At 34.8% G+C, this 72,089-nt stretch overlaps 1 protein-coding gene across 1 annotated transcript; it reads right to left on the bottom strand.

Annotated features, from left to right (window-relative positions):
- Positions 1 to 32,124: 32,124 nt before the first annotated feature.
- LOC124363356 lies at positions 32,125 to 45,944 on the bottom strand. The gene is made up of 3 exons (XM_046818604.1): positions 45,901 to 45,944; positions 35,194 to 35,362; positions 32,125 to 32,634 (listed from the first exon to the last, which is right to left on the bottom strand). The coding sequence occupies exons 1-3, from the start codon at positions 45,942 to 45,944 to the stop codon at positions 32,182 to 32,184; spliced, it is 666 nt and encodes a 221-aa protein (XP_046674560.1). The 3' UTR covers positions 32,125 to 32,181.
- Positions 45,945 to 72,089: the final 26,145 nt, after the last annotated feature.

Here is a 72,089-nt window from a genome sequence, read left to right on the forward strand (position 1 = left end):
AATAATTGTGTAAACTACACGAATGTTATTGACGCAAGGGGTAAACTGGATAAACTTGTCGGGACATGTTCTGAGCCTGTAAGCTTATTGTCTCTGATCCTGACACCTGCCGGGTATATCCTGTTACTCAGTGTCAGCTCACCTCAACAATAATTGTGTAAAACTACAGGAATGTTTATTGGCGCAAGGGGTAAACTGGATAAACTTGTCGGGACATGTTCTGAGCCTGTAAGCTTATTGTCTCTGATCCTGACACCTGCCGGGTATATCTTGTTACTCAGTGTCAGCTCACCTCAACAATAATTGTGTAAACTACAGGAGTGTTATTGACGCAAGGGGTAAACTGGATAAACTTGTCGGGACATGTTCTGAGCCTGTGAGCTTATTGTCTCTGATCCTGACACCTGCCGGGTATATCCCGTTACTCAGTGTCAGCTCACCTCAACAATAATTGTGTAAACTACAGGAGTGTTATTGACGCAAGGGGTAAACTGGATAAACTTGTCGGGACATGTTCTGAGCCTGTAAGCTTATTGTCTCTGATCCTGACACCTGCCGGGTATATCTTGTTACTCAGTGTCAGCTCACCTCAACAATAATTGTGTAAACTACAAGAATGTTATTGACGCAAGGGGCAAACTGGATAAACTTGTTAGGACATGTTCTGAGTCTGTGAGCTTATTGTCTCTGATCCTGACACCTGCCGGGTATATCCTATTACTCAGTGTCAGCTCACCTCAACAATAATTGTGTAAACTACAGGAATGTTATTGACGCAAGGAGTAAACTGGATAAACCTTTTAGGACATGTTCTGAGTCTGTAAGCTTATTGTCTCTGATCCTGACACCTGCCGGGTATATCCCGTTACTCAGTGTCAGCTCACCTCAACAATAATTGTGTAAACTACAAGAATGTTATTGACGCAAGGGGTAAACTGGATAAACTTGTTGGGACATGTTCTGAGCCTGTGAGCTTATTGTCTCTGATCCTGACACCTGCCGGGTATATCCCGTTACTCAGTGTCAGCTCACCTCAACAATAATTGTGTAAACTACAGGAATGTTATTGACGCAAGGGGTAAACTGGATAAACTTGTCGGGACATGTGCTGAGCCTGTAAGCTTATTGTCTCTGATCCTGACACCTGCCGGGTATATCCCGTTACTCAGTGTCAGCTCACCTCAACAATAATTGTGTAAACTACAGGAATGTTATTGACGCAAGGGGTAAACTGGATAAACTTGTTAGGACATGTTCTGAGTCTGTGAGCTTATTGTCTCTGATCCTGACACCTGCCGGGTATATCCTGTTACTCAGTGTCAGCTCACCTCAACAATAATTGTGTAAACTACAGGAATGTTATTGACGCAAGGGGTAAACTGGATAAACTTGTCGGGACATGTGCTGAGCCTGTAAGCTTATTGTCTCTGATCCTGACACCTGCCGGGTATATCCTGTTACTCAGTGTCAGCTCACCTCAACAATAATTGTGTAAACTACAGGAATGTTATTGACGCAAGGGGTAAACTGGATAAACTTGTTAGGACATGTTCTGAGTCTGTGAGCTTATTGTCTCTGATCCTGACACCTGCCGGGTATATCCTGTTACTCAGTGTCAGCTCACCTCAACAATAACTACAGGAATGTTATTGACGTAGTTGGTAAATTGTATAAATACGATTGACTTATTGTGGAATAAGTTATATATTTCCCAGATATATTGAATAGTCACCATTGTTAGGGTATGTAAATGTAGACTCACAGTCACTAACTGTATCGATAATTATTATGTAACTGATTCTTGCTATATAAATATACTCCATGTGTCATTTCCCTCAAACAACAATTTTGTGAACAACGCAGTAGAGTAAAACTATTAATGGAGAGTACACATTGTTAAGATGTATAACTTTATTGTCAGTAACACTTAAAACAGTTGCGTAAATCGAAATCAACTGTATAACTAATTAAATGTAGGCATGTCGCAAACTAATTACTTTAAATCGAGTTTTTTATCCAATAATTTAAACAGCGGTGATAAGCACTAAACTGTCCTAAAATGGTATTACAATGACTATAAAGGTCACTAGTCAAGTAAGGAAGACTACCAATCACTGATTTACTTGTAAAACTAGTAAGAAAAACATTAAAAGAATAATTATTCAAGGAATTAATATAGATTATATTATAAATACTCTTTTTAGTTTTAAAAAGAGGAAAATATAAAAAAAAACTCTCAACGGAAAAGTTTTATTGAGTTACCTACTATATAATTTTAAATAATTTCCAATGCACAGTTTGACGGTTAATTAGTTTGAAATATTAAAAACAGTTTTACGAAGTTTAAACAGAGTAACTTTTTCCAGTGTTATGTTGATTCAGGGAGAAAGAATGATCCTCAACAAATATGCCTTATTTGCCATTAAGTTGCTTATTGTGCCCATGCTTTCAATAGTATTACATAAATTAAATTGAAAGAACAAAAGTATTAAATAACAAAAAAACTCAACTATAAATTTACTTCATTTTATATATTTAATTTTCAGAGATAAAATACTAGGGTTGTTATTCTGCCTACATATTTAAATACTCCCACCGTGTAAGCACTTTTATTAATTGATTGTGTTAATACCCACTTATTATTACGTTGGTAGAACTGACAGAACAAACACTAATAAGCTACGACTTAATACCTTAAAGACGTTAAATTCAGCTTACAATTTGAGCAGTGAAGGAAATTACAGCAAAGGAAATTGCATGTTGACGGAGGGAGATAGAGACAAGAGGGTTTAGAAAGGGACAGAGTGAATGAGATGGTGGACTAATGGCTGCGAGAGTAGATCGTTCTAGTTGATCATGTTTGATCTGCTAAGTGGTGAGATTTGGCTAGTCCAAGAGTATTGACCTCAATTGCTTCTACATGGATCTATAATGTAAAACATGATACACAGTGCGCTGCACTAATAACCACGAGAGTAGATAGTTCTAGTTGATCATGTTTGATCTGCTAAGTGGTGATATTTGGCAAATGCAAGAGTATTGATTTAATTGCCTCTACATGGATTTATAATGTAAACATGACTGGACTAATAGCCGTGAGAGTAGATCGTTCTAGTTGATCATGTTTGATCTGCTAAGTGGTGAGATTTGGCCAATGCAAGAGTATTGATTCAATTGCCTCTACATGGACTTATAATGTAAACATGATACACTGTTGCACTGCAGTAATAGCTGTGAGAGTAGATCATTCTAGTTGATCATGTTTTGATCTGCTAAGTAGTGAGATTTGGCCACTGCAAGAGTATTGACTAAACTGCTTCTACATTGTACTTATAATGTAAACTAGATACACTGTGCACTGCAGTAATAGCTACGAGAGTAGATCATTCTAGTTGATCATGTTTGATCTGCTAAGTGGTGAGATTTGGCCACTGCAAGAGTATTGACTAAACTGCTTCTACATGTATTTATAAAGTAAACAAGATACACTGTGCGCTGGAGTAAGAGATGTGAGAGCACATCGTTCTAGTTGATCATGTTTGACCTGCTAAGTGGTGAGATATGGCCAATGCAAGAGTATTTATTCAATTGCCTGTATATGGATTTATAATTTAAACATGTTACAATGTGCGCTGGAGTAAGAGATGTGAGAGCACATCGTTCTAGTTGATCATGTTTGACCTGCTAAGTGGTGAGATATGGCCAATGCAAGAGTATTTATTCAATTGCCTGTATATGGATTTATAATTTAAACATGTTACAATGTGCGCTGGAGTAAGAGCTGTGAGAGTACATCGTTCTAGTTGATCATGTTTGACCTGCTAAGTGGTGAGATATGGCCAATGCAAGAGTATTGATTCAATTGCCTGTATATGGATTTATAATTTAAACATGTTACAATGTGCGCTGGAGTAAGAGATGTGAGAGCACATCGTTCTAGTTGATCATATTTGACCTGCTAAGTGGTGAGATTTGGCCAATGCAAGAGTATTGATTCAATTGCCTGTATATGGATTTATAATTTAAACATGTTACAATGTGCGCTGGAGTAAGAGATGTGAGAGCACACATCGTTCTAGTTGGATCATGTTTGACCTGCTAAGTGGTGAGATATGGCCAATGCAAGAGTATTGATTTCAATTGCCTTTACATGGATTTATAATTTTAAAACATGTTGCAATGTGCGCTGGAGTAAATAGCTGTGAGAGTACGTCGTTCTAGTTGAATCATGTATGATCTGCTAAGTAGTGATATTTAGCTATTGTAAGAGTATTTATTCAATTGCCTCTACATGGATTTATAATTTTAAAACATGTTGCAATGTGCGCTGGATGTAGTAGCTGTGAGAGTACATCGTTCTAGTTGATCATGTATGATCTGGCTAAGTAGTGATATTTAGCCTATTGTAAGAGTATTGATTCAATTGCCTCTACATGGATTTATAATTTAAACATGTTACAATGTGCGCTGGAGTAATGGCCGCGAGAGTAGATCGTCCCCCACCCCCCCCCCCCCCCACCCCCCCCCCCCCCCACCCCCCCCCCCCCCCACCCCCCCCCCCCCCCACCCCCCCCCCCCCCCACCCCCCCCCCCCCAGGTCTTTGCATCCAAGAGGAGAACTTAGCTTTAACTAAGACCTCAATTGTAAATAAGTCATTTTTAATTGATGACTGGTGTAATGTAAATAAGCTCAAACTTAACTCTGACAAAACACAAGACCTATCTATTGATGTTAGTCATTCTCATGTAAATACCTTAAAGTTTTTAGGCATTATTGTACAAAGTAATCTTAAGTGGCAGTGCCACATAGACAAAATTGCTTCTAGTATGGCTAAAGACTTGTTTCTGCTCAGATCCCTTAGTGGTAATGTGAGCCGTAATGTCCTTTTAATATATCATGCTCATATACAGTCACATAGCCTATGATGCAGTTCTTTGGGCAAACTGTGGTTATGCTAAGAAAATTTTTATTATGCAAAAGAAGGCAGTTAGAATTATCTTTGGTGTCCCCAGCAGAACTCCATTGTAAAAATCTTTTCATTGAGCTGGGAGTTCTCACCTTACCTTCTTTGTACATATATCAAGTTTTGTCTTACATTAAGGAAATTGTACCTAGTTTAAGTGTAAATAGTGATGTACATAGCCATTTCACCAGGCATAATAGAGACTTAACTTGGACTTAACACGATGTAAATATAAGCTAACTAAGTCAGCCTTTGTACAGCAAGGAATAAAGTTCTATAATTGCTCTACCGTTAACTATGAGGGAGGAGCCACTAAAAAACTTTAAGAAAAAACTCAAGGACATGCTTATAAGAGAATGTTTATATAATGTTGATAAGTTTTTTAATTGTGACCTAGTCTTAGCTTAGTTCATAGTCTTACAGCCTGTGATAATAATGTATTGTTGACGTTGCTATGCACCCCCATGTCTTGGCAATAAAGTTTCTTGATTCTTGAATCAATAGCTTTTTTACACTTTTCTTGAAACGGTTTTATTTCAAGAGATTTAAGATGATAAGGAAAAGAGTTGTAGAGTTTAATGCCTGTTTAAACAAAACAATTCATTGATATATTCTATAAGAATTTGAGTTACTAGTCATATGGTTATGTACAGATCTATTGTAGGTATGGTATGTAAATTTCTTTTTGTATACAATAGACAATCTAAAATATATAGTGCAGGTACTGTATAATTCCATACTTTTTAAATAAAGGTTTACAGTGAGTCCTTATGTTTACATTAGCTTTGCACTTTTTGTTAAATTAACAGTGTTTTTTGTGTTACAATCATTTCCCCATACAATAATTCCATAATATAAGAAACTATATAATAGTAGACAGTAATGAGGATGTCTGTAGTTACAATATATCTTAGCCTAATTAATAAAAAATACCCCAAGACACTTTATTGCATAACATTTCAATGTGCCTATCCCATTTGATGTTATGTTCTCTTAAAAAAAGAGAGAAATAAACACTAACTTGCCTCAAAGATACATTCTTCCTAGACTGTCCAAAAAAATAACAAGACTTCTATATTCTAAAAACTTTTATAAACAATATTTTGAAAGTGTTGCATGAACTTAGAAAGAATTTCCCCCTAATAACGAAAGTATAAGCGCTTTTTAACAGTAATAGGCTTCTCAGCCCTATGTAGATAACATTTATTTTCTTTATCGGAAATATAAGACAAAACTTGAAATATGTTTATGAGAAGTAAATGACAAGGACTGGAATTAAATGTTTTATGGTTGAAATAGAAAGTTTCTGAGACATATGTATTAGTATTTTCTTGATCACGGCAATAAAGTAAACTCAAACTGGGGCGTCGGAAACAATTAATTCGAACCAGAAATGCTCATGCAAGTTCAAAACCTGAAAAAATAGTCAGTCGCTTTAATTTTGATCCTCTTAACCATGAGCACTGAAATACTAGCTGATGTACGCTTACTTGCATTTGAAAAATTTCAAAGGTCTCCATCATATTTTACCATTAGTGCTTTTATTAAGTAGGCTAAGGACTTCGATTTTTCAATTTTCATGCGAAGCCGCAGGTAACAGCAAGTTTGTTATAAAAGTGCTTAGAGTCTATAATTGTTTTTCAACTTATAGCCAAAAAGGACCAGCCTACATGACATTGACATTGATTTTTGACAAAATCAATGAGATTTATGAGCTCTATATTATGAACCTGCATATTAATGGATATACGTATTAGAATCAAAGAAGTTCTTATTCCTTAGCTCCTGTTCTTGAAGACATACGTTATATATTCGTTAACCTGTTTAATTCTTGAGTTTGAATTGTTGGAAAATTTAAACCATTTAATACAGATTCTGCTGGCCTTAGACATTATCTGTGTTACCATCTCTTTGTTTCTCTCGTTTCTTTTATAAACCAAATAAATCTAGCTTTATAAAACAGAAAATACAAACATACTAATACAAAATCTGTTTTCTTATTTAGTTGGTGTTAATGTAGGCAAACGAGCAACAGAACTTTCTTAGAATATAAGCAGTCTTGTCCAGTTTTGCTTTTGTATGATAATTGAAATTGTGGTTATATTTTTCATTAACAGTTTTATCAAACTTTTCAATGGAAAAAATGATTATACACAAGTAGTCGCCTTCCTCCAATGGCATTTGACCTTCTCTTACAAAGTAGATTGATGTTTTCTCGGGTTATACGAGTAGGTCTAATCACGGGACATGGTCACCTGAGGAAGCATCTTCACAGAGTCGGCATCCTTCGGGAGGATCCGCTCTGTAGAATGTGTGATGAGCAGGATGAAACTACTGAAACACTTGCTCTTTGATTGTCCTACAATAGCAAGGGAGCGGTATGCCATCTTTGGCAGTTTGGACAAGGGTGGTGAATTTTCCCAGGAGGACCTGATAGGTTGTTTTTGGCGGTTTGTGGAACTGCTGAAATCATAGACTGGTAGGCCTCATGGTGTGCTTCCGGGGTGTGCAAAAGGCCCTTGAGGCTTAAGTGTATGGCAGTAGGCCGCCCCATAGAAGAAGAAGAAGGATGAACACAGTTCATCAATGGGTTTGCATGTGGTTTGCGTCACTATCTTTCCTACATTTCCCTGCACTCAGAGTATTGAGAAAATGTTCTCAACCTAGTTTCTTATCACCCATTATCCAACAGATCATAGCTCCATCTCTACAATTTGATAGCTGGCTTCTATGTTTAAGAAATAATGATTTACCTACCAATAAAGGTTCAAAATCAAATTGATCACTAACCAGTAGTATCCCTCAATATAATACAAGGATCTGGTGAGGACACGTCGAGGTGGTGCAGGACGGCTGCAAGGAATGGTACTTTCTTTCCAACAAAACATCTGGCAGCAGCTTTCTTCTTGATACTAGCCACATTCACAACTTCTAGGATACTTCTGTCAGGACCCAAGTCTGTTAGAAGGTTCTGCCACGGTTCTTCTTCCAGTACGCTTCCAGAACAACGGCCTTGGGAACACAGCTCATCCTGAAATTATGCATGAGAAAGAAATTAATTACATAAAAATATAAAATATGGTACTATATCTTGTCAAAAACAGTTCCAAATGTATTAGAGTTTCCACTACATGTTTTGGAACGAAAGTTCCATCAAAAGGTGGTTAAAAATAGGTAAAAGGGCACCACATGGGCTGTCTAAGTTTAAAAAAATGTAAAAAATAACATACATAAACAATAACAACAACAAAATAAATAGGAACAAATCACAAACAAACTATACGAATGTAGGGATATCATGCATACATGACCACAACTGGGTGGACAGTACACAGGTTAAACCGTGCAGCTACTATGTCACTCCTCTTCCTAGTGCTTCTTGTTGGTTGGTTTATCAGCTGATATATTACAATATATTTGTAATAAAACTTATTATACTAAACATTCATTTTGCTTCTTTTAACTTTCCATATAGCGAAGGTGTAGAAAACAAATATATAAAAAAAGAAAGTTTTCTTTTCATAGCTTTGCCAATACAACAAAAAACATGCATTATCTAACCCAGAAATCATACATAAAAATATTTTATCTGCTTTATCTAACTTTTAATAAAGGTTACAAATATAAAAAATAAAGCGTTAGCAAACATTAACTTTGTCTTTTTTTCAATAAATGAGCATTAAAGGGAAATTAGCCAATTTTAGAGTTAAAGAAGTTATATGTCTAAAAAGTCCAGGTATCACTGCACCAGCTTATAAAAAACAAAATAAAGCGTGTCTACTAGCTGAAAATCGGATACTATGAGGAAGACACTACACTGTTGTGACAATATTCATTGTAAACATAACCTGCCACATCTGCCAACATAATATACGGTTAAATAAGTATTTAAATGTATTATATAATACATGATTGTTGATAATGCTTGAAATAAACTAAAGTATCCATAGAAACAATACATGGAACTGCCTCAAGGGAACAAAATTTAACCATGAAATATACAAGTTTTACTAGTACTATAAGCAACCAGTTCAGCAACCATGACCCAAAATTTAATTAAAAATCAGAAAAGAAAGAAAAGTAATACAGTAAAAGAATATTTTTTCTTTGCAAATCACCATGACGATGCCAACAATTGTCAGCAAGGGAGTGCTCCACACAGGTGCCAACATACTGTGGCATGCCACCACCAGCCTGGTGCTCGTGTCGGGGCAAGTACTACTGGCGGGCTGCTGTCTGCTCGGGATGGTCTACTGGTCTCGCTACAACTTCATCCTCCATCCCTTGCCTGCTCGCAGCTCCCTGGTTGTAATCTATTGGAAGTACACTCGACCCACACTCATGCGTTCACTCATACTTGACTACAACTCATTCCGGTGGACTCCTTTGGACGTGTAGCTCTTAAGTTGGAATTCAATTGTTAATAAAGAAGAACATTGACATTTGAAAGACTGCAGAAACAACCAAATTTAGTAATTGAACTCTCTTGCACACATTTCTATACTGATCACCACATAATATATAATTGTTTGGAGACTATAAATTGACACACATTTTTAAAATTGGAATTAAGTTAATTAAACGTATGACAGGCTTTTATAATACAATGTTGACATAGAATACTTTATTACATTTAACAGGCTCTTTAAATTAATATTTCACAACTTTAGAGACCAAGATGGGATTTTTCAAACACACTCCTTAAAGGGTTCAACTTCAATGGGAAAGATTACAATTTAAAGTTCTTATATTTTACTCAATTGACTTTACTGAAATGTATATTATCTGATATTTGAAAGCAAACTTACCGCTGTTGTACTCTGTGGTGACTTTTCAGTCTCCAGTAATGAATCCAATTTAACTGGAGTTACTCTTGATGATTTCTAAAAAACAAATTTAAATTAAATTAGTTCAAATTCAAATTCAAAATTTCTTTATTCAGACATGTAAACAGATTATAAGAATAGCGTCACAATAAAATCTCAATATAAATTTATCATTTATATATATTAAAACATAAAAATCAGTTTGGCACTCACTGAAAAAGTAAGATTTGGCTATGTAGCCTTCTACAGAGTAAGTTAAAGCATTTTTACATCGAGGCAGTTATTAGTTAAGGTAATTTAAGGGGATTTTATACATTTCTAAACATACCCAACAATACTTAAAAGTTATTTACATATTGAAACAAAAAAGTCTTCAAAAGAATACAAGGATAACTTAATAAATAATCTTTAAGTAGTTTTTTTAATTTTTCATAATTTTGCTCATTTTTGAATATTAAGAGGAAGGTTAAACAAAAATTTTTCACTTTAATTTTTTTACCTATATCTCAGTAGGGTTGGTGCTACAGACAATTTATTTTTTAGATAGAAGAAAAGCTAATAAGATTTTCTATATATTTATTCCTTTTGCATTTTTGGTAGGTGTTATTGTCAATGAGATATGAGTACTCGTAAATTAGTAATTTACGGAAAAAACCTTTTTGAAATACATCTTTCAGCACATTTGTGTTTTCAGCAACTCATATTAAACTATTTGTTAAAGAGAAAGTTGTAAAGAATAAAACTTATTTCAGCTTGGGATTTGTATTTATTATTTTGTATGCACTTAATGGAAAATAAGAGTTTTAAAGGAATGAACGATTTTTGCAGGAAAGCAGGACTTGTTTTGTAAACCTTCAACTCATTATACAAAATAGTACTAACTCTTTATTCATGACCAGGAAGGATAGGGAATGAGATAGAGGGTTCATTGGAGTTGGCTAGGAAGAAATAAGAAAACTATAAATGAAGGTTAATAACAATTATTTCCTAATACAAACTTTTTTAGTCACAAAATTGTGTGGTGGTAAAATCGAAGGAGGAGTTCGTATTAACGTTACTTGGAGTTACTCACATTCGGGGTCATAAATCAAAGGAGAAATTCATAGTAACGTCATTTGGAGTTACTCACATTGGGAGTCATAAATCAAAGGAGAAATTCGTAGTAACATCACTTGGAGTTACTCACATTCGGGGTCATAAATCAAAGGAGAAATTCGTAGTAACATTACTTGGAGTTACTCCCATTCCGTGTCATCTCTTGATTGTTTTTCTTCACCTGGTTCTGAATCTTCTAGGGATTCCATCTAGCTGATGCAGTCTCTTCATCTTCTTCAGTGTTGACTACAGTAGATGGTAGTAGAGAGTTTCTTCCTCATCTGTGTCATCCTCTTCTTCTACAAAAGATTTGTTGTTTGTACCGGTACCACTGAAGTTGCTCCAGATAATAGACCAAACCATTGAAGCCTTCTGGATAAAAGCCTTGTAAAATGCTACGGTCACCACTGCAATTACAGAACATCTCACCTGGGGCTACTGGGTCCTCTGTTGTAATAGGGATGAGGCAGCCCAATGCTTTCTGTTGCCACAGCATTCGTCTGTATACAGGCCTTTGTTAGCCAGTCACTGTTCCATATGATGGTAGCATCGTGTTTGGCTAATCCCTCAGATTGTACTTCACATTAACACCTTAGCTGCCATGTTAGGCGAACCCACATGACACCCGTGGTTGTTTAGACATAGCTCCATCAGGTGGTGTTACCCGACAACACCACTATGCCATTCTCCTTAACTTCCCACTTGAACTAGAAAGAGTAGAACATCTCACAGAACGTTGTTTTTTGTGGTAAAGTGTTTTTCCAGCTGAGTAATTGAGATTGAAAAACATGGACACAATTTGTTGGGCCACTTTAGCCAACACGTCATTGTATATTAACATATAAACTGGGTTATGTTATTTAGTAACACAATAAGTAACACTGTATTGTTTTTTTTACTCAATTTATTATACTTTTTATTTTACTTAATTTATAAAATTACCAAATATTACTTGTGAATATCACTAAAAAACTTCTGACACAAAAATGGTTTTTCGGGACAGTCACTCCAAAATGTGGTTACCTGTGTCATATTCCTGCCACACTAGGTCCTTTTTCTTCAAACACTCTTTTGTAGGACATTTTGCACACTTTCCTTGCTCTGTAATTTATAGCTCTTTCTCCAACAAAAGGAGATATGTCAGATAGTGATGACCAGTTGCTGTTAATCTCGGAATAATTGGTTCTTTTTGCACGCCCATCAATGAACAGGCCAATTCCTCTTTGAACTGAGTAATTGAGAACACGTGTTTCTTTTTCTGAACATTAGGATTTGTATTAAGAGTTCAGGAAACAATTCTAGGCCAATCAACTATTAATTACTGAAGTCCTAATCAGAAGTTCCAATTCTACACTGTGGAAACATTGCATTGTCTTTTGCACTGCAGTGCTGTAAGATGACATTTAATATGAAAGATCAATCCTAACTTTTGCCTTATTGTAGTCAATGACAAACCAAGGGTTTCAAGATTTGTGGCAACATCAGATTGGCAAGTTCGACAGAGGTGTAATACTGTAGTTGACAACATATAGGTTATATGACCTGTTTGTCATAAGCTTGTTTACCACTTGGTAGCTTGTTAGCATCAGAGCTGTCTTTGATATTTTTTACATTACTTTTCCCCATATATATTTGTACTGAATATGTGTACCTAAATTTATCACAGCTTGAATATTATGATGCCGTACTTGTGAGCATTTCCAGGAATGTATTGCTGGAAACCTAGCTTACCACGAAATAGTTATCATTGTTTCGTCTATTACTAAATATTTCTCTTCTTTTCAAGTTGCGAAATAAATCATTCAGTGTAACCAGAACGGGTTTAACCCTCAAAGTGCTGCTATCGCACTGTGCGATATGTTCGTATCACTTCAAAGTGCTACTATCGCACTGTGCGATATGTTCGTATCACTTCAAAGTGCTACTATCGCACTGTGCGATATGTTCGTATCACTTCAAAGTGCTACTATCGCACTGTGCGATATGTTCGTATCACTTCAAAGTGCTACTATCGCACTGTGCGATATGTTCGTATCACTTCAAAGTGCTACTATCGCACTGTGCGGTATGTTTGTTTTTTCATATCACAGAAGAACGGTGTTCGCTCAATAACGACGTGGTTTATAAGGCTACATGTAGGAATAAAATTCCCTATCTAGTAACATAATTAGAACTATGTATAATTTAGAAGTTTACGAGGAAGAGTAAGAAGAATAGTCAGCTGATTTCGATGCGTGTTTTGTCTGTTACGGTCGTCTCACAGCCGACGCTCTGTGACGTTTTGCTTCGTTCTTTTGATTTGTAAGTGACTTATATTATTGGTTATTGAGTAATTATTTGTGCTATGAGTGAACTTAGTAATTCAAGTGTCATTAGGCGCTGTTTTTGATGACGATTTGAGTGGAAATGATAGCGATGCAAGCAGCACCCCCACCAGAGAGTGACTCAGACTAATTTTGTTTAGTCTAATGTAAATATGTATATAAGCCATTTTTTTGTATTTTTAATACTTTATCTGTCATTTTTCTTACTTTTACTCATATCAGTAACTAAATATGTGTTTATTTTGAGGCAATAATCACTATTCAAATACTTACTGCCACTTGTTGATGTGGTAAACATTTTAGTAAAATTTTTGCAAAAAATATTTTTTTGTTTTTTATCAATTAGTAGGCTATTGTGATATGTTGTGCAAAAGGTTAAGAAGTGATATTTTTCTTATTCAGCATTACATTTGGAACATTTTGCATATTTTTAGAATTAAGACTACTACATTTTGTAAAAAACTATATGTCAAGGATTTTGAAAAATAAAAATATAAAAAACTACACAACCGGTTAGCAGTACCAGATTTTTTTTATGATAAAAGATAAGCATATTTATTTTTACTTGATCTTATAGAACATATGTTTGTGGAAAAAAACCATATGTAATACATGCAATTTGAACATATATTTGTATATAAAAAGTTGTTTAAAAAAAGAAATGACATATACTCGAAAATGGCCTAGCACTTTGAAGTGGTTTAGTCATCACTTGGAGGGTTAATTTACAATCTTTTTCTATGTTTTTGTCGTCATTAAAATGCCAGGAATGTAAAATTAACTGGAATCTGTTTTTGCTCATTACTTTTCGGGCAACAGAGGAGTTATACAAAGAGTTTTTCGTCCAGTAATCACTTATACGTGGAATGCAATCTGCTCGTGAATGTCCGTAGAACCCTTGATGAGTTCAGTAGCATGGACTACATCAGTATTGTTCTTCATCAGTTTGATATTATGTAAAGTTCACTGGCTCTTTCAATATTTAGTGGCAATAAGTCATATTTTTAACGAGTGTTACTCATTTTCATTGTCAATAGCCACTCAAAGAGACGCAATGAGTTCAGGTTGGTGGGACGTTAACGGCCAACCAATGAAATCAACATCATGATTTTCTCTTCCTTCTGACAAACCTTGGAGGGGATTTTAAACTTTCATTTTATAATTGAAATAGTTTCAATCGCATATTTATTCTTTGCTACAAAACATTAAATAACTCTACGTTCTTCATAATGACAACTGAAGACAGTGGAATCTCCATAAAAAATTAATGGGGACAGAATATTGAGTGTTTTGAGGTTTAATGGCCAACCAAGCTTGTTGCAATTACACACCAACTAAAAACCTTTTTAGCTCAGCTAGAACATACTTACTCGATCTGGCAGTAAACCGGCAGGGCCAGGGAACTTCCTCTCTCTTTTAGACTTCAATGGTACTGGTGGTGACAGATTTTTCCGCTTGTGATCTTTTAGGTGATTAGAGGCTACTCCAATACTATTTTCTGTAACACACAATAAAACATTGCATATAATATGCTTGTTCCATTCAGTTGGACCAAAAGATATAATTTAGAAATTGACAGCAGTATTTTAAAGTTTGAGATTGCTGATTAGAAGAACGAGCGGAAGGTGTCAGAAGATCATTTTGCAGCATAGAACTGCTGGTCTTCACTGCTGGAAATAATGACTACATTAACTGTAAAATGCTAGTTAAAAGATGTTGGAGAAGAGGAAACACTGACATTTACGACAAAAGAATCATTCTATGACAAATGATGGGCATTAAACCACAATGATATAAGATTATCCTTAGTAAAATCTGTGATATATAATTACAATATAAGACAACCTACGAGATCAAGAAGTGTTATTACAGTATCAGGTTCAAGGATAAAGAGCATTTTAAATTGGTGAGAGAATGAACGAACAAGAACAATTTACAAGAGTATTCATTGGGCATCTAGACATTTTCTTTTCTATTATGAGAAAAAAATATAAATCTGAGTTGGAGACAGTTTTCATGAGCTCCACTCCAGACTCTTATAGCTTAATCACTTAAGTAAGAGATGCCTTACAAAAATATTTGACAATGTAGGTTCTCTTTATAAAAATTTTCCTTAATAAAATCCAATGAAGATCCATGTGTGGAAATATTATAATAGCTCCATAGAATAAAATCTACAATTCATTAAAGTTTTAAGAAAGTAAAATATAACTCAGCAAAAGATAGTGCCCTTGAAAAAAGGCTTAATATATTTTAAAAGAATCATAACTAGCTTATCCAACAATGCCCACTTTGATAACACTGTAAAATTTTTTTCAAACGTGAGTGACCCTAAGATAACGTGAATAATCAAGCAGCACCTACTCTTGAATTCCTTTTCATGGACAGTCAGTACAATGAGAACTACTTCTAAAGATGGGATAGTTTTTTTTTTTTTTTTATATATAGAGGTTTGAAAAAAGATTTTCCAAAGACACCACCATCGCTAAACTCCACCGTCCATCTTATGGCAGATATACGTGGCGGTAGTGTGGGATTCCTACCCACTAAAAAAAAACATTCCTCTCCCCTCCCCCCGTAGATGGTAAAGATGGGATAGTGCCTGTTCTGGTTAACAGACCACAGATCAACTAGAGATCAATAGAGATTAATGGCAGTTCTGGCGTATTTATGATGAGATCAAAATTTACCTGATCAGCTGGAAACAAGACGTGAAATCCCAAATGTATATGGCAAAGTTTTTATGCAGTCTAACAATATGTATCTTTCTACAGCAATGAAATATATATATATATATATATATATATATATATAATATATATATATATAGCTAGGCTTACTTCCATATTGTATAATGAATTTTAATAAAATATATTTACAAGTTAAATTCTCTGAAATGTTCTTTGCAGTTTTTTGCTAGGTCAAAAATGCATGTTTTAATTATATAAAGTTAGTTTTACTACGTTACAATTTGAATTTTATTCAGTTGGAAACAATGCTGAAGAAAAAAAACAGATCACCATATAGAAGAATATAAAGACCACAATAACACATCAAAATCGCATTAAAGTTTTAAAAAGTTATGAATAAATTTCAAGACTCCAAGTTTTAAACTCAAATATATAATATAACAGAAGATGTCAAAATGCACGGAGCAACTTTTTCTCTTTTCAGTTGGATGTAAAGGTTTGAAGCTTGTAATTTAACATTACAATTACAAACAGGTATATACAAACTAATATTCATAAAATGACAGCACTTAGTTTTTATGCAAACAATGAATTAGTATTTGCTAATCGACTGAAATGCATTTGCTATTAAATTTAAGCAAGAAGAAGAACTAGGTAAACTGTAGCCTATATACAAGAGCTGAGATATTAGGTCAGTATTTGTTATTATGGACTGTGGTAATCTTGAACACAAATGACATTCTAATACACTATACATATATTCCTGAAGCAATTAGATGTAGTGTAAATGAAAAACACTATTAAATTTACAACACATAAACCTAATAATTTGTTCAGAATAAACATACAGTATCACAAAACAGTGACAAAGAAATAAATTACACTATGACAGCCTAGGCAATGGGCAGCCATCAGGGTTGCCATAAGTCCTAACTGAAGAAACAAAAAGGTAATGTACTTAATCTAAAACACATCTGGAAAGCTTCAAGAAATGTCTGCTACTAGATCCTTTAGTGTACTATAGTGAACAAAGCTCTAAATTTTGATATGATACCTTTGACTGCTGGGGCCGCTGAGCCGAAGTTTTTACGAATGGCACCTAACTACCTGAGCAATTAGATACGCAGTGAACATGTTGATCATGCATTTTATGTTTACGAAAGTCTCAAAAAGTCTGAAAGACTGATAATCCTTTCATAGCCTCAATTTCACAACCAGTAGGCCTAATTCCCAGTTATTAATGGCTGGTCGGATTTCAAGAAAAGATTGCAGAGGTATAAATTAATTTATATAACTTACAATTTTATAGTCTAATATAAACAATAAGGTGAGGTTTTACTACCATGAAAACTAATGATATCATTAATTATGATTTCATTTAGCCTATAAAATTAAAATCTATTGATTGTTGTAACTGATAGAAATTTAAAAGTTAAATGTACCATTTACAAAGATATTTTCTTGAAATCGGTTGTTGGAATGGTTAGTGGTTACAGGAAAATTTAGTTTTCCTGCAGGAGCCAGTTCATTTTCTCGATTAGTGATTGCATTTGGTAAAACTTCTCGTGTCTCTGATGCCAAAGTTCTGTTGAGATTCGATTACATTAAAATTATGTTTTCTTGTACTTGTATTGTCACAAAACTCCTGTGGCTCATCCTCAAATACACCATTGAGAAATTCCTGTAATCAGAACAGACAATTACACATTTAATACTTACTAATTTAAAAAAAAAAATAGAAAAATGTTGAAATGATGATTAAAAATATATATGCTAGACTACAGTAAACATAAAGAAAATATCCCTCAAGGTAGTTCCTAGATTCAAACTCAGGCCATATTAGCATTCCAATCTGGAAAGTTATTGCATCAATTATTTGGGTAACGATAAATTTATAGTATATTTTTTGTATTATACTGACCACATCCCCTATTTAGCAAAATGAAAAGTGTTCTATATAATATATGAACCAACAGTAATCCTTTACAACTATAGTTATCAATTAATTTCTGAGATTGCATTACATCTGAGCTTGAATTAAGGTAATTTGAAGGACATTTTTCTTGTTCCTCTCAGCAGTGCGGTGAGGCACCTGGCACCACTGATGCGACACAAATGATCAGAGGCATTTCTGATCGGCACTTACCCGAGCTCTGATCACTCATTATTAACAAACACTTCTACAGCACAAAAGCAGCGACACCAGAAATACACTGTTATAACAGCAATACAACATCTAGGAAGTAAACTGTTATAACAGTGACTCACCATCAAGACACTGTTGCAGCACTGCACAGTAACTGACCGTTTGACCTTGACCCAGCATTGGAGGGGGAGGGGAGTTTTGCAATAAGACAATTTTTGATATTGGTTGGTAGGCTACTTATGGTTGGAAAAAAATTAGTGGTAAATTACGACTTTGCCAGTTCTAGGTTTAACATCTGTGACGCAAAATCCAAAGCACAAAACAAATTATGATTTTTAAACATTCATGCCACCAGATAAGAGGCCAAAACTGTGCTCATTGACATATGTTCGTATACGCTCACTCACATGTGTGCACAGGAGTACAAGTATATACATATGTGCAATACCAAACTGGGCTGCAGTATAATATGCGGCCACCAACACAATTAGATGATGATTATCGAATGATATGGAATCATCGATATTCATGATCATCCAAAGGACTGAAAGCAAAAACTGTGACCAAAATCATGAAAATCATTAAAACGTACTGAAAAATTCTTAGATTACTTTTTTAGTTGTTACACAAATCCTCCAGCTTAAATCCTCAAATGAGGGTTAAAAAACCCCACCTGTTTGTAATCCTCCCCCACCCGAAGACCTCCATTACTTTTGGTCTCCTAGATCAATGGACTAATATAAGAAATAAAGTAAATAAATAAAAATAAACACTTTAATCATTTTTCAGTAATATAGGCTATAATTTGCGACTGTCTAACATTTTTTCTGGAAATGAGAGTATACTACTATAAGTAACTGTTAAAAAGTGATTTTTTAAAATTTTATGTATGTTACCGTGGCTAATGTAAATATTATCATGCAAAATTATGCAAATGCTTACATGACAGTATAATGAGCTTAGTGCCACTTAGGGTTAGCCTAATAGATAGGGCACAGATTTAAAATAGAAACCTTAAAACAGAAATGACAAAAATATTGTTACAACTATATCACAGATCGGCCTATATCATTTTCCTATATCGTATCTAAAAAATTGACAGGACAAAACTGTTCCAGAACCTAATTTTCTCGATTTAGGGTACAAATATATGCTAATTAGTTTAGCCTACATGAGGACTACTTTATACAACTTACGTCATCAACATCTACATCATCGTTTGATTCAAACATTTCAGTAGGTTTGAAATTAGCCTATTATTCGTTAATCACATCGGTTATGTCTTCAACGGCCTACAATAAACCATAATGTTGTCCAACTGAGACTTTGCAACACGTTACAAGACACATAAATAAGCAAATGAACTGAAACTTATTAAATAATGGGAGTGAACAACTTCGAATTATAATTTATATTTTCGTAATGTTTTTATTTCATTATAATGTAAAAACAAACACCTTACTACACATAACCCATCACAACTCACAACTAACCGCATTGTTCTCTGTCAAACATAACGTAAACAATAACAAACAAGAAAAGAAACAAATATTTTACATCAGCTGTGTATTTACAAATTCCCGCTCCAAATAGGTTGAGAATCAGCTGTTCCTATAATAACAAATAGTTAAATACAGGAAAAGAGGACACATTGGGTACTCATGTAGCAGAATATTTTCGGATGATAAACTAACGTGTTATCCTAAGTTTTGGCTGGTAATTTTCATGTAGTTGCTTGTATTTGACACAGTGATATCCTGATTTTAACAAAATAATTAAAATTAAAATTTTGCAAACTTGTGCGTATTACACATGTTATTTTGCATAGTTTTACAATTTTATTAGTCTATCTTTGCAAGACACATACCATTAAAATTGAAGCCTTAAAATATTGGTTTAAGATTTCTGAAAATATATTAAGGCATGAAAATTATATCAGTTTGAGTACTTTTTTATTAGATTATCTATAATAATTCCTACAAAAACATTCTTAACACAGCCGTAGATAATTCTTATCTTCTTAAAAAATATAATTCATGTGTCTATGTTTAATTGCAAAATACAAGTTGTTTGACAATACCACACGTAACGATTAACAATTTATCAATTAAGTGTGAATTTATCTTAATGGTTTCTTCTTAGTTCAATGAGTAATTCCTAATAACTTAATTAAAGAGAAACTACCATACAGGTCAATAAACTTTGGCTTAACCTTTTTATTATTTAGTAAAAAAGTAAACTGAGGATAATAATTAAAACACTTTACCTCCCCAACCAAATTATATTCTGGGTTGCCAAAGTCTTGCCTCCGCCTCTCTTAACTTGAAGTTGTGTACAATAAAACTTCAGTGGGCGTTGTATAGGGTATAAATGGAACTTCCTGAAATATGGTGGGAGTTGTGTCAAAATGTCTCTAAACGCCCATCCTGTGATATCTCATTTTGGTTTTTATTATGGTGGCATCTTTTTAGTTTGGTGTTTGAATTGTTAAATAAATTTATCTCAAATTCGTGAGTGGAAGGAGGTAAAATAGGTAGTACATTTACACTTAACTAATCAATCAAATCTACAAAAAATATTTTAATTCCCCCAAATGGAGATTTACCAATTTTGTGTCTAATATCTATATCAATTAACTTTCCTGTTTGAGTTAATCCTCTACAAATAAACGAGTCTAAACGCATACCGTCTTCATTCTCAAGTGTACTACAGGATGGCTAACATTATCAAACAAAAACCTGTAACTTGTAGTCGTTGGGAATAGGTTCAACATTAAATCCAAGCAGGGCTGCCTAGGTTGTTGCAGATTTCTGGGACGTGCGCATGATAATCCATTCCCTGACAGTCTCTTATGAATAAGGAATGTAATACTCGCAAAAATGTAGACTATATTTATATATTTTTACAGTACCTACTGTAAAAAAATTGTTATCTACAAAAAGACTTGAGAATTATTTCACAAGATGGCAGTAGAAACCATTTTCAGTTGAGCTTATTTCTTCAAAAATTGTAAGTACATATTATGTTTTTAATCATGTTTACGAAATCAGGCAGAAAATTTGTATTTTTAAGTTTACTGTAATTTACAAGCTGAGAGAAAATGTGTATTGTATATGAGCACACGTGGAATCGATAGGCTCCCTAAGAATAAAATCGATCCGTTCTAGTTTTGGTGGACATGAATATTACAGAATATTGAAAGCATTAAAAGTGTCAATCGTTTTTTTTTTTATCTTGACATACTCTAAATCAATCGCGAGACTTGTAAAAAATTAAATCAGCGTCGGAAAACCATATAAAGACAACCTTTTTTAACTATAAGACATACTTTTTCAGCAATAATACTATAAATTTCAACAGGCTTAATATATTAAAATGTCATTAGAAATACTGTATTATGGCAGAAAACAGAGTTTCTTAATCCACAAGAGACCTATAAGTTTGTAGTAAAGATAAGTATATCACTTTATGCTTTATTAGATTCGTCATCGAAGCCTATCACTCAAAAAAACTGGAACAATGTTATCTCCGTATGTCGTTTTACATGATATCTTGAAAACAAACTAGCCCTAAACGAACTATAGAAATTTTATATGGCTTTTCATTTTTATAAAGACAACTTCGAGTTCGATTATGGTGCATGTCACTCCATGGGATTTTGTTGAGCATTAGCAAAGCTTATACAAGTAACTCAGGGTGATATCTCGAAAATGAATTGAGCTATAAACTTGAAAATTATTTTAGTTTTTCTTTCTTTTTTTAAAAAAAAGGAGAGGCCGATCCCCTTTTAAGCCTTATTCTGTCCGCCCTCACTAGAATTTCTGAAGAATTTCTTCTTTTGTCTGTATGTCTTTCTAGATGTGCATCGGGGTTTTCCGTCATATAACTCAAGAACGAATTCAACTAGGAACCTAAAATTTTAATGTGACTCCATTCTTACACCAGCATCGTTGTGTTTGACAACAACCATGTCCCTTTATGGGATTTGTCTGAGTGTTTCACTATTATCGTTTGAACTCAGTACATATCGAGATTGATTTCATCTGTGTAATATAAACTTTGCACGAAATTTCATGTCTACACATACAATAATGCGTTTGATGATTGTGCATATCAATCTATCCATGGGTTTTGGCTGAGCGTCATTGAAGCCTATCACTCAGTAGGCTGGCAAAATTTCCTTTCTATCTACTCGAGGGTTGCAAAACTTTCTTGTTTCGTCTAATTGTGTCTGCCCACAGGGCATCTGGAGAGTGAAATTGGGCTATAGACTTGATTTTACATGAAACTTCAGCGAAGCATGTTACATAATATGTAGTCTGGCGTATACTCCTATCCTACACTAATATGATACATGGATTGTGATACATACGTGTTTTGTTTGTATCGAGAGCTAAAATTATGTGTATTAAATCTTCAGTCGGTCGCAGATACAAGGGCTATATCACATAGTAACAATGATAGTAAGGGTCGATTACTGCCTTCTCTCACCCTTCACATAATTCACCCTCTCGAGCTGCCATCTGCAGGGACTGCTCAGGATGGTAATAGTATAGTGAAATTTCTGCTCGCATGTCCTTTCAATCAATCTGAGCCTGCATTTGTATCTAAAGACTCTTCATAACGTTAGTAGTACTGAATGGACATTTTCTAAAAATTTTATATGAACCATAAGTTTTTCTACATTAAGAAATATTTAACTGAAGCAATCATATGAAATATTTTATGTTGGGTCTCCCTACGTTTTCCTTATTATTTAGCTCTGTTAATGCAACTTCAATAATGAGCTGATGGTATAAAACACTACGATAAATTGTAATTATACTTTTGAATTAAATATATGGTGACCCATGTAGAAACATAACGTTTTCATTATTTAAATCTTCGATAAATTGGCTATTCCCGTACTCAATAAGAGATTAATGGCAGAATACACGTACAATGGAGTACACACCTGACAGAGTGTAATGAAACAGTTACTACTGAAATGGACAAGCACGTTAAACTGCCCTTCACCTTTTAATTCCAAAATCAATATAGTTATTCTTTTATTATGATTAACCTATGTAGGCCTACCACGCTTTAAGTCTTCAGCACTTTTCTATCACGAGCTTTATCACAAACTGATTGTAAGACGGACGGACTGTTCTTCGACCTTTTGACCCCAAAATCAAAAGCTTTTTCCTTGGAACAAAGGAAATCTATATGTACAAAGTCTCAATTGTCTAGGACCTTTCTGTCAAGAAGTATCGCTCCGACGGATTAACATCAGATATGTAGAAAACTAGACGATTAAAAGAATGTTTTATTGTTGAAAATACACTTCTCTTTAGAAAATTAAACCTAACAGTTCTTTTAAAATTAATTCCAGTGTTCTTTGGAAAATATACTTAAAAACTAAGTTATTTAAATGTGACCCATTTACTACTTTAAAAATCCTTGTCCCTAATAAAACATTACGTACATTTGCTTTTTCAGTATTGCAACTATCGGGATTGTCCTTGCTTTACAGCGCTGTGTAAATAAATAAACCATGGATGGCATCATCCATATTGATATTCTTAGACAGTTTGAGTCTGTAAAGTATGAAACTCAATGCTTGACTCTATTGTGGCTACTATTGCTAGTTGTAGGTTGTTGTGAGATTGGATCTGGTTCGGGCCCTTTGAATGGCTGACCTCCAGCAAAAATATCTGTAAAAACTGGTCAAATTACGAACGTGTTAACATCATACGGCTTTCATTTTAGCAAGTTTAGAGCAAGGCGACAGGTGATCGAATAGTTTAAAGTCGAAAATGAAACTACTTCTGAAGTCTCTGAATTCGACACACGTCATTTCGTGTCCGTGAGATGCCGTAAGCACGATAGCAGAAGTAAAGGACGGAGAAACCACCAACTGGTAGCAGAACTTTATATATTGTAAAAGCACTGCAGATCGCCAAGGGCAAGCTGGAAAAATTTAAGTGATGTGATCGGAGAGTGTTGGATCGCTACTACGCAAAACGCCGAGAATTCTGACTCACCGCCGAAAATTCACCGTCAAGATTGATTCCAAAACCTCTATCATCAGTGGTGTAATGATGTCCTTAAACATTTAAAACATTCAGTTACTAAAAAGAAACATTCGGTGTTAAATAAAAAGTGTCTTTGAGGGAATGTTATAAGTAGGTTAATCGGAATCTAACTTGAGATGAAATTTTCTTCAAGAATATCCTTTTATTAGTTAGGGGCTGGGTACGTAGCATTAAATTAGTTAATAGCTTGAAAACATCCGCAGTCGTTCCAATTATAAAACTAATCACTTGGGTATTCAATTATTTGTGAACAATAATTCAATTAGTACTTCTACGAGTATATAACAATACGTGGGTTCAAGTTCAGGTTTAGGTTATGGAGGGAGATACTAAGTAAAAGAAGAGTTGGGCTAAGAAAGCTATAATGCTGCTAGTCTCTCTATGTGAAAACTTATATAGTCCTAGTTTCTAAATGTGTGGTAATTAATGATCCTCTTGTGCATCTCGGTACTCATCAAGGCTGGCTCCGGAATTTCTCTGTTTTTGTCGGTCCTAAGCGAGAAGTCTTCGATTTAACCTCTGTGATTTTATGAGAATACATCAGCACTCAGGGACAGATAAATGCTAATATCTGAAGAAACTGGGCGGTTTCTGTGTAACCTGCAGTCCTGTATTGGGATTGTGCAATACTAAAATATGTTTAACTAGCAGTCACTCTACAAGAATACAAAATAAGGTAAAGACAATGCTTTTATGCCAAGTTCCGTTTTTAGACCCAGAAAAAAGTTATCACAACACCAGATACCTTTATTAATTTTGATTAATAAAGGAGAGGACAGTCTCATTTTAAGCCTCATGGTCCACAAGCATGGGCGTTCTTATCAACCAGAGCAGAGAGAGATTTGGTACTGATAAGAAGTGCTAAGGTCACAGACAATATTTGAATCTGTGCTAACTCTAACTGATAAGCAAAGTCCAACGTTATAGATCGTGTGACCATCGACCCACCTTTGTCATTGCTTCGACAATTTTGAACAGATTTATAAATATTTTAAAGTCGTTTTTCAACAGTTAATGCATAATTATTATCTTTTAGATAGGGAAATATAAGAGGGATAAAACATCAAACCACTGAATCTAACCAACTAACGTCTCTTAAGTCAAGCGTTAAATTTATAATTATAACGTTTTGTTAGTAAGTAAGCCAAATTGGAGAATCATACTTGTAAACAGATTTATGCGTATTCAGTGACGCACCACACTAGTTAAGAATGACCTGTTCCTGTGTTGATTTGTAATTGTAATAGTGGACACACAAGTGGAATGCATGTCGCATGTCCACCATCAACAGTCAATAGTCAAATACGCAGTCATTAATTGACTTTCACATCTCGACACTAACGGAGCCGGTCATTATCACATTACCTGACCTCACTGACTGCGATGATTCACACTTCCACCACTGTGTCAAGTGTGTCTGATGAATCTTACATGTCCATAGTAACGGGACATCTGCATTCTCATTTGCAAGTTATTTATTAACCCATGACCTATCCTTATCATGTAGATTGTTTGAGATGGGTTTATATGATATTATAATCTGTTATTCCGTCTTGTATTTATTTATATGTATTGATTTGGGAACTTTTTTATTCTATTAGGACAAGAAGCTTATAAATTGCACTTAGTCATGTAAGAACCTTCGCGCTGCTTCCGGAGTGATAGGATATTCAGGATGGATAAGATTAGGTGGTAGGGACCGCCTCATATCGAGATCCTGAGGAAGAATTAGGGCAAGTCATGTCTCCCCGGAAGAAGGGGAGGCCAGCTCTGAACCACCCTCTTCAGTCAAAGTAGGCAGGGGATGGCACACTCTAGTTGAGGCTAGCAAGAACCTCTGAGGGTAGGGAACAAACCCCACCAACTCCAACAGTCATCTCCTGCAGAAGACTAGACCTATCGAATTGCCCTTGAACCCCAGAATCTCCACATTTGCAGTCAGTGATGTGCCGCTCCTAGACATCCATAAGTTTGCCCAGATTTAAGTGACGCATCGGTTTTTGCTGTGCCCAGTGGTAGGTTCAACTGGAAGGTATAAACCAGCCAGAAGTGCTCCCTGCTGGGTAATTTGAGAAATGATACGATGATTAAATTGTTAATGGTAGAAATGCAAGTCGAAGTCGAAATCGATTCAGTCGAATAACTAAAAAGTCGTCAGGTTGCGCCTCTAGAAAAACATCAGGTCAACGTTAAAAACATGTGAAAATCCCGTACACTGATAAAATTATTTGCCAGGTTAATAGGCAGTTTACATGGAAAAAAGGAAATTCTCAAAATGCTTAAATAGGAAAACCAAACATTGCTACACGTTACAGTGTAGCATCTACAATAAAATAATTTGAAGTAGGCCTATTCATGAATTCGTTCAAATTGTCGAAGAAATGATGGGGGATTTGATGGCCGCACAATCTATAATGTCGGACTTTGCTTATCAGTTAGAGGTAGCACAGATTCAAATATTGTCTGTGACCATAGTACTTTTTATCAGTACCGAATCTCTCCCTGTTCTGGTTGATAAGATCCTCTCACAGGCTAGTGCCCCATGAAGATTAAAATTGAACTGTCCTCTCCTTTATTAAACAAAATTAAGACATACATTTTTATAAGATAACTGTTTTGCGAGAGGGGGAGTAGATACACTATTAATTAGTGTATTGTAGATTTTAATATAATATAAAAAGAACACTCTTTATAAACTCTATAAATTTTACATAAACTACAGTCCTTAATTAAACACGTATTAATTTCCTTCAATTTAAACTGTATTTTCTACCATATTTTGAATTTACTTATATTATTGTAATCATGGGCTCAGTCCTGAACCCCTCTATTATAAAAAAAATCAAATGTTTAAATCTAATGTGTATTAGTATTAGTAAACATGGTTTTGTAATAGACTGAAATAATATATATATATATACTAATCACTGTGTTGAATAGAAGAAAAGAAAAGAACTATTTTTCACTTCTATATTTCGGGGGATTTAATACCCCGTCTTCAGGAAGTTTTAAATAAAAATGAATACAGAACTATAACATGTAAAACAAAAAATTAATAAAACATAAATGTAAACACAGTGCATAACATTTTGATAAAAGTCCAGCTGACGTGAAATTGTTCTAATTCTATCTTGTTGGAACAGTTGATTTTTATAAAGGATGGAATGCAACTTGTAATTTATGGCAAATTTTGAATGTTTTAAAATTATTTAAAAAAGTTATCTTTAAATTTAGACCAAATGGATTTTTTGTCTTCAACATAATTTGATGAGCTTGCTCCATGTGCTTTAATTTTAATATGTTGTTAGTTTTTCATCAGGGCATTGTGGTAGTTGGTGTATTCCTTTTAATTTAAAACGCTTCAATTTTGTCTTTTTTTGTGTTCTAGACAATGTCTTGCCAATGGTTTATCTTCATCTCTATGGAATATGTCAAACCTATGCCCTGTACATACGGATTCTCAAATGGTTTCGATGTTTGGCCAATATATTGTTTGGAGCAAAACTTACAATTTAATTTGGTATATTACATTTTTTGAATTACAGTCAATTTTGCCAATTATAGGATAGGTCATTCCGGTACTGCTGCTATTGAATATATATATATTAGCAATAAATATACATTAATAATTCACAAAATAGCTATTCACATTAAATATATTACTCTGTTATATCAAATTATAGCAGCCTCTAAGCATTTTAGCTTCTCATTTAACTTGTTTAAAAGCTATTAACCCCATAATCAGAGTAGTATAACAACCTCAAGATATAAACAAAAAACAAACAAGGGACAGGAATTTAGTCAACATGGTATCTTATACTATATTGGTTTAGTAAGTAGAGTATTTTGATAGAATTTACGTGTAATCAAAAAAATCACGTATTCAATTGTATAATATTGGGTTGTTATTATTTTGCAGTGTTCAATTAATTTTGTGAACGTTTGTTACAGATCATTAGTATTTGTAATCTTTCTAAGTATTAATTTTCACTTGTTGTTCCCAAATTTTATAAATTATATTTTAATCATATCTTGATTTAAATAAATGCATTGCAAAATTTTGTTTATTATACCTGTTATTGGTAATTATGTAATGCTAGTGCCGGAATATGTTATCATAAAAACTATTACAAATATTTGTTAAATAGAGATTAGTTACATATACTGGTTAAAATTCTAACAACGCGGATTAACCTCTTAAGTATGAGAGGGAACTTTACGGTCCTAACTTAACCTTCAATAAATCCCAGTTTAATTGCATTTATTTTTTACCACTGAGAGTTCAGCTTATAACAAATACATGTCTTAAGAATCCCCAAAATATATTTGAAAGATATGAATTATCATAGGTGCAACATCACTTAGGTGGGGGCTATATATTGGGATCAGTAGTGTAATCTTTCGTAAAAAGTTCTCCCTTGACTACTCTTCCTATTATCAATATATTGCTGTATCGTGTGAAAAGTATAATAAGTATGAAATAAAATCTTTGTACAAGCCAAGTTTTTGGTAACTCTAATTAATAAAGTCATAGTTATATTTTGTTGAAAATGTAAAAAACTGTAACTATAATAAAATCCAGACATAATAATAAATCACTAAATGATATATTAGAATATGTATAAAAGTCGCTGCAAGATTTATAAAATATACTTTATACTGTTTTAGAATTGTAAATGTTTTAATAAAAAAGTCCAAAACGGATATACAGACAAAAAAATAAATTGATTAAAAAAGCGTAAATACTATTGTTTTTGTTTCTTTTTAAATATTCTATCATGTATCAGAGCTTGTTCTGTATGTACAAAAAGTGTGCAGCTGATACGCGTGTGCGCGCACACATGGAAACAAATGCAAAACCTTCCAAACTATCATAACATTCATCTCTTACGTTGCTCTGAGACTGTATAATTTTATGGAGGTAATAGATAAAATCATTGTCACAGTCATATATATCATAATCTCTGCCATATAGATTTACAGTAAATCATTCAATAACTCGCGATCGCAAAACCTTTAAAATTCGTATATTATACAAATGTATAATAAAAAATCACTTTGATATTTAATATACCGCAAATTAAGGATTAAAAAAATGGTTGTACATTTTTACATTTGTGTTTTTTTTTAGCTGACCTCAAGACATAATTAAACAATGACTTTAATGTACTCACCATACAAAAAGGTTAATAATTGTGAACGAATGTACTATAAACATAAACGCAGCAATGTATTATTAAATTGTAAACCATTTACTGGTATACAATCACATTTATCTGCAATATCTAAGAAGATTCTGATTGGTTAATCGCTCTCAAGCATACTGGCTAAATATTTGCCTACTTATAGACCCAAGTTTCTCCTTTCAGAACCGAGCCTGTTTAGAAAGGAATGTTAATAAGATGACCCTGCAGTTGATGAGTCATTGCTAGAATGCTAAATGGCAACAGGTTTCATCTTAGCTTTACTAACGACCAATAATGAACTTTATTGCAGGTGGAAAAAATTTTCAGCCAGTATTTTTGTTTAAAGCAAAAAAAGCGAAAATAAAAATGTGCACCAGAGAGACTAGAGGTGGACACTCTTTAAATCATTATCGGTTAATAGAAAAACAATATACGTGAAATATGCAGGAATAAATCTGCATATTTTTATTTTTTTCGTAAAACCAATTTTTATGTTTACAAGATTAAGGTCACTATACATTACAATAGAACGGACTCTTGCCATTTTCCCTTCCTCTTCTCTAAACATATCAGAGGAGGTTACCAGAAGGGTTCACTTTTTGATGGTTTACAAGTTCCAGTTCAATCTAGATCCAATCCAGTTCAATTGCGTTCAGCAAAACTGATGTGTAACTTAAATCTAGACAACCTTATGGGTGTCCAAGAGCGGCACACCACTAACTGTAAATGTCAAGATATTTGGATGATCGATGGGTCCAATATCCTGCGGAAGATGGACTGTTGGAGTAGATTGGGGCTCCCTAAGTGTCAAAGACAGTTGCTATCCCGGACAAAGGGCGTGCTACCCTGTATGCTGGTACCGAATTGGCTTTCCCTTCTTAAAGGTGACTGAAATACAGGGCCCAATATTCCTCCTCACAGATCTCGACAGGAGGTGGCTCCTACTCCTAACCTATTCTTTCACTCCAGGAGCAAGAGCTTCTGTTATGATTCAGTTCTTTTATGAATAAGTCTTTCTCATAACCTCTCAATTGAACTAAATGTTTTCTCAGCTTCATTTACTAAGAGAACAAGAACAGGGTTGTTCTAAAAGCTAAGAGGAAATTCTATTCTTACTTCTGTGTCATTCTTTGACAATGCCAAAACCAATCAAGGGAATCCTACTTAAACTTAAATTCTCACTGATTAACGTATTACGAAATATTCGTAAACACATGGCGCTGAAAGTGCATTTTATGAACTACAAGTCATCGATTAGAAGCAGTTTCAAACTTACTTTTTGGTGACCGAAGAAAATTTTCACTCTAGACATATTTTTTTTTCTTTAATAAACACTTACATTTTTCTTAAAAAAAAAGTACCAAATTACTGAACCATGACATTTTTCAATAATATATCTAACCATAGTACTTGAACTGAACCTTAACCATAGATGTCTATTAACCATGCATAGTTCTTACTTACAAACAGTCGTAAAATCCCTTTACTCGCTCCGCAAGCGAGTCTTAATTGGAAATAATAGGTTTTGCCCATAATTGAAAAAAAAATGTAAACAAACCGAGACCAATGATATGAGATTTTTACATCTAAAGCTTTTATTCATAGAGTACTATAAATATATAAAGTAGAAAGTCAATGTTGGTGACGAGATTTGATTTCAACGCTCTCCAGCGTTGTAGTATCTTCCCTACTACACTAGAACTTTATTATTTGAACACTGATATGAAACCTTACTTAATAAATACAAATTTGTTTATTCTGAATTTTTAACCTTACCATCATGAACCAATGTAAAAATGTTGGTACTTGCAACTTTTCAGGATTTTGATCCTGAAATTGGTAGGGTTCCTAATTATACCATGAGCAACCTATGTATCGAATTTCAAGTCTCTGTAGTTCTAATAAGTCGATAAAGCATTGTGAGTTTATTAACCTGGTAAATGTAACTTAAATCTGATACACCTGTAAAAATTAAAATGGTCTTAGAAGTGAAATTGAAGCAAACATTTTCACTTTACCTCATAGAACATTGCATATACTACAGATATGTTTTTCTCAATAATTTCTGCTGTAAACATTTTAGATCTAAAAATAAATCAAGCAAAACTAATTTCAAAAATAGAAAAACTTCAAACTCAGTGATATTAGGCAATTTTCAGAAATTTTTACGGGTAAAATAAAATTTCAACTGATACGATACATTAATGATCATACTCTGACACATAAAAGCACAGTGTCTGCCAAAAACTTGAGGTATCTGTAAGTTTATAAAGTTCAATCATTGGAGCAATTACATGAAACTAATTAAACTGACTATTTCAATACACCAAATATGATTAATAGATGTAAAAAAAATTGGATTACTGTTGACAGATATAATTAAACGCGATTTTTGTGTGTAAAAATGATTTCAAATTGCATAACTTTTTGGAAAAGACGTGGATGGAAAACATTAAAAGTGGAACGTACATGCACAATTATGCTACAAATCTAAAAATAAATTCATGTATATTATTGATTTTTTTACTCAAACCTAAGATTTAACTATAATATGCTCAATTTAGGTCGAATCGTAGAGAGGGCTGGATAGACCTAACTCCGCTTCTTTAATTAAGTAATTTTTCATTTAATTTCAATTTCAACTTCACACAATTAAGTTTCCGCACAAACGAGTGATAAACAATAGTGAAAAGCTGTTACGTAAAAGTTAAAAGGTGTGAAAAATCAGTATATTTGTGTGAGTTTAAATGCTTCAGTAAGTAATTCCTATAACAAAAATTTACTAATAAGAGAAATAGGAGAAATACAACAAACAATGATTATGATGAGGTATTTTAGTAAGATAAATACTGTACAGGTTATATACATCTATCAGTTCAGTAACTCATGAAGGGTGGTAGGTAACTCCAGGGAGGTGGGGTGGACGAGCTGGACTCTGGCTCTGTCCTGGATAACTCTTCTGGATAACCATCTCCATCCCTGTGCCACGTGGAGTAGCCACCATGGAGGTAGTGGTCCTTCCCACCATAACTCGGATGGACGTGGATGTGAACGTCCTTCTTGTATCCTTCGGCGTGGTGGGAGCCCTTCAGCTTGGAGACGATGCCACCAAAGGACAACATGAGCAGAATTACGCCGATAGTGAGACCCTTGAGGGTGAGTACTGTGAGTGCCACCAGAAGGGTTGTGATCACCCCCAACTTGTACATGATGGGCAGAAGAGCCATCATGATCCTACGCTTTCCCACGCCAAACGTCCTCCCCTCTGCAAAAAAGGACAATTTTAATATCTGACTGTGTATCACTTGCAAGAAATTGATCACTATAGTCTGCAAAACGCGGGAAAATAATACCCAAAGGCAGTTTTCTTAAATTGACAAAGCAGAAAAAGATGTACTTAATTAATTACACATACTAAAACTGCACGGTGTTTTAATATTTAAAGTGTATATCAAGACTTCGACAAAAAAGTAAATTTAGATACAAACCCAACGAAATTATTTTTGAAAATATGTAAAATGAAATAAATCTTACAACACAGTCGGGTGAAAGACATATTTCAGGAAAAAACAGTTGGTACATCACATTGGAGATGCATTTTTGGTTTTCCAACATGACTATTAGTTCGTTAGGCAGCCTTGACCAATAAAAGGCTTCAAAATGTTGTTTACATCTATTCTAAATGATTATCTTGGCTAATGCAAAACACAGAAAAACGAAATTTTGATCAATTTAAAAAAACCGCTATTAATACTAATAAATGTTCCGTAGATTTTGTAAATTCTGGTGAGGATAAACCATACTTTTAGATTGATTCAGTATAAATGATTGAGAAGTATATGATGTCAACGAAGTACAATTGAACACGTAATCAAACGCTTAACTGATTGTATCCAATCCAACTCTTAAATTTTTAGAAAACACTATTTCTTTAGTAGCTATCAATTCTTTTAAGGTTTTTAGATGATGCAGTTCCAAATTTCTGAAACGAATTATAGTTCGAGAACCAAATTACCATTGTACAAGCATTCAACCTAACTTTTCGTGAAAATTCGTAGAGAGCTTTTCCATAACAAAATCAGTCACTCTTGTTAAGAAGAAGGAATGGAAGACAATTATAGATAGAATAACAAATTTTAACTACACATTTTATTTAAAATTTTTCTGGAAACCCTGAAAACCAACGGATAGGCACTTAAATACATTTTAACAGGTAAAATTTAGCTACTAGGCTGAAAATGTTGATTCTCTTTTGATGTATTTCTTTTAAGACGCTGTTTAATGTTATTTATGTATGCTTGTTAGTAAAAGCTAACCAAATAATTAGGCTTGGTAGAGTGTACAGGTAAACATATGATTAATTTAAAAATGTATCATTTTTTATTTAATTTACATAAGTAGGCCTGTCAACTACGTTTGAACATATACGTCTAAACGTATAATTATTATTAATATTACAGTAGTTATAATTATTTTCATTATTCATTCTAAAATGTGTTCAAACAGATGAGCTTCAAGTGGTAGGAGAGTTCAATAAAGAATAGAAAAATATGATTCGATTATAAAAGTTATTACATATTCCTATAATTAATATTTATTATCATAGTATTCGAAAACAAATTTAGGCTAACCAGGCTGTCATTAGTCACTAAAAAGGGCGTAAACCGTTAGACTAATCATATTCACACTAATTTGTTTCACACACATCATTTTGGTTTTGAGTGATAGTTCAATACACTATTAAATATTTTAATACATTTAATTAATAACTTACTGTTTGATAAACCCACTTCATGAATAAAACTTGCTGTATAAAAAACGCCCTAATTTGTTCAAAATGAATAATGTCTCCTCAGATTAAAAAACTGTGTTCTTTTGATTTTGAACTGTTGTTTAATTTGTAACATATATAATTATTCTTCCAGAATAATGCATACATCCATCAATGCTAGTATCAGCTATTATGTATTCTATTGAATAAGGGTACAATATCATAATCTTACCCGATTTTGCTTATAGATTTTGTCAAGCAATATTATGCTACTTAATTTACTACTGTCGGTATAATCAGCCGATTATTAATTTGAAAAATTACACTTAAAATCACCTATATAAACTGCAAACACGTTGTCAGATTATAAACGTAATATTTGATTTTTTAATGAGTGCCTTCATGAAAAATCAAAATTATATAGCCTACAGAGGCGGACCTGCAGATTTGCCGCCCGTGGGCTATGCACAATTTGCGCCCCCCCCCCCCCAACCAACCATGTAGGCTTGGTACCGCGGTAGATCGACGAGACGTCAACGGCATCGAGGCGGTCGGTCACGCTAAGCTTGTAATAAACAGTCAAATAAAATAGGTTGAAATTGCCATATTTTTTCATAATTTCACAAATTTTTAACTTTTGGAATAATTTATTTTTTACTTGTTCACCAAAATTTGCCGCCCCCTGAATTCTGACGCCCCTGGGCTATAGCTCATTCAGGCCATATGTAAATCTAGCCCTGATGACATATGAGACGTATGCGGGTTTCGTTAGAGATCGTACTGAGCTGACGCCCAGATTGCCGTAGGCGATTATTCGGTATAACAGCCAGCTTTGATTCACACTACTATATTATTATGACACATTGTTGCAATCAATAATTAATTAATAATTTAACGCTAACTAAAACTCAATTATCTGCTCCATTTGTTAGGAATGCTGCTCTGGGTTGTTGCTAGTGCCTTGTTCAGCACCAGCTCGGCAGATGGACACACGCATGGGTGTATACTGTATACTGTGCCATGCCGGTGAAAGCTGACTTTGGGTAACCTATCCCAGATCAGCAGCGTAACGGATCCGATGGTCAGAGTCTACAGAGGAAGGTGGGTCTTGGCTCACCGTGGCCTGTATCAAAGGGCTGGCCACCTCGGTGTATCTTATATCTCTGGAGGTGTGCCTATAGGTGTGGTTTTTCCGGTACCCTATCCCAGGCTCTCCACGATCTAGGTAACGGTTCCGGAGATTAGAGACCACAGAGGGAGGAGGCTTTTGTCTCCAACATCTGTACCTTCGGGTGCAGAACAGGTACAGAAGTTAGGTGTGGAGGCGGGATCTCCGTGAGAAAACTCCAATAATCCGTGCCCCATTTGCTAAATACATATTTAGTAAAACGGTGGAACACCATCATCACCTGCAAATACCTGTTAGAAATAAATTCTAATAATTTCTCATGTTCAAATAAATTGCAAAAATGGTAGCTCGTTGGTACCAATCTGGTGTGATTCCTAATCGCCCTTACGAATTAATCATCTATTATAACAATTACTGAACAAGAGGACAAAAATGTTCTATATAGTTTTGGTAGGCTACTTTTCCAGGCAGGACGTGAAGGTCTCTGTCACCATGCACTGTCTGCATTTCGCGGAAGGCATTGAGACTCCGGATAGCGACAACATTCCCCAAAAAAAAAAAAATTTAAAAAAGTCCCCCCCCCCCACCCCCCCCCCCCCCCACCCCCCCCCCCCCCCACCCCCCCCCCCCCCCACCCCCCCCCCCCCCCACCCCCCCCCCCCCCCACCCCCCCATAAGTATAATGCACATTTGTCTTTAAAATAAATTTCTAGTTGAACTTAAAGCTTGAGTGTTAAACCACTTAAGAACAAAGTACATGTACGAGCAAAATGGTTATAAACATACACTTTTGATAGGTTTTCTAGATCGTGGCATAAAGGTTAAACTCTACATCGGCGTTGGAAATATAATTCACTTGAACCAGAAGTGCTTATGCACGAGAAAAGCTTACGAAAGCGTGCGAAACCGCGAGAAACAGCTAGTTTATTATAAATAAAAATATTCACTTCTTTAAACTTTAAATCATGCTATCTTCAGCCGTTTTTTTATTTTTTTGTTCCAAATGCCATATGGTACAAATTTTCTTTTTTTAAATTCCTGCAATTTCACCTGGAGTGGTAAAATAAGTTTCCCATTCTATTTGGTTCTAAAAGATAAAATCAATTACACTCCTTCAACGACATCACTGCGGGCTTATATTTACTGATATTGAGTAGATAACCATATACACTCAATACGCGCTGGCGCGTCTGCCGAACATAAAGGATAGCGTTTTACAAATTAGTGCAATGCGTTTTAAAATAGTATTTTGTCTCACGTCATTGCAGTAACATAAATTTTGAGCGGCTAAGGGCCTATGAATTGTTAACCATACGATTATTTGTCAATAATAATGGTTTATAATTTATTCCAATACAATTTTTCCCGTAAAAGTATGAGATGCGCAGCTGAGAACTAACCTATGTGGCCGAGTGAACACTTGTGTTTCCGCTGGTATGCTATCTTAATTATTGTAATATAATAATAGTGTTCCCACAAGGTTATTAAATTGTCCTTCAGAAGGTCACTCATTATAAATCAAAAATTTGAAAATACGAAGAACAGTATATTTTTAAGTAGGAACCTGAAGTAGGAATACGTTTACTAATTATTAAATGGTTATTTTTATATCTTTTAAGATAATACATCGTTACTATTTGGATTAAGGTCCTATTAACATTAAGGTCCTCAAATCTGCAAAATGTTAATTTAATCTTCTTTATAACCTCAAATTTTACATAAATATACCGGTACATAGCTACCATAAAGGTTCTTTTTTACGAAACAAAAGCAAATAGTGTACACCATTTGATACAAATCAATACCGTACGCTGGTTTCGTAACAGAATCGGAAACCCATGATCTAAGTTTTTAAATTACCACCTTCTTCAATAGAAATTGTTTATCTTATTTATAAACTACGATATAACCTTTGAAATGGAATTGCATGGTTTCTTAAAACTGAATATAATAGATTTTCCGTTATGACTTAAGATATGATTGGCTCTTAATATCCTTTTTTAATTAAGCTATGATGGGTTTCTCTTTAGTAAATTCCAAAATAAGAAACTGTAAATATATTTGTGGTAAAAATAAAACTCGTGTATTCAAATATGTAGCGAATCAAGCCCGTGAAACACATCAAGTGTTTTAGCTAGATGTACCCTACACATCAAACTTAAACTCATCTTGAAAACAAGAAGCTTGAGAGGACTCATCAAGCCCGCACTTGCATGCAGACCACGTTTCGCTCAGAGAACATTGCCACGTCTCGCGATCAGCTAATGAAACCATATAATGGCAGAGCAAATAACAAATTCGTACCTGAAACTGACAACTGAAATAACGATGTTGTAATTATGTAATTAAACCGCACAAGTTAACTATATTACATATTAAGGGCGGTTATCGACAATTATAAGTAATAATAAGCGTGCTAAAATTCAATTTAGAACCCAATGAGCTTTAAATAATTCTAATAAATTATGTAGTAAGTTAATCATTTTACGTTGAAATCTTTAATAAGTCAATTTGTAGTTCGTAGATTTATTCAAACCAGTATTTTTGTAATACTACCTTTCCAGTTTTCCCCGTGCAAAACATTCATCCGTAGTCCACTAAAATAAATAGTCACTTCAACAAGAAGCGAAAGTAACCACTAGCACGCCTGGATAGCCACTGAACTGGAAACGCCCTGACATCAAAATGGCCGCGATAATCCAGCCCCAAGTGGCTACAGAGCGAACAAGCACGACGTGATGTTTTTAACGAAAGTTTTTCCACATGCAAAACATACATCCATAGCCCGCAAAAAGAAGTACAGTAGTAACTTAAAAAATTCACAAAAATAAGGTAATGACGATAGTATCTATGTTTTAAGAAACAGAACTTACTTTTGAAATTTAACTTAAAAACGTTTAAAATTACAAATTTATATTTATTAATTTAATTAGGTTAACCAAGCCTATGGGGTGACTGATATATCTTATTAAAAAGTTTAATATTTTATGAGCCCTACACGCATATAATCATGCTTTATTCAAACAAAACTGACCTGAACATTATCAATAAGTTTTCATAATTTTCTAAAAAAGAAATATAATTTAATAGGGAAGGAAAATTTTTGGCTATAAAAGTATACAAATTAAAGAGAAACACAACTGAACAGCAATTAAAGTGACTGGAAAAGCAAAATGGATAGCGGGATACAACATCTACTTTTTAAAGTATACTACTGTGTAAGTAAAGTATGCTGTTAACAGAATTAAACATTTTTTGTAGGTTATCACTTAATATTATTCATTTCGTCGCCGTAGATGCTATCTTATAATTGTCTATTAATTCAGAAAATTGTCGCAATCTTTGCTACGATATTCATAGTTCATTGTGAAAAAAAGATTGCACTGTTTTACGCAACTATTTAAGAATAATACACTGTAAATCCATTAAATTTTTAGAGTTATATCATTTATTTTAAGTGTTAAAAATATTGATGATCTAAATTATTTTATGAAATTTGGAATAGCACAAAATTTTGCAACACCTCTATGCTAAATGAAACTTCAAATGTTAGTTATTTATCTCCCTATTCTCTGTCCTTCGCAAAAACACATTTTCAGTAACGTCTCCCAGATACGCAGTTAATGAGATTTGTTGCTCCGTTAATGTTTGTTGCGTTAGAAAAACCTCTACTCGATGTTGCACAGATTTACATTTACTGAGTACTTAATTTGTACCTAACGTTTATCGCTGTTGAAGGTAATCAGTGAGATTTAGTCAATAGTAGTTTTTATTGCATAACGATATTATTATCCAAGTTAAAACAAACGAATTCGCAAATTTATTTTTGTGCAAGTTATCTTGTGTCTAAAAGTCACTTTCATCTAATTCTATATTGGTATTTTATATTTCATAATTTATTTTTGCTGTATTGTTTAATACAAAGATACTTTAAAAATTACATTCACCAACTCTCCTTATAAAGATATATATATTTCAATGTTGCAGTCAAAATGAATAAACGGAAATAGAATTAATATAACAGAGAGAAGAGTTAAATGACAAAAAGCTACTTAAACACATAATATCAAACCCTTTTAATCTATCCGACTGCCATGTGAGAGTTGTGGGTAAACAACGAACCCCTACGCATTTACTGCAGTGCTAGTGGTCCTAAGGGCTGTATTATTCATATTTTAACAATGTTAAAGTGAAAAGAACAGATAAAAGAGTTAAGAGCAATGACAGAAAGCCACTTAAACTCATAATACCAAGTCATTTTATTCCATCCGGCTGTCATATGAGAATTGTGGGTAAACAACGAAACCCTTCGCATTTACTGCAGTGCTAGTGGTCCTAAGGGGTGTATTATTAATATTTTAACAATGTTAAAGTGAAAAGAACAGATAAAAGAGTTAAGAGCAATGACAGAAAGCCACTTAAACTCCTAATACCAAGTCCTTTTATTCCATCCGGCTGTCATATGAGAATTGTGGGTAAACAACGAAACCCTACGCATTTACTGCAGTGCTAGTGGTCCTAAGGGGTGTATTATTCATATTTTAACAATGTTAAAGTGAAAAGAACAGATAAAAGAGTTAAGAGCAATGACAGAAAGCCACTTAAACTCATAATACCAAGTCATTTTAATCCATCCGACTGTCATGTGAGAATTGTGGGTAAACAACGAAACGCTGCTCATTTACTGCAGTGCTAGTGGCCATAATGGCTGTGTTATTCATATTTTAAACAATACTAAAGTGAAAAGAACAGATGAAAGAGTTAAGAGCAATGATAGAAAGCCACTTAAACTCATAATACCAAGTCCTTTTATTCCATCCGGCTGTCATATGAGAATTGTGGGTAAACAACGAAACGCTACTCATTTACTGCAGTGCTAGTGGTCCTAAGGGCTGTATTATTCATATTTTAACAATGTTAAAGTGAAAAGAACAGATAAAAGAGTTAAGAGCAATGACAGAAAGCCACTTAAACTCCTAATACCAAGTCCTTTTATTCCATCCGGCTGTCATATGAGAATTGTGGGTAAACAACGAAACCCTACGCATTTACTGCAGTGCTAGTGGTCCTAAGGGGTGTATTATTCATATTTTAACAATGTTAAAGTGAAAAGAACAGATAAAAGAGTTAAGAGCAATGACAGAAAGCCACTTAAACTCATAATACCAAGTCATTTTAATCCATCCGACTGTCATGTGAGAATTGTGGGTAAACAACGAAACGCTGCTCATTTACTGCAGTGCTAGTGGCCATAATGGCTGTGTTATTCATATTTTAAACAATACTAAAGTGAAAAGAACAGAGGAAAGAGTTAAGAGCAATGATAGAAAGCCACTTAAACTCATAATACCAAGTCCTTTTATTCCATCCGGCTGTCATATGAGAATTGTGGGTAAACAACGAAACGCTACTCATTTACTGCAGTGCTAGTGGTCCTAAGGGCTGTATTATTCATATTTTAACAATGTTAAAGTGAAAAGAACAGATAAAAGAGTTAAGAGCAATGACAGAAAGCCACTTAAACTCATAATACCAAGTCCTTTTAATCCATCCGACTGTCATTTGAGAATTGTGGGTAAACAACGAAACGCTACTCATTTACTGCAGTGCTAGTGGTCCTAAGGGCTGTATTATTCATATTTTAACAATGTTAAAGTGAAAAGAACAGATAAAAGAGTTAAGAGCAATGACAGAAAGCCACTTAAACTCATAATACCAAGTCCTTTTAATCCATCCGACTGTCATTTGAGAATTGTGGGTAAACAACGAAACGCTACTCATTTACTGCAGTGCTAGTGGTCCTAAGGGCTGTATTATTCATATTTTAACAATGTTAAAGTGAAAAGAACAGATAAAAGAGTTAAGAGCAATGACAGAAAGCCACTTAAACTCATAATACCAAGTCCTTTTAATCCATCCGACTGTCATGTGAGAATTGTGGGTAAACAACGAAACCGTTCTCGTTTACTGCAGTGCTAGTGGTCACAATGGCCTTCATTCGTACACTTAATAATTATTATATAACACAGATAGTATATAAGCGTATTCTAAAGGAAAGTAGTAGATTTTATCTCTTTAAATGTTTTAAGGCAGGAGTACGACTACAACTTATCATAAAATCGGCTCGCTGAGGTTGTATGAAAAATTTCAAGTATACAGCTCAGTATATTCTTGAGGTTTTCTGCGGACAGATGTAAATGCATGCAATTATATTGGAAGGGAATTTTTAAGTTCACTGGCATACAAAAGATAAACTGTACCAGTCTACTAAGTGATATGCTTTAATGACGCTCAGCCAAACCTCATCGGTGGACATTCACTATCATAGAACTCATTCGGAACTATGAAGTTGAATGCAATACAGATGATTGGTATTTAAAAAGGGTAATTGTTTTAAACCAGATCGTTTAAAAAAACTAATGACCGTAATAGTTTGATAGAGAATTAAAAAATAAACAGTACATTCTCGTACATATAACAGATAGAAAAATAAGTATAGTATGTATAAACAAAGTAGAAGTATGCCACATAACTTGTGTAATATATTTAACTGAGTTTGTATGCAAATTCTATAACTATAACTCATTTCATTCATGATATGTCCTATGGACACAGCCAGACAATCATTAAAAAAGAAATGTTACATTTCCTGGTAGACAAAAGATAAATTTGTACCATTCTACTCACTGATATGCTTCAATAGCACTCAGCCACGTCTCATGGAAGGACTTACACTACCACAAAACACATTCTTGATTAAGTAGAATATAATCACGCAATATTTAAAATATATAGATGCTACTGTTAAATATCTTACTAATACTTAGTATACTTGTGTTAATACTTTATATACACGTTCCAATCATTGCTAAAACCATAAGTTTTCTTGGACGTTCAGCCGAATTCCATGAAGTTCCACGTACAATCATTGAACGCAGTAGAGTAGTGCCTATATGATCTATACATAATTATTTTCAATAATTAACATGTTTTCTCCAAATATTAGGATGTACATTCAGTAAGAAAAAAAGTGTAACCGATTTTGTCTGTTCTTCGTACGTTACTTATTTATTTAAAAATTGATTTTCTTAACGTTTACGTAAAATTTTTACTGGCTTATTTTACATCATTATCTTAAGAAATTAATTCTTTGCAAGTTTTGTCAAAGAATTTTACGTGTTTGTTACGCATTTAACAAAGTTAATCTACTTGAAACCTAAATGAAACTTGTTTTTGGACACCGAATTTTGCGTATTTCTTCAGATATCTTAAAAATTACAGCAGCTAGAGGTCTGGTAAAAATTTTATTAAATTTTTCAGTTCAATTTGCATAATATACATTAAATTTTACGTCCTGGGTAACGCCCAAAATAATTTAATAGGGCTCCCTTTTAACGGTGGCACTGAAATCTGGGCGAAATCTTTCACCCTGTATAGCTCGCTAACTAAGCGTTTCTGGACCTATGTGTATATGAAATTTTTTCGTTATTTTCACCGTAAGAACAAGTCCTGACAGTTTCTCCGTTTCTTCATTGGACACTCTTAAACTTGTATAAATAAATGTTCATGCAAAATTCCAAATCCAAGCCAATTAGTTCTCGAGATATGTGGATAGGCAGACACATAAATTAAATATTTCCATAGGCTTGCCGAAATTTCAGCCGGTTACAGGCCTAAATACACGAGGCAAATTATAATATTACTGTTCTGGGCTTATTTTTTATTATATTCATATTCGGAGCAACTAATACAATATTAACAGCATGGAAAGACATTAAGTAAAATTTTAAATTCCAGATGATTAAAAGATACCCTTCCAAGTATTGAAAATTCTACAGCATATTTGTCTTTCTTTGACATTTCGCTTGCAAGTACTTTCTACAAGTAAGTCTCTTGTAGAACTAATAAAACGAGCTTGACCTGCCTTAGGCGACATGAACGGTCGTCTAGAACGCAGAGTTTTGTCAACAGCTGTGGCGAGAACTTCGCTTGACAGTTTTATGCAATGCTGGGGGCATCATGGCCGCCGTGTGAGTCAAACACGGACTGATCGCTCAGTTCGCTAGTCTGTGGAATTGATGTTTGCGCTTTAAACAATTACGTAAATATGTCTGTTAGGAAAATATATTATAATATACTATTATATATTGTGTACACACTCCATAAGACAAAAATCAGATGGTTGCGTAATTTAATCATACATTTAACATGAGTCAGTTCTCGTGAGGATTAAAACAGTTTCAGGTTTAACGATAATTTTTTGATTAAAACTCATTCATTTTAATACAGCCTACTCTTGAGAAAAGATCGGTCTAATACTTGTCGACAACATTAGTTGGGTCCTCAAGTAGGTAAAGATAATTAAATAGAAGTGCTTAGTTAGGAAATGCTTTTTGCAAAAATTTTCTTAACCTGAAACAGTAAGTGATCGAGTTTAAAAATATTAACTTCTTGAATGGCGTTAAATCTTGTTACTATTTAGTGATTTTTTAAATTCTTTGATTCTAAAAAAATAAAGAATAGATTCATTTCAAGAGGTTCATTTCTTAAAGATTTATATTTTGTAAATTAACTAAGGTTTTACATATATTTTCTGATAGTTTCGAAACTGTTTCTACTTGATTTATGAGATTCATGTTTAGTACTTTATATATATATATATATATATATATATATATATATATATATATATATATATATATATATTTATTTATTTAAAATGATTTTTCTCTTAAAAATTCTTAGTAGCAATTTACTTTTTAACCTTTAGAACTGTTTATGTAATTTTAGAAAGAATTTATATTTGAAACTTCAAGGGTTCCGATTCGAGATTTATATGTATATATATAATATGTTATTATATACATTTTATTTTATATTTAAACATAAAGTATACATTATATATACATTAGATATTATACATTTTTGTATTGGCTCATATTTTAGCATATTATAATAACGCAGTACTTAAACATTACAGTAGTTTTTCAAGCTGTTCTAGATATTCAGGACTGTCTTTTGCGTGTTCTAGCTAGCCTAGACAAAAATTGGATGAACTTATTATTTTATCTCTACTGAAACCGTATAAATTTGTATGTGTACGTATTTAAACACGTAGAACTGAAAAATCTACACCGCCCAAAAAATTAAAAAGAGTCTACTTCAGGCTTTTTAAAATATCGGTCTAATCTACGTACTTATGTTTAGAAATTTTAGTTAACTTTAATGTTCCGACCAAGAAAATATATCGATTTCTAAAAACTGCTTTTGTCAATAAAGAGTCTACTTACGTCTCTTGCAATCTTCTTTCTTTCTAAGATATTGCCATTGCCATAGTTAAGTCCACCTTTTAATGTAGTCACGACAAATAAAATATTCATACATCCTTGGACTGACAACAGGGGTATAGTGCCAGTTACACTTTGAGTTAGAAACATAAATATTAAATATTATAATTATTAAAATAGTAATAAAATTAAATAAACATATTATCGTGCTGTCATAAGGCAATGTTTACAGCAAATATTTACAATAATAATAGGTATTTTTCTAACAGTTGAAACCTGTTGTGAATTCAGAGAAAGCAGTGCAGCCCTAAAGTACCTATTGTAATGTTATGGCAGGTAAGTTGTCCTGTCAAGAGCTCGGCAAATAATAGCGACAACAGGAGTTCAATGGAGGAGCGTCTCCTCACTATTGACAGACATCTCTCTCCTCATCGAGTTTCCTTTATGTGCGACTTTTTGTTGTGGCTTTCTGTACGAAAAGATTTGTACGATCTCAAAACATCGTACCAAATAAAATATTAAACTATTGCTAACGATTTAAATTATTAAAACTAGTGGTTTTCGGTAGAAAATAAATTTAATATGACAAATTTCAAGAATAATATATATTTCCTGAACCGTAATCAGTACTATAATTTTTTGGTTTCAGAACTAGGAAATTATTTGTTAATTTACCAATCCCATTAAAGTTTAACACAATTATAACCAAAAACGACAAAAATCAATGTAAATATTTTTAAACTCTATTTTGTTAATTGATTTTTGATATGCAATAAAATTCTTTAAACTCATATAATTATTTTAACAAGCTTATTTGTTTTATATTCACGTGAAAAATCTTTTGCTACAATTCTGGCTATTAAAACATAAATTTAACGTAAAACAAAACATTTTTTAAAGAAATAAAAAATAAATTTTAATTTGAAAACATTTAATTTCAAAATTGAAATGTAATTGTTTTAATTTATATTAATTTTAGTTAAACATAAATTTAATTTTAATAAAATAAAATTAATTTTTTCAATTAATTAAACAAATTAATTTTATTATAAAATGATGAACAAAATTTGAATTAATTTATTTAATTTCAATGAATTTTAGGTACACATAATTTTAATATTAATAAAATAAAATTCTGTTTAGTTAAATAAAACTTGCTTATATTAAATAAAGTTAATTTAACTAATATTTATAATAATTAGCTACGACATATTGCAATAACACTTTAAAGTTAGTCCTTCCATTATAATTATTCCATAGCTTATAAAAACTAACCTTTGAATTAGTATCTTTTCAATATTAAAATTGTGCAAAATGATATCAGTGAGTTCTGGTAAATATTCACTAGATAATTGGCAGGTTTCAACATTGAGTCATTTAACTTGGCTCGTTTGCATCAACCATGTACCTGTCCATCAGAATCTCGATCACCCGTTGCTGAAGGCTACTCATGTTTATTCATCACTATCATTTCCAACATTTCACCAAAACCCGGTGAAATGCTTTTAAATATCATGGATATCATCAATGCGGTAGTTAATGATTTAACAAGCACACACTTGACTTGTATAATGTGGAAAAGGAATATGTGATAAAACATTTCCAAGTATCTACCTTTCTATTAATGTTCACTTTCAGTATTATACGTGTTATTGCGGGGAACCTACTAATTTTATTTTGACATAAAAAAGAGTACCTTACCTTTCATTTGTTACATTTCGTGAAATTATATTTTCGGTTACATAATATAATAAACCTTTCAGTGCTCGAATATAAGGATCAAAAATTATTTTATAAATTTTAAATTAAACAGAAATATAAAACTTTCATAATAACATGTTTACTATGTTGTTCTTTGTTCACCTCTAAATAAAGGTGCTTTTCTTTATTCTATAAAATTCTTTAAAATTACATTTTTCTGCTCAAAATTATCAAATCAATTGGACAACAGAACTAATGTTCTCATAATAGTTAAAGCTATATTTAATTTTTAATTCTCCCACTTATTAACAAGTTAATAGTTACTGTAATTTTTTCCACGTGGCCATCTATCACCCCTAAAAGTAACATTAACCCTTACACTGCCACCGTGCGGCCAGGTGGATGTCTTAGGATTTCTGTCACTGTTTTCTATTACTACTTAATACCTAGGCACCGAAAGGGTTTTAACTCATATGAATATGATGAAAGGAACCGCTTGATTAGTATCTGGTATATATAGTTTCTTGGGTGTTCGCATATATGAATATGTATATATAAATTTTGAATAAAAATCGAACCGCAAAAAGTACTTGCTCCACCTCGTGCCCCTCATTTGTCGGTCGAGCATGCTACCACTATACCATAGGACGATTTTAATCAGAAATTTTTTACTCTACTAAGCTCGTAATTAATAACCCCAAGGGAATAATTTTTCTGTATTTTCACAAGTAAAAAGTAAAACAAGTAATTACAAGTAAAATGTTTAAAATGGTAAGTAATAATGCTTAGTTTAGTATTTAAATTGTAGGGATGTAGGTGGAAATTTTCTCATTTATCAGTACTGGCACAATTTAAAGATAATATATACGTATAGTCTTTTGTCTTAGAGTATTAAACTAGAGAGACTATCAGTTCACAGCAACGCTATTTTTAGTGTAAAAATGGAATTCCGTTCTTTAAATATTTATATGCAAATTTAACCATACAGACAGCAAATGAAATTATCTTTAACTTTTATTAGTTCAAAGTACCACAAATTTTATGTAAGTATACGTGTATTTCCATCCTCGTATGTTCCTCAATCTATCGTTGTACATTGATTTTTATCCCCAATAGAAGTCTAAGTGAAAGCTTTTCAATTATTTCTCAGTTATAATGAAAACTATTAGTATAATTCATGAAAAATGAAATTGTGCTTCTTCCGGATGGATCCTATTAGATATTGAAAAGATTCTGAAGTTTATAGAGGACCACCCTCTCCAGCCTAGGTATTATAACGCTGTTATTATTTTTTATTTATGAACCTTATATGTATTCCCCCATATAAGCATAGGAGAGAGTAGGAAAATTTCGAGTATATAAGTGTCTAAATGTTACCAAGCATTGTTCTTCTTGAAAAGATTCTAAATCCTTAATAAAATTACTCTGAGCTAATAGGTGATTAAAGTACCAAGTCTGCTAATATTTTCATTGTCCTTTTTACATTTCAAAAGAATCAACGCGCACTACAGTTTGGTCACGTAATAAAATTGTATGAATGCAATGTGCGGTAAAATAAATGTAATGGTATTATGTAAAGTTTCTTGAACATATCTGGGTCTCCCGTTATCCCAGAAGGATAAGCAGTAAGAGATCCCGACGGAGAGATAAATCTGGCCCTGACACAAAAGTTGAACTGGTCTTACATAAGTTAGAAGAATGGATGTGGAAAGGGAAGATTTATTTACATCAATTTCATGTGCGCGCTGACCGAACTTCTAACTATTCTCCATGCTGAGCATTAAACATATGCAATGAAATGTTTTTGTCCTTAAATTATCAAAACAATTAATTTATAGCATAATTCTGCGGGGGGTTTTCCATTTCAAGTTCGAAATAAGTAAGTGTGCATGTAAATTTAGAGTTAATTTTTTTTATTGCAATATAACTTTGTCTAGTATTATGTTTTAAACAACATCTACATAACGGTTTTATGAACATCAGTAGAATAAATCACTATATTGAATTGAAGTATTATGAACATATTTGAGGAGTTTATTAAACTTTTCCTAATACTGCTGTTTATTTTAATACCTGTATTTGTATTTATCATTTATCCTTCTTAATTTATTAAAATTTTAGCTGACGCCACTGAGCTAAATACTTTAGTTATTACGTTACTGGAATCTCAGTTTCTCAACATGTTTATTGACTATTTGACTATTTTGTTTTTGTGCTTTTTTTAATTTGATTTTTTTCTCTAAATAGCAGCCACATAACATAACTTTATAACGTGGCAGTTTTAATTTCTAAGAAATTATTACATGCACCGTGCTTGTATAAAAAGGGACAAAATTTATATTATTTTTAGTTATGGCCTATTAAAATATAACTGGCAGATTTTAATACCTAAAGAAATAAATACATCTGTAAAAATATTTCATATTTGAACTCGTGATAATGAGGTGGTTAAAAATAAAGTGCCACTAAAATTTCACTTCTATTTCGTAAAAATGTGTTCCCAGTTCCATCCCTCCATCTTTATTCACCAGAAACTAAACAAATTTTATCCATTTTTTTAACTCACACTGTATAGTTAAGCCCTCTTAGGTCTAAAATCATTTTCGTTTTGGTATTTATAGCGGAGAAACAAGGTTAATTTATAATAACATTTATATCTTAATAGTCTACCTCCTTTCCTCCAAAACAGTTATTAACAAATTATTGTTTATGTTTTTATACTTATAACTTACACGTACATGTAACAAGATTGCAGCTGAATATATCTAACAATTCGTAGACCCTAGATAACTCATATATAACTAGTTATTTTGTAACAAGCTGTTTAAAAATCGTCTTTTCAGTATAGAAACTCTCAAAGCTTGTCATCAAAGGACAGATTTGCAGCATTTCATAACCAAAAATTGATTGATTATCTGGGAAAGATGTGTGAAGAAAGCTCTTTCTCAAGTGAATGGAATCGTCAGGTTAGACATGAGGAGGTTCACATGCGTTATCTCCACCACACATACTCAAAAATTCTCGAATCCATCACTTCAATTCATTGCTGATCTCAATTTCACAACGTGTGTCTTTTTGCTACTCATTGCTGTAAATTTATTTATTACATTTCTTTATTAAAATTATCTCTGTATTATGCTCTACTATAACAATTATTTTGTCAAAAGGCTTAATGCGACTTGAGTTTTTAGATAAAAATATTTTATTTTGTGCAAAAATGCGTGACAAAGATGGAATTCTAGCAGTCATTATTTCTCTGCATTAATTTTTAACTTATGAAATTGATTTGATATATTCTTCAATAAATCATTGCATCTACGAATATAGGCTACACGGTTTTTTAAATAGGTAATTATTATAAAAAATAGGAAACTAACATCTGTTGCTATAATGCTTTGAATATGGCTTATAACGAACTTCACAGACAGTTTATCTGAAGCTACAAGATTATGTACAATTCTAGAAAAGTGCTTTGGTAAATATTGTGTTTGTCATTAATGTGTACGTTTGATTTATAAATATCAACAAGTAAATATGCTTCGTGTTTTGACACCAACGTGATGACATAACTTATTATTCACTCGGAGAGGGAGAGGTGGATGGTGGTAGGCATACACTTTTGTATGCCTATGCGCACAATATCTCAAAAACTAAATGTTGAATACACAATGTTTTTTAAGAAGCATAATTTCCACATAGGCATTATCAAGTTCAATAAATGCTTATATACTTAACTTGATTTTTGTGAACATTAGAGAAATCTCTTTGAGAGGGGTGCAACGAGTACGTATTTGAATTTTGAGTTTAGCTTCAGTTCACCTTCCTTTTATGGCAGCGTCTGGTATCTGGGGCTGTCTCAGACTTCATCTAAAGAGATCCAAAAAAGTCGACGATTCAATTGAATCAACCCCTCCATAGCTATGTTATGTGAGTACGTATTGCGCTGTTGACTTGAAGTTTGGATGAGCCATTATTAATGCAAGATCACTCAAGTGGATGATCCTATTCTGTACAAGATGACGTCAAGGATACTACCATTACCTTCCAAGTGAGAGGATTCGGGAAAAGTAGTCCTCCTGGCTTGATTACAAGTAACTTTTAGTAGTTTTTGGCGGGTTTTTCCTCAAAGCAGAGAGAAAAATGTCTGTTGTATTCATATTTTGGATATTATAGGAACGAGCTTATGTATCTCTAACATTAAATTTGAGTATTCTCATAGTTTAGATTTGAAGTCAGAAGAATTTAAATCTAATAAGTTTTGATTTTTGTGGTGATACTAAGTTTTTTATTTGTTAAAACAAGAACTTAAAATTCTACCTATTAATTATAGTAACACAGATGTTTTTATGTTCTCACAATATAATACAAACAATAATTAAAGAAGATTTGTGTTTCTTACATATTAAGAACACTCTACATCAAAGGCTCCCAACAGATGGAGCACAAAATACAAAGCAGAGGCCACATAATAAAAACTAACCCCACATTTATGGACCAATCAGTGTGAATAACGGGCTATTTAGGAAAAAGGATAGGTCGGTGGGAGAGGAAAAGTCGGGTCGTTTATCTAGAACTTCTTCGCGGGTTAGAGCTCAACTCAACATTTCTAGTGTTTAGCTTCATTTTACCTGCGTATATATTAGTGTACTATTTGTATTGGTGCGGGTTGACTCCACAATTTATTTGGAACATTTTTCATCCAAATCTCATTAAAGCACTTCTTTAATAATTGAGTTTAGAAATAATTAACAGTTCCACAATCAACTAAATGTCTTTTAAGAAAATAATGTACCACAACGTGAAAAATAAAATAAAATTAGGATATTGTACATAAAAAGTCTTACATATCCTAATACACGAATATCAACATTTTGTGTAAGGAGTGAGACTTTTGGAAGTTGTCATAAAAACAAAATATGAGTTGTGCCGATGTCTGAATGGGACATTTAGAGACCTATGGAGTAATCTAAAAATATTTCTGATAATAGGCGAAAATTACTAAATCTCCTCTTTTTCCTTATTTTTGAAGTGACCTTCGGATCACGATTTAAATAAATCTTTTAAAAACCAAGTAAGGCCTCACGACTTTTCGGCCATAAGACTCAGGCAGATCTTCATTGCAGTTCATCACTGATCATTGAAATTACACCACTGAACCATTTCGTACCTGAAGGCTCTAACAACTTTGAAAAAATCACTTAGCTTCGAGTTTCCGGAAGCAACAAGCCTTTAAAAGACTCTTGGGTAGCTTCCGGCCTCTAGCAGCTAAGAGCCTCTAGAAACATTCGGGCCCTGAAAGTTGTTGGCACCTCACCTGAGCACCTTTGGTCTGTAGAAACTCACGGCTTTGCCTGAAAACTTATGATTCCAGAAAATTAAAGGAAATCAAACTTAAAATGAACGAAAAAGAAAATGGACCTCATACATCTTAAACTAATCATAAGCTTTATATGAACATTCCTGCAATAAAAATCTAAGATTATCTTTCACATACTGTCATTAAGTACAATGAAGTCTATTTAGCTTGAGGGTAGTTTTATTGTAAGCTATATTTAATACGAAACTAGAATAATTGAGAATAGTGTACGAATATATTGTTTGGACAGATTGTTGTTCTTCAATAGTTTACCTTCTGAAGTAAAAAGATGCCTAGGTAAATCATTTGAAAACCCATTAAAAATACCTTGTAGTTGTACTTCTTGAAAGAATTGCTAAGCGCCTCATAGTTTTATTTTTTATTAGAAAGATAAATGATCTTTTATCATATTTTTACGTTTTTTTAGTTAAGTTTACACACAAGCAATTCAGAAATAAATAATTTGAATATAAGATCTGTAATCTGCGCTATCAATCGTTAAACCAAATGATCCTTGGTTGACCACAAAGCAAGATATCAAGTGTGCAATCGGGGACTGACAACAATGTATTACTCATCACACCCTCCTGCTGCCACAGCCATGTGTATCTAACAAGTGTGTACTCGTGTAGTAACTGCCCTTCCTTACCACTGTCATTCTCATCTAGTATTGTTTTACACTCATACACTTTTACGTTTACATGTTGCATGATTTTATTTACAAATATATATCTGGTTAGATTTATAACAATATATATGTCACTAATAATCCACATCTGAAAAATGTAATATACACTGATAGAATAGATGATATTAAAAAATATAATTCTTAATATACGGGTATTAGACCTATTGACATGGGGTTTTTTACTATGATAATTATTACTGGGATAATAATTATAATACCACTGTTTCTGTTGTTGGTTTCCAATGTTTGTTTGTGAACTTGTTCTCAGTAATCATTTATGTCCCGTTATATTATATACATATGTTCTTACTTTTAAAATCATATTTACATTATGTTGGCGTTCTGTGTCAATATTAGTAATTACTGTATTTGGTTTGTTGCCATATCTTTGGATTCTTATTGGGAAATATGTTAGTGTATTTCTTGCACTCTTAATTTTTTTGATTAGACTTTGAACCACGATTTTTTTTTATATGTGGATTGTGTTACCAATATCATAATCTATTCATTTTATGAAGCTTAATTAAACTAAAACAAATGTTTGAATCAAGTGTATACTTTATACTAAAATTGGCATATGTTTTTAACTTGGGGGAATCCTACTTTGTTTGTCTCTTTTTATATAGAATAGAATTATTCTGTTTACCACAAATTGATCATATTCTTTGTTAGATGCAATATGTGTCACACATTAAAATGGTCTTTATATTATGTATGTTTTGTAAATCGTGTTTATGAGATAAATAAAGTTTTTTTGTATTCAAATCTCAACTGCATTAAAATGGTTGTAATCCAAAAAATATTCTGAAGATACAGCTCAGCCAATTTACTTAACTTCTTTGTTCTCTTAGTTATGATGTTAAGTCGACAGTCAAAATCGTGAAAGGCCATTTGCGATAAATCTACGTTTAACAAGTTAAGTCTAAAAATGTTTTTTATTGTAACAGAAAACTTCATTTATTGAGATTGAGACATCATAAACTTCAAAAGTGCTCCAAACTAAGCTCCTTTGAAGTATTGGTAAATAAACTAAATTCATCTTGGAAGGGGCGAATTAGTTATTGCCGATTCGCAGTCGTGTTTTACTAGCGAGGTGACATCATGTTCGGAAATACTTTTCAGCTCCAAAGGACATTAGTACTTACTATCAGGAAATTTTCTATCGTGCAGAAAACAAAATTAAAACTAATGTTTTGTTTAATTTTCGTTACATCATGACCCAACAAAGTCATATTGCTAAGGTCAAGTGGACTATGTATCAATAAGAACTGATTTTAACAACTTTGCTACAATTTTGATGTTATGTACTAAAAAAACGTAAATTGTGCCCCAGCATATTTTTACCTTAACTATCAAAAACATACTTCACTTGTGGAGTATGATAAAACGTAATTAGATTGTACTGTAAAAATGATAAATATATGTTGAACTATATACATACTTTCTTAAAATCTAGTAACTATACTTTATTAAGACGTCCATAAGATATTAGGTCTGTTCAGTTGCCTTGTGGTATTTAGTCAGGGGTTTCATGAATCTTTTAAAGAAACAAAACTGTTAGAATGGAACAAAAGTTACTGTTTGCTAGGGAGCCCATTGTTTGAAATGCTAACTGTGGGGAAGATTACATTTCACTCTTTATTAAATACATTCTGCCTTTGTTCAAAACATGGGTCCATTTTCCTTTTTTACATAAAATGTTTAATTTAGATTTTTGTTTTGGAATTGTTCCTTTGCGAAACAATGTTTTTTTTTACTTTTTGGATTTTACTTACAAAATCACCCTTACAAATATTTTTATGTATATAGATTATTTCTTATGATTAACGATTAATGCAGTTAAAATCTCATTGTAGTTTGAAATACCTCTGACCAATAACAGTGCATGTTTGTTAGTTCTATTGGCTTATATTCCTTTTTTATTTTCCCATTATAATCGATACATTCTCCAAAAGATAAAGGTCATTTATAGTACCAACAAATATACCGGTTATTATAACATTCATTAGTGACTTTTAAGTGGATCATAGCATTAATTGTTTATTAACTTGTTTGAATAACCGAGAGCATATACGCCGACCAGTTAAACCTACTTAACCAAACATACAATGATACATCATTTCTTAAAACAGGATTTTTAGAGCCCGTGTGAAGAGAAAATTGAGATACAGACTAGATGTGTTATTTATTTCCTCGTAGTTAGATATGAAAATATGGTATTCTTATATTTTGAATGGTATCATATTATTGAGTTTATACATGGGTTTTAAACCAGTTTTGACAGCAGTTTTATTTTAACCGTATATTATATCTTATTAGATTCTTTAATGTCTTTGAATTTGAAACTTTATGGGATTAAAGAACATGCCTTCATTTATCACCAGTGATTTCGCCACAGTGCAGCAATGCTTCCTGCATTCTTCAAATTGAAGGCGATTTTGAACTCACAAGATATTTACAAATCCAATATCTAAATCTTTATTCATAAAGTTTGTTAATTTTTCAATGTTTTCTTTTTTATAATTATAAATAAGTTCTTTTAGCTACGTTTCCACAGGTCTTGATATTTGGCCGATATAATTATTTTTTCATCCACAGTCAATTTTATGTATTACATTCTTGGTTTCCTGTTGGTTGTGTTTGTTTTTTTAATTTTGTTAAGTAGTAGAAACATTCCAGTAACATTGTTAAGTAGTAAGATAAATTCCAAAGTTAACATAACATAATGTAAGAAGCTACTGGCGAAAATGATTTTAAAATGAATTAAAATCTTGGAAGAATAAACAAATATCTTATATATTAAAAAGTGAATTAATATCAATAATACTGATATAACTTTGCTACTTGGTTAATGTATCGTACAATCCTTTATTTGTAAGGCAGTTTTCCTCCAATGGTGTGCGACAGTACATTACGTAGAATTATGACGGAATGAAATGAGAAGAATAAGTACAAAAATATATAACTGAGAGGGATACAGATGATGTGGTGATGTTAATAGACAGGTCGGGATTGATGGAGTGAGTATCATTCATCAAACATTGCTGACAGTACTCATACTCATGAAAACCCATCAGTCCGCCATTCACCCGATGTTAATGTCAAATATAATCAAGGTCTACGAACTCCGTGGACTTTTATTTAAAAACTTTCTTTTGCAACGCCATAATTTGTTACGTTGCTAACATCATATGCGTCTTTTTAGACGCAATGCAGAAATAAAATAAAAGCTGTAAATAGTTGAAGAGACAACTCCATTGGAATTAGCTGTTAATAAAGTCATTGAAAAGTAGTTAATTTAACATTAACATACCCAGTCTATTTGCCTTTAGTTAATTAGGGTGAATATTCAACTTGTAAACCAAAATTATTACTTTCGTCTAGAAGCATTGATACTGAGCCGGTTCAATACCTATATCTCCCCGGCTCATGTGTGTTTTATATAGTGTATGTGTGTGTGGTTTATTGGCTGCAGAGCCCACTGACCTTTTGAAGGCGTTTGGCCTTTCCGGTAGAGTGGTAGAGACTCCGAGCCGTGGTGTACAAGTTAGGAGTAGCTCCAGTTTATTTTTTTGTTTATTTAAGTGTTTGTTTGTTTTGCTGAGCTGTTCTCCTTCTGACATGTGCGGCTAAGTTTACGGCCCCTCACTGATGAGGTCCAGGAGATGAGTTAATTTTCTGCTGTCATCTCTCCATCATGCGTGGTCGCAGAGAACCTTCGCTTTTGCGCTCTGCTGAAGGACGGCCACCATGATGGACATTTCTACTAGTCAACATCTGTGATACCCTGCCCATATTCTTTATTTATTTGTTATTGTTACTGTTGCCATTTATATAGTTTATATTTTGTTATTTAATTTTAAGTTAGTTTTAGATATTATTTAGTTATTTCTTGGATTTCATTAGGAGCCCGCCCTTAGCCGAAGGATACCGGGTGGAATTGGCATTTCTTGTTTCAAATTATGGCGTTTCTAATTTTTGTATGCAGGTGCACCTGATAAGGATTGTTTGAGGTATATACTACTGCAGGCACTTTTTATTTATTTTTTTTTTTTTATTATTATAGTATATATACATATATATTTATATTGACTGGATAGGCCTATGTTGTGTCTTAGTAAATGAACCTGAGTATGCTGACCACGGTGTTCTTTTTTTACCTAGTTTAGTTTTGATCCGGCATCCCGTTCGCCACCATGGGCGCGCGCTTCCCTGATGGTTTGCTGTGGGTGTGCGAGCGGCGATGTACGGTTTCAATGGTAGCAGAGCGTGGTTAGCTGCTCTCTCAGCTGTCTCTCAGTTCTGGTTTTGTTTGTTGGTGTAGGTTAGTGTTAGGTAGGGGGAGGTTAGAGTACACAACTTTTTTTCATTAGGAGCTCGCCCTAGCACAGGATACCGGGTGGAATTGGTTTAGTGTCTTGCTTCCTGCAGACTTACCCTTTGCAGGGAGCAAGGGACTCTAAATTGCTTAACCGCTAAATTTATCTAACTGTACTCTACTTCTCCCCTATCAATGTGTTGTTTTGTTATATTTATTGCTTCTGTGTTTGTAGGTTGTGGTTAGTGTATGTTTGCAGGGTATCCTTCTATTAGGTAGCAGGTATTAAGTTCTTCACTTGGACCTCGTCAGTGTAAGCCTTTTGTGAGTTGAGTCCACTTAGGTTACTAAGTAATTGTTGCGTACGCTTTGTTGTTTATTGTTGTATTTATTTGTCTTAATTGTTTGGTATGGCGTTTTCCCTGGTGCCTGAACATCTACGCAAGCCCGAGTTGGTTTTTGAGGTCCTGGCGTGAGGACAGAAGCCCGAGGGAGATGTGAGGGCATTAAAAGCTCAATTACGGGCTTGTATAGCGTTGGACCGCAGCTGGAATGCAGAGTTCCAAATTAACACAGAATTTGAGTTTTGTAAAACCCGAATGGAGGAATTAGAAGACGATATTAATTTTGAGTCACTTCCCATGTCCGGGTCAGCAAAGACTAGATTGGCATCTCAGCTTTTACATTGGCGTGACAGAATAGTTTTACTTATGTCAGCTCCTAGTTTAGACTCTGATATTAAAAGTTGGGCTTTTTCGGCCAGTAACAAATTAAAACAAGCCTTAGATGGTTTGAGTTAGGTGCGCTCGGTGAAAGAGAAGGGGGTACTATTTACCGCTGTCACTCCAACGGAGGTTCCCACTACCATTACTTTTGCTAACCATCCACCGGCTCTTTCCTTCGAGCCTCCCAGAGTTACTATGTCTCCGATGGGTAGTGGCCCTCCTGAAGCGGCTGGTGAGGCATCATCTATAGTTGTGCCTTCCTTTTCTAGCTTTGGCAAACTGCCCCATCCTTTGGGGAGTGTTTTACAACACTTCCCCAGAGTTGATGGGCTTGACACTAATTTACTTATCCATTTCCTTCTGGAAGTTTTTAAGCTAAGAGAATTTCCTGGTATGACAGATGCCATGCTTATGCAGATTTTAGCGCAGTTTTCCTTAAGGCCGCTTTTTGATCGCCTTCTAGACTGCCTTAAGAGAGGTGCCACCTTTGACCATTTCCACGCCGAGATCTTGGAGTTCTTTGTACCTGCTCGGGTTAGGGAGCGCTTGCGGGTGGAACGCGTTTACCGTCCTCAGGCACCAGACGAGACGTTGAGCCATTTTGTCGGGGAGATACGGGATGTAGCCCGGGTGTTGCGCTTGAGCTTGAGCGAAACGGAGTTGGTGAGCCTTATTTTGGAGGGCATTAAACCTGAAGAACGCTCCCGTTTGATTTTTTGTAGCCGTCCCGCATCTTTTGCGGATTTGGACCGCCTCTCCATCATCTCTAGAGGGGTTCAGGATGCGGATGATCAAAGGGAGGCCATGTCGAGGCATCTTCCTCACTTGCCTCCGGGGCCGGTCCATGCTCCGGTGCAGTCTGAGCCAGCAGCTGCTCCTTCCCGTAGGCAGCCTCCTACCTGTTATGGCTGCAAGCAAGTGGGACATATTAGACCGTTTTGTCCACTTAATAAAAAAAACTAGTAAGCTTGCGGACGAGTAAGCCCGACTCGTGCCGTAAAGGTAATTTTGAGGGCAAATATGTACCTGATTTTGATGGTAAAAGGGTAGCTGGTTTAATACAGAACAGAAAGAAAACAGAAAGAAATAGACTTGGGGACAGTTATCATCGTTGGCCGAGAGGGGAGGTTGCTGCTCTGGCTGCGCAGGGAGTAAGGGCTGCCCGCTCAACCTGCCCACAACTGGATGTACTTGTGGGGAATGTGGTGCAGAAGGCCCTGGTTGATTCTGGGTCAGCACGCAGCCTGATTTCTTTGTCGTTTTTTGAAGATCTAAAATCCTCTGGGCTAATACGGCAGGTTGAGCCTAGTTCACTTATCTGCTGGACTGCTTCACGCACACCTTTACCTATTATCTGTAGTGCCCAGATTCACATCAAAATTAATTATTTCTCTTGGGATTGGAGCTTTTTGGTGGCTATGGACCTGACTTTTCCTTTCATCTTGGGAGCAGATTTTATCGGAAAAACTGGCATGATTTTGGATTTGGCCTCCAGTCATGTTTTCTTTGCTTTCGCCAGGCGGGTGCTCGTTCCCTTTTCAGATGTCGAGTCTCGTGGGACTGCTGCCTTAGACATGGAAGATAAGAGCTTGACTCCTCCTGACCAACTAGGACATCTTACGCCGAAAGAGGCTGAGGACATAAGGCAGATTTGTTCCAGTTTTCCTGAAGTCCTAACTGACAAACTGGGCACGACCAATCTCTTGGAATACGAGATTCGTCTTACAGACACCCGTCCTGTACGTTCCCATCCATATAAGCTTGCTCCGCCCAAGATGGAAATTCTGAGAAATATGATTGATGATTTACTTGAGAGTGGGGTAATCGAGCCGTCTTGCTCAAATTTTTCCAGTCCAGCGTTTCTAGTGCCGAAACCTAATGGGAAGTCCAGATTGGTCCTGGATTATCGAAAGCTCAATGCTCAGATAGAAATTGACTCCGTGCCTCTCCCCGATTTGCATTCTGCTTTCGACTGGTTTGGTAAGGCCAAGTATTTCTCCATTTTTGATCTTAATCAGGCATATCATCAGATTCCTCTAAAACACGAGTCTCGACCTCTCACTGCCTTTTGTGTGCCTTGGAATTTGTACCAGTTCACCCGAGTGCCAATGGGCTTGGCTGTGGGGGCCCAGACACTCACCAGACTCCTGGATTCTATCTTTCATGATGTCAAATTTAAGTTCGTGTTCAACTATCTGGATGACCTGCTTGTGTACAGTGAGAGTTATGAGGAGCACTTGACTCATCTAGAGGAAGTTCTAACTAGGCTGCGAGAATCTGGCCTTACCGTCAATCCTGAAAAGGTGAGTTTTGCTCAGCCTGAAATATCGTTTCTGGGTCATCTTGTCTCTTCTCGAGGTGTTTGTATTGATCCAGAGAGAACCCAGGCAATCAGGGAGTTTCCTCCTCCTAAGGATGCCAAGGGGATTGCCCGTTTTGTGGGAATGATAAATTTTTATCGTCGTTTCATCCCCAATGTTGCTGAAGTGGCGGCCCCTCTGAACTCTCTTAGGAAAAAGGGTGCCAAGTTTGAGTGGGGTGAAGCGCAACAGACTGCTTTTGAGCAGCTGAAAGAGGCAGTGATGCAGCCTCCAGTCTTGGCTATGCCTGATTTCAGTCGTAAGTTCGTCTTGCAAACTGATGCTTCCTCCTTAGCCGTTGCTGCTGTTTTATCGCAAGAAGTAGATGGTATCCGGCAGCCCATAGCTTATGCTTCACGCACGTTAACCCCTTGTGAGAAGAAGAGTTGTTCTGTTTATGAGCTGGAATGTTTGGCTGTCGTGTTTGGAATTAATAAGTTCAGGCGTTACCTAGAACATAAAGAATTTTTTTTGGAAACCGACAACCAGGCACTTTCTTGGCTCCTTGCCCACCCCCGTCAGCTCGGGAAGATTGGTCGCTGGGTAGTCCAAATTTCTGCCCTTAAGTTCACAGTGCAGCACGTGTGAGGCACCCAAAATATCATAGCGGACACTCTGTCACGCATGTATCACTTACCCAACGACCACCAGAATTTATCAGAGCCGCCATGTTGTGGCGTGCTCCTAGACTTTCCTCTGGCATTTTCGGACATTGTTCCACACCAACTTAAGGATCCCGAGCTGACTGCTATCATCAATTAGCTTAAAAACGGAGGTGCCCACCCTCCTTATTTTCTGTACCGAGGTGCTCTATGCTGCCGTGACAAGCAGCGGAGAAAACCTAAGTTAGTGCTGCCAAGCTTTCTTGTACCGATGGTCTTTCAGTATTTTCATTCTTCTCCTGTGGGCGGACATCTAGGAATTCATAAGACCATCGCGAAGATTAGGGATCAGTTCATCTGGAAAGGTATGGACCGGGATATTGCAGCTCGAGTACGTTCTTGTGAACTGTGCTCGCTAAGCAAACCCGCTCAAAATACCAAGTTGGGTCTTTTGTCATCTGAGGTGGCGGAAAAACCTTTGGAGAAGGTTTTCATTGACTATGTTGGGCCTCTCCCGCGTAGCAAGTCCGGAAATAAGTTCCTACTTGTTTGTGTGGATGCCTTCTCCAAGTTTGTTTGCTTGTTCCCATTGCGGAGTGCTACCGCGCAGCTCACGGTGCAAGCACTTCGTAACCATTTTTTTCAACACTTTGGAATCCCCGCCACCTTAGTTTCCGATAATGGTTCACAGTTTGTCTCCAATATCTTTAAAAGAATGTGCTTTGGGCACGGAATCCGCCATGTGACTACTTCCCCTTTCTATCCTCAGCCTTCTCACGCCGAACGGTTTAATCGCAATCTTCGATCTGCTCTCATTGCCTTTCATGCGGAAAATCAGACCACCTGGGATCAACAACTACCTTGGATCCAATTTGCCTTTAATACGGCCCAGCATGAAAGTCACAAGGCGGTACCTTTCGAGTTATTATTTGGCTTTCCGCCAAACAACCCTTTGGCGAACCTTTGGAAAATTAGCGATCTTCTGCCACCTCCTGGTACTCCCAATGTGAAAGCCACTTGGGAGGCAGCCAGGCGGAATCTCATTCGGGCTAGGGAGTTAGTAAGGAGGAAGTACAACCGAGGTCGTATTGCCAATCCCTTCCAGGTGGGGGATCTAGTTTACTGCAAGGCTCACCCAGTCAGTTCGGCTGTGGATAAAAGAGCTGCTAAACATTGCTACAGGTGGACTGGTCCACACCGCATCTTGAAGTTTCTGACTCCGGTGACTGCCCGACTGGGAGATCCTCAGTCCGGGAAGATTTTCAGGAAGGCGCACATATCCCATCTGAAGCCTTGCCGGAGTCATCCGTGATTTCTCTTTAGTCTGTGCGGGAGGGTTTTAGGTCCAGAGGCCTGATCACCTCTGCTCTTTCTTCCTGATCAAGGTTCCTGTTTTCTTCTTTGTAGCCACGCAACTCTTGGAGTGATTTCTTACCTCCAACTGGATTTTCTTGGTTTTCCCTTCTGCAGACTTCAGGGTTTCCGGTTTATAATTCTTCAACCAATGGGGGGGAGAGGCATTTCGTTTGGTTCTTCATTTTGAAGAAATTAACAGAGGGGAGTTCCTCCTTTTGGGGGGGGAAACTGAGCCGGTTCAATACCTATATCTCCCCGGCTCATGTGTGTTTTATATAGTGTGTGTGTGGTTTATTGGCTGCAGAGCCCACTGACCTTTTGAAGGCGTTTGGCCTTTCCGGTAGAGTGGTAGAGACTCCGAGCCGTGGTGTACAAGTTAGGAGTAGCTCCAGTTTAATTTTTTGTTTATTTAAGTGTTTGTTAGTTTTGCTGAGCTGTTCTCCTTCTGACATGTGCGGCTAAGTTTACGGCCCCTCACTGATGAGGTCCAGGAGATGAGTTGATTTTCTGCTGTCATCTCTCCATCATGCGTGGTCGCAGAGAACCTTCGCTTTTGCGCTCTGCTGAAGGACGGCCACCATGATGGACATTTCTACTAGTCAACATCTGTGATACCCTGCCCATATTCTTTATTTATTTGTTATTGTTATTGTTGCCATTTATATAGTTTATATTTTGTTATTTAATTTTAAGTTAGTTTTAGATATTATTTAGTTATTTCTTGGATTTCATTAGGAGCCCGCCCTTAGCCGAAGGATACCGGGTGGAATTGGCATTTCTTGTTTCAAATTATGGCGTTTCTAATTTTTGTATGCAGGTGCACCTGATAAGGATTGTTTGAGGTATATACTACTGCAGGCACTTTTTATTTGTTTTATTTTTTCTATTATTATAGTATATATACATATATATTTATATTGACTGGATAGGCCTATGTTGTGTCTTAGTAAATGAACCTGAGTATGCTGACCACGGTGTTCTTTTTTTACCTAGTTTAGTTTTGATCCGGCATCCCGTTCGCCACCATGGGCGCGCGCTTCCCTGATGGTTTGCTGTGGGTGTGCGAGCGGCGATGTACGGTTTCAATACGTAGACAGTAAAAGCAAATATTTACCAAATATCTCTTTAAGTATAATAACATTTGGTTCGACTATTATTTTATTGGAAATATTAACATACAAAAATAACTCCTTTCTGGTCGTTATTGTTTTATGTATTAAAACTACCCCTACCTAACGAAGAGGATAGATTCCAATCTTCGTAACGTTGTTTTATACCCTTTACAACCTATAACGATGGTAAATGTCCAAAATCCTGACACACTTGTTAGTCATGCATATGTTGAGACAACCTTGAGCAAACCTATAACTCTATTGGTTGAAAAATGTATGTCTTTTTCGAGAATTTGGTTACTGAATTGTGTTTTTCCTGTATTTAAAAACATGTGGCAGAGCTTCCAGATCTTGTATAGTATTTTTTCATCCCATGTTCTTTCTACATAGTATAGGGCCTTTTCATGGGCAAAAGGTGTTAATATGCCTTTAGATTTAACACCTGTGGTGATTGCCCACCACATTTACCAGACCGCCGAATCAACGATGAGAACCGGTCTTACTGATAAGCCGCGTGCGGATGGAGGACCGGTGGTCTGATAACGGGGAGTCTAGATTGAGTCAGGGTAGAGTGAGGACGTCTGATCGGCGAGTGGCGGTGGCGGAGATATTACCTGTCGCAAGTCTTAGTTTTATTATTTATTTTAAGAATTTTGTGTCACACTATGGATTGATTTAATAATCAGGGGGGGGTTAGGTGCCGGAAAATTATAGGGGGGTAATTGTAAATTCTAAATTGTTAGTATGTCGGGGCGGGTTTTGTCGTAATGGTAGGTCGGCGTGGGGTTGGTGTCGGTAAGTGTAAATTAACTTTGGCGGTTATTAAATTGTTTTACGATTTACTTTTACTGTTTTGTGCTTAAATTATAACTTAAAATTTCTTATCAAAGCTGGCAGGAGAATATTGTGTAATTAGGATTATGGTCGCTCCACGGTCTTCATCGTGCAGGCGGGTACAAGCCTAGGCCTGCACGGTGACACGTTGCTTCCAAAAAATATCGCCTTATTGTTGTTACGTAGCTCCTGAACAACTATAAATATTAAAAATTAGGTATGCTTCAATCATTCCACTTTGGCTATACCTTAGGATGTTTTTGGATTGAAAAGGTAGTAAACTCCAATGTACTTACTCATAAAACCGCTACTCATAACTAGATCAAGTGTGACCATTCGTAGAGAAAGCTCGCGCCTGTACAGGTACCCACTGTGCATGAAACGGCTACCAGTCAGACATAGTTCTTATTACATTCAATATTTTATATAATTCTGGTTCATTATCTATGTCTATAACTTAACCAATTAACATCAATTAAATCGTTGATTTATGCAACATTATAATGTACTATCTCTGTTTTGCTTTGAAAATTAAAACACACTTAGTAGAAAAATAAATATGTAAATAGTATGTTTTAAAGGATAACAGGATTTCGGACATTTGCCATCGGTATAGGTTACAGAGGGTATAACACAAACATAAACACACAGACAGACACCATCAGATTTTTCTATAATTATATATATATCTATAATACCACACGTTCCCAATGGTTATCCACACCCATAATTTTGAAAAAATGTACAACATGTTTTATAGAAAGATTGAACTAAATTTGAGTAACAATTCAACAATTCTGAAATATGTCTTGAAGTAGCATTTTTATTCTACTGTATAAGTCAATCTGTATGGAAGTATGAAAAGAAGCAGCGACCACATAATAAAATTTTGCCCCCACATTTATGGGACGATCAATCTGAATAAAGAGCTATTTAGAAAACAGAATGGGCTGTTTGGAGAGCTGGAGTCAGGTCGTCCATCAGCTTTTCCTGGCCAGGTTAGCGTTCGGGCTAGGAAATTCCTGTATCAGAAATTATGTAACTATACGAGTACAATACATCAGTAATTGTGTTAGAACCATCTTTATTTTTGTAGTATCCAGAAAATATTGAACACTGAAAACCAGTACATGTGAACGATATTTTATTAAAATATGTTATTTTCGCACAGAACTGAAAACCGTCCACTTGTTAATTACAATTATATTGTTGGGGAAATATAATGAGGACAATTCGTGTACATATGGTTTACCTAAATGGATTTCATTCGTGTTATTGATATAATTTTTCAAGATATACTTGGTACCAACAATAATTTTATCGTAGTACTTTTTTATACTGTTAGTAATAAATATAATAATTTTTTTAATAAATACAATAATATTTTTGCAATGAGTAAAAGTAATATTTATTAGATTAGCCTTAACGATTTTCTTAAAATTATTTTAACTGAATAAAAAATAAATGTATCTTTTTTGGCGTAGAATAGTTATAATTATTATCACTTGTTTTTAGTAAGTTCAATTATTAATCTTTCTAGTCTCTAGCCTTGAAAAATGTCAATTTTAGAAAGGGCAATAATCCCAACTGAAAATAATGATATCGGTTTTAGTAAATACAGGATATACCTTAGATCTCTGTGAATCAATTGGAGGTTAAAAATGAGTCTATATTAATTTGCTGTAAAATCAAACTTATTATAATATTTTAATTTTTAAGAATGGCAGTTTTCAATTGATTTTCTTTCATCTTTATATTATATATATTATGTATGTTTTTGGTAAACATATATAATGTATAACTAACGGATTTGAATGACTTTGAATAACGAATAATTAACCACAGCCATCATAGTATTTGTCTTAATATTCCGTCGCTGTCGATGCGTTAATCTATAACTCCTTTCTAGCTAAAACATATTTTCTTAAAAAATATTATATACATACAGGATGTCCCAGAACTCTCAAATATTTCAGGAATATTTATGGATTAACTACACACAAAATATCATATTATAAATTGTAAAAAAACTATAATTATCACAATAGCTGCCATTTTTATTATATTTAACTATTTTTATTTTGAGAGCGGCTCGTTTCAATAAGCTGAAATTTTATATATCTTTACAAACAAAAAAACTAACATTTTAAAAATTACATAATGTAAAAAAGGTACTATCATTACATTCTAGTTAGAAAATTTAATTTAAATCCAGCAATATAAAGTGTGTGTACAGTTTTAGAAGTCAGAATTCTCTACTTAAAACCTTAAAACATAAGTAACCTTTTGTATCAGCTAGAAACTATAACCACTCAGTAACTTCTCATTTCTTAGGTATTAACGAAGAAAAACTCAGATCGAAGTATAGCATTAAATACCGAACCCAACAAATAAAGGTTGAAAAGAATTCCTAACTGAAGGAGAACTACATTCAATAAGTTATGGACTTTATTTAGTGTAGTCAGGCGTTTTTATTAGTCTTATCAGAGGCTTATAAGCTTTCAAAGCCCTCCTCCCTTCCCATCCTTACAACTGCCCTATAGGCTTTTTTGTAAATCTGCCAATTGCAGGATCTGGAATCCGTGACTTACAACACTTAAGTTAAGAATGTTGACCATTGAGACAAGTTGAAGGACGGTATTCTACTGGAGAAGAACGGGTCGGCAATATTCCGATCCTTACAACTGTCCTACAGGCTTTTGTGTAAATGACGGGAATCCGTACTTCCGACACTAAAGTCAAGAACGTTGACCGTTGAGACAAGTTGAAGGACGGTATTCTACTGGAGAAGAACGGGTCGGCAATATTCCGATCCTTACAACTGTCCTACAGGCTTTTGTGTAAATGACGGGAATCCGTACTTCCGACACTAAAGTCAAGAATGTTGACCATTAAGACAAGTTGAAGGACGGTATTCTACTGGAGAAGAACGGGTCGGCAATATTCCGATCCTTACAACTGTCCTACAGGCTTTTGTGTAAATGACGGGAATCCGTACTTCCGACACTAAAGTCAAGAATGTTGACCGTTGAGACAAGTTGAAGGACGGTATTCTACTGGAGAAGAACGGGTCGGCAATATTCCCATCCTTACAACTGTCCTACAGGCTTTTGTGTAAATGACGGGAATCCGTGACTTCCAACACTAAAGTCAAGAATGTTGACCATTAATACAAGTTGAAGGACGATATTGTACTGGAGAAGAACGGGTCGGCAATATTCCCATCCTTACAACTGTCCTACAGGCTTTTGTGTAAATGACGGGAATCCGTACTTCCGACACTAAAGTCAAGAATGTTGACCATTAAGACAAGTTGAAGGACGGTATTGTACTGGAGAAGAACGGGTCGGCAATATTCCGATCCTTACAACTGTCCTACAGGCTTTTGTGTAAATGACGGGAATCCGTACTTCCGACACTAAAGTCAAGAACGTTGACCGTTGAGACAAGTTGAAGGACGGTATTCTACTGGAGAAGAACGGGTCGGCAATATTCCGATCCTTACAACTGTCCTACAGGCTTTTGTGTAAATGACGGGAATCCGTACTTCCGACACTAAAGTCAAGAATGTTGACCATTAAGACAAGTTGAAGGACGGTATTCTACTGGAGAAGAACGGGTCGGCAATATTCCGATCCTTACAACTGTCCTACAGGCTTTTGTGTAAATGACGGGAATCCGTACTTCCGACACTAAAGTCAAGAATGTTGACCGTTGAGACAAGTTGAAGGACGGTATTCTACTGGAGAAGAACGAGTCGGCAATATTCCCATCCTTACAACTGTCCTACAGGCTTTTGTGTAAATGACGGGAATCCGTGACTTCCAACACTAAAGTCAAGAATGTTGACCATTAATACAAGTTGAAGGACGATATTGTACTGGAGAAGAACGGGTCGGCAATATTCCCATCCTTACAACTGTCCTACAGGCTTTTGTGTAAATGACGGGAATCCGTACTTCCGACACTAAAGTCAAGAATGTTGACCATTAAGACAAGTTGAAGGACGGTATTGTACTGGAGAAGAACGGGTCGGCAATATTCCGATCCTTACAACTGCCTCATAGGCTTTTGTGGACATGACTGGAACCCGTGACTTCCAACACTTAAGTCAAGAATGTTGACCTTAAAGACAAGTTGAAGGACGGTATTGTACTGGATAAGAACAAGGCGGTAATACTCCCATACTTACAAGTGTCCTATAGGCTTTTGTGTAAATGACTGGAATCCGTTCATCCGACACTAAAGTCAAGAATGTTGACCTTAAAGACAAGTTGAAGAACGGTATTATACTGGATAAGAACAAGGCGGTAATACTCCCATCCTTACAACTGCCCCATAGGCTTTTATGTACATGACTGGAACCCGTGACTTCCAACACTTAAGTCAAGAATGTTGACCTTAAAGACAAGTTGAAGAACGGTATTATACTGGAGAAGAACGGGTCGGCAATATTCCCATCCTTACAACTGCCCCATAGGCTTTTATGTACATGACTGGAACCCGTGACTTCCAACACTAAAGTCAAGAATGTTGACCATTAAGACAAGTTGAAGGACGATATTGTACTGGAGAAGAACGGGTCGGTAATATTCCCATCCTTACAACTGCCCCATAGGCTTTTATGTACATGACTGGAACCCGTGACTTCCAACACTTAAGTCAAGAATGTTGACCTTAAAGACAAGTTGAAGGACGGTATTGTACTGGATAAGAACAAGGCGGTAATACTCCCATACTTACAAGTGTCCTATAGGCTTTTGTGTAAATGACTGGAATCCGTTCATCCGACACTAAAGTCAAGAATGTTGACCTTAAAGACAAGTTGAAGAACGGTATTATACTGGATAAGAACAAGGCGGTAATACTCCCATACTTACAAGTGTCCTATAGGCTTTTGTGTAAATGACTGGAATCCGTTCATCCGACACTAAAGTCAAGAATGTTGACCATTAAGACAAGTTGAAGAACGGTATTATACTGGAGAAGAACGGGTCGGCAATATTCCCATCCTTACAACTGTCCTACAGGCTTTTGTATAAATGACTGGAATCCGTACTTCCGACACTAAAGTCAAGAATGTTGACCATTAAGACAAGTTGAAGAACGGTATTATACTGGAGAAGAACGGGTCGGCAATATTCCCATCCTTACAACTGTCCTACAGGCTTTTGTGTAAATGACTGAAACCCGTGACTTCCAACACTACATTCAAGAATGTTGACCATTAAGACAAGTTGAAGGACGGTATTGTACTGGAGAAGAACGGGTCGGCAATATTCCCATCCTTACAACTGCCTCATAGGCTTTTGTGGACATGACTGGAACCCGTGACTTCCAACACTTAAGTCAAGAATGTTGACCTTAAAGACAAGTTGAAGGACGGTATTGTACTGGATAAGAACAAGGCGGTAATACTCCCATACTTACAAGTGTCCTATAGGCTTTTGTGTAAATGACTGGAATCCGTTCATCCGACACTAAAGTCAAGAATGTTGACCTTAAAGACAAGTTGAAGAACGGTATTATACTGGATAAGAACAAGGCGGTAATACTCCCATCCTTACAACTGCCCCATAGGCTTTTATGTACATGACTGGAACCCGTGACTTCCAACACTTAAGTCAAGAATGTTGACCTTAAAGACAAGTTGAAGAACGGTATTATACTGGAGAAGAACGGGTCGGCAATATTCCCATCCTTACAACTGCCCCATAGGCTTTTATGTACATGACTGGAACCCGTGACTTCCAACACTAAAGTCAAGAATGTTGACCATTAAGACAAGTTGAAGGACGATATTGTACTGGAGAAGAACGGGTCGGTAATATTCCCATCCTTACAACTGCCCTATAGGCTTTTATGTACATGACTGGAACCCGTGACTTCCAACACTTAAGTCAAGAATGTTGACCTTAAAGACAAGTTGAAGGACGGTATTGTACTGGATAAGAACAAGGCGGTAATACTTCCATACTTACAAGTGTCCTATAGGCTTTTGTGTAAATGACTGGAATCCGTTCATCCGACACTAAAGTCAAGAATGTTGACCTTAAAGACAAGTTGAAGAACGGTATTATACTGGATAAGAACAAGGCGGTAATACTCCCATACTTACAAGTGTCCTATAGGCTTTTGTGTAAATGACTGGAATCCGTTCATCCGACACTAAAGTCAAGAATGTTGACCATTAAGACAAGTTGAAGAACGGTATTATACTGGAGAAGAACGGGTCGGCAATATTCCCATCCTTACAACTGTCCTACAGGCTTTTGTATAAATGACTGGAATCCGTACTTCCGACACTAAAGTCAAGAATGTTGACCATTAAGACAAGTTGAAGAACGGTATTATACTGGAGAAGAACGGGTCGGCAATATTCCCATCCTTACAACTGTCCTACAGGCTTTTGTGTAAATGACTGAAACCCGTGACTTCCAACACTACATTCAAGAATGTTGACCTTAAAGACAAGTTGAAGGACGGTATTGTACCGGATAAGAACATGGCGGTAATATTCCAATCCCTACAACTGTCCTATAGGCTTTTGTGGAAGTGACTGGAATCCGTGACTTCCAACACTACAGTCAAGAATGTTGACCTTAAAGACAAGTTGAAGGACGGTATTGTACCGGATAAGAACATGGCGGTAATATTCCAATCCCTACAACTGTCCTATAGGCTTTTGTGGAAGTGACTGGAATCCGTGACTTCCAACACTACAGTCAAGAATGTTGACCTTAAAGACAAGTTGAATGACGGTATTGTACCGGATAAGAACAGGGCGGTAATATTCCGATCCCGACCACGCACGAGCCTGGCACTACACAAGTAGCTCTAGAAAGTGGATCACTCCCCGGAATATCTGGTCTCATTAGAATACACGTGATATCCTTCCAGGAACCACGAATAATCGTATCCGACCGTAACTAGACCTCCATACCAGTCTAATGAGATCAGGTTATAATGGTAGAGGCCACACCTCGTACGTGTACACGAGTAGGGCAGGTGCTATTACAATGCGATTAGATGCCACCTTTGATCCTACATCATATTATTACTTTGTCATTGATTAAAGTAGCTGTGTTGATGTTTTCCGACCAAATCAAAGTAAGTACACTCCTTTATTTATGTGAAGGAGTTCGTATTTCTAAGCTTACCTTATTCTTACTTGGTCACCGCATTAGGTACCATCGCTGCAGTTTCCCAGTTGACAATAACGGAGTTTTAGTCCATAAATCTATGATATCATATTCTTGGAGTGGTAAAGCCACTATTGGCTTAATGCGGTGGGCACAATTTAAATGTCAAATCATTTACTACATCCTCACCGACACGACATTGTTAGTACGATATTATGTGAACGCTTGGACAAGACATACACCTTTAATTGTACAATATAAAATCTCATTAATAACGATTACAATTTCATGGTACAATACATTTTGGAAAATAGACAGAAATAATTCAATAAACATTCAAAATGCAAATAACCGTTTTTTGACATCTAAAAATTGTGCTAACACCTATTCGTTTTGGTTTGAAACTATTCTACTCCGATATAAAACAGCAAAATTTATTACTGTTTTATTTGTGTGTTGAGAGGTTTTCGTGTAAAAAGTGGAGCTAATACTCAATCGGTAAATTTTCTGATCAACCTGCGAGTAAAGAATTTGCTAATGATCGGCCGAAATGCCATCAGCATACAAATTTGTGAGGACTTATTGAAGTCCTTGCAAGCAAAACTGGACCTAATAGATATGATGTTATACATAGGAATACAATTTTAGATACTATAAAATATCATAAAATCTGTAATGATGAGTCGAGTCTTTATTGTGTAACTGTAATTGCAGTGTGAAGTCGTAAACGTCTACGTAATAACAATAACCTAAAGTGAAACACCTTGATGATCTAATGGTTGTTGTGAACTGTTTGTAGTATACAAGCAGGAAACTATAATGACACTATTATTCATAATATTAATTTTAGCATGATAGTTAGTTTAAAATAAAGATGACTTGAGAAATCGGAATCATTTTTGATCGAAGTAATTTAGATAATTTAGATCGAAGTAATTATTAAGAAATTACTTGAATAGCTGCTCGGTTAATTATGTTACTCTTGCATTATTATTCATTTTGGTTTTTTCTTTACTTTTTATACAATTGTTTAATCTGAAACCGTTAATCAAATTATGGTTTATATAATTGGATAAATTATGCATCAGTTTTCATACTATTAGTGCTTATTTTATCTTTTAAAAACCTAAAAATTATTAGTTTTTTATATTTATTTATTTATATTCCGAACCATGACGTCAAGTGTGTGATATCATTATTGTTCTCATTTACCATAAAATATTATTTATTTATTTCATAAGAAACTCTTTTTTGCTGGATTGCCATGTTAATTTTGTGTAAATTGTTTCTATCAGAAACTGGAATGTTTTAAATTTAGTTAGAAAAACTATTAGTTTAAATTTATTTCTGTTACATGGTACTCACCGAACCACTGGTTTTGTTATTTTAGGTTAGGTTTGATC

The sequence above is a fragment of the Homalodisca vitripennis genome, chromosome 5, assembly GCF_021130785.1.
Source record: "Homalodisca vitripennis isolate AUS2020 chromosome 5, UT_GWSS_2.1, whole genome shotgun sequence".
In the NCBI taxonomy this organism is placed as follows: Eukaryota; Metazoa; Arthropoda; class Insecta; order Hemiptera; family Cicadellidae; genus Homalodisca; species Homalodisca vitripennis.

Excerpts from the sequence above, each read along its gene's own strand:
- LOC124363356 (XM_046818604.1), bottom strand. The coding sequence starts at position 45,944 with ATGAGTAGCCTTCAGCAACGGGTGATCGAGATTCTGATGGACAG. Across the intron at positions 35,363-45,900 it reads ATCGAGATTCTGATGGACAG|GTACAGATGTTGGAGACAAA; the intron begins GTACATGGTTGA and ends CTGCACCCGAAG. Across the intron at positions 32,635-35,193 it reads GCCCTTTGATACAGGCCACG|ACTATAGTGATCAATTTCTT; the intron begins GTGAGCCAAGAC and ends CGCGTTTTGCAG.